The sequence below is a fragment of the Nansenia antarctica genome, assembly GCF_963989245.1.
Source record: "Nansenia antarctica genome assembly, chromosome: 8".
In the NCBI taxonomy this organism is placed as follows: domain Eukaryota; kingdom Metazoa; phylum Chordata; class Actinopteri; order Argentiniformes; family Microstomatidae; genus Nansenia; species Nansenia antarctica.
In genome coordinates, this window is record NC_137678.1 from 42,346,378 (window position 1) to 42,418,466 (window position 72,089).

General features: G+C 46.0%; 1 protein-coding gene across 2 annotated transcripts; it reads right to left on the reverse strand.

Moving 5' to 3' along the window:
- Nucleotides 1–10,958: 10,958 nt before the first annotated feature.
- On the reverse strand, nucleotides 10,959–44,703 carry lmo3 (LIM domain only 3; the record flags this gene model as incomplete). 2 transcript variants are annotated; one of them, XM_080537784.1, is made up of 4 exons in its annotated part: nucleotides 10,959–11,064; nucleotides 17,542–17,667; nucleotides 41,689–41,902; nucleotides 44,646–44,703. In XM_080537784.1, the coding sequence occupies 4 exons, from the start codon at nucleotides 44,701–44,703 to the stop codon at nucleotides 10,959–10,961; spliced, it is 504 nt and encodes a 167-aa protein (XP_080393910.1). The 2 variants fall into 2 exon arrangements, with proteins under 2 accessions (XP_080393910.1, XP_080393911.1); XM_080537785.1 differs by having other exon boundaries at nucleotides 44,617–44,681.
- Nucleotides 44,704–72,089: the final 27,386 nt, after the last annotated feature.

Sequence of the window (72,089 nt, forward strand, 5' to 3'; positions counted from 1 at the left end):
TTATTAATATTATTATTATTATTATTATTATTATTATTAATATTATTATTATATCAACCAATGTTATAATGTCAATTCATATTACACGAAAAAAGATTGAAGCGTTTTTTTTTTTTTTTGTGTTTCTTATTTTGACCAATTATCCAATTCGGTATCCCAAAGACCCTTATTATCACTTAGTATTGAGATTCGTCCTCCAGAAAGATGTCACACTGTGGTAGCATTGATGAGTAGGGGCCCCTCGTGCTCTGTTCAAATCTATAATTCATGACCACAGTTTTGGGGTTTCTTAGAGTTCCCTGTGGGCATTCCTAGGTAACTTATCCCGGCTCACTGGTGGTGTGTGTGAGGCTGCCGGGCCCGGGGACAGAGCCTCAGGCCCTCGCCCCCTCTGGGGATGAAGCTGTTCTGTTCAAGCAGACCAGTGGTGCTTCATTCTCTGCTAGTGAGTGACAATACAAACACTTCTTTCCTCTACCTCCCTTTCTGTCTTTCAAATCTCTCTCTCTCTCTCTCTCTCTCTCTCTCTCTCTCTCTCTCTCTCTCTCTCTCTCTCTCTCTCTCTCTCTCTCTCTCTCTCACACACACACAGACACACACACTCGCTGGCTCTCTGTTTATCTATCCTTTTCTCTTTCTCCCTCTTCCCATCTCTCTCTTATCCTATCGCTCTCTCTTTTCTCTTTCTCTTTCTCATTCCATCTTTCTTACTCTCCCTGACTGTCCCTCTTCCTCTCTCTTTCACTTGCTTTCTCTTTCTCTTTCTCTTACACTCACTCTCTCTGTCTCTATCTAGCTATTCTTGTCTTTGTCTCTCTCTCTCTCTCTCTCTCTCTCTCTCTCTCTCTCTCTCTCTCTCTCTCAGCCCACGTACGTGACCCGCAGCAGTTTAAAACGAGGAAATGCTGTATGTGGGCGAGCTTTTCCAAACCATGCGAGTGGGGTCGGAGGTCATCAGCGGAGGCGGGCAACAGACGTCTTTCACGGGCATTACTAATGTAAACACATCTGACTAAAAAAACAAACAAACAAACAAACAAACAAACAAAGTAGCAAAGAAAAACCCAATCACAGGAATACTGAGGCTGCGTTAGCGAGATAGCAGCGTTAGCGCTATCAACATATTCCGACCGTCGTCATAGCCACCATGCCAGACATGTCTGTCTGCGTCCCCTTAATGCACAGCACCGACTCCCTTCCCCCGAGGATCAATATCAACACGCCTATCACCAGATGTCATAACAACAAGAACACTGCGGTGACGACGACAACAGAATCCAAAGCTAACGCGAGCTAACTGTCAAGGCTGATAGAGAAGGCTAGAGAATCGCAGGTGATTTTGTCCGCCGACTTCACAAGCCCCCGTTCCTCTGTATTGTCCGTCTGACGGATCAGAATCAAAGCCCCCACCGCCCCTGTCCAAGGCCTCCACGGGCCACCATGGCCTTTCAGGCTGGGGCTTGGGTGGGTATTAAGGGGTGTCAGCTCCGTGACGAGACGGTGTGAGCGGTAATTAGCGCGCAGCTCTAGCCCCTGTCAGGAAGCCCCCCTATGTCAAAAGGACAGTGTGTGGATTGGCAGGGTGAGCGCGCTAGCTAGCTAGACCCTCTCTCTGTGTCTCCAGAGGACCCATTAGGACACACACAGGCCCACCGGCCTGATCAAGCCAACCCCCCCCCGCTCCCCGTCTACTTCGACCACGCAATTACTGCCAGGGTCCCCCACTCATAGGGTGGAATCTCAGTGTTGTTGCTAGCGCCTTACGAGCTCCTTTAATAACGCGCTCATTGGCAAACAGGCAGAGGGGTCAGGCGCTCCGTGTGAGATAATGATAGGGGTTACAGCTCGCGTGTGATAGAGTGTGTGTGTGTGTGTTCCAGCTACGAGGGTTGAGAAGGTATCGAATGTGTGGCGCCGGTGTGGTGTGCTGCTGTAACGTCTGTTCTTTGTGTGTCGACAGGACAACATACAGTAGTGTGCCTATAACCAGGGGAGGCTGGTGGAGGTAGAGATCGGAGGAAGGGCTCATTGGAATGCATGGAACGGAATGAGGAGTGGTATTAAACACTCACGGAATCCGGAATTCTCATTTCATTCCATGCATTACAATGAGCCCTAATACCGTTGCTGCCACCACAAGCCTCCATTGCCGTAAATCCGGTCCAACCACGTGTTCAACCAAGGCCATTGTGGCATCTGCCTGGGTCTGTTGGAGGCTGTCTGCGTTGAACACACAATGTGCTCCCTCTTATTGTTCAGGCCTGAGATAACAGACACCTCTGAACAAGATGCCTCTACTTGATACAGGGCCTATTCCAGGAGCTATGCAGGTGGCAAGGTGGGTGTGTTTACACTGTGTGTGTGTGTGTGTGTGTGTGTGTGTGTGTGTGTGCGTCTGCGTCCATGCTTGTGTGTGAGTATATTAAGGGGAAGGGGGTATTCTGCTTATTTTGTATTTTACCCACAAAATGCACCCTCGTTTAATGCTGATACACACAATTCTCCTCAGATCGCCCATCTGCCCTGTTTGATTACTCTTATCATCGAGAGAGAGAGAGAGAGAGAGAGAGAGAGAGAGAGAGAGAGAGAGAGAGAGAGAGAGAGAGAGAGAGAGAGAGCCTTTGAGTCTCCTCCGCCATTTCACCCAACAAAATAAGATGTTTCATTGCACAACGCTTCCCTGGCAAACGAGCAGGGTAGGGTCGGAAACAGAGAGAAAATTGCCTTTTGAATAATCCGGTTCTTTTTTTTCTTCTATTTTTTCTCTTTCCCGAAAGGTTTTCTGAAGGTTATTGTTGAGAATAATGCAGCTCCTGCCCCCCTGCAGATGACAATCATCTTTCCAATTTGTTTGAGATTAGGTCATATGGAAACAGCGCATCGTAAACACACTGGGCCGGCACGCTGCTGGCACCCACAGAGGGTAGAGGGAAGGGGGGGGGGCCGCTCCCTCTGTTCTAGACCCCTCAAGCCTTGATCGCCATGACACTGACTCTGGTAGGAGCCAGGACAGAAGCACACCTATACTCACCCATCTTTGTCCTGATTCGTAGCAGGATGGGGAGTGGGGGGGCCAGGGGAGTCTTGGGGAAAACTAGTATGATCAAATGACTGAGTGGGACTTGTGCGTCGATCAGTTCACACAATCTAATATGGCGGCTTCCACTGTTTTTGAAGGAGAGTCATACAGTAAAAAAAACAACAACAACCCTGATCTGATTGAATGATTACCTTTGAGATACTCTGCAGAATATAGGCTACCAGAAAACATGATTAAATATAGCTTGCTTTACACTACCGTATTTTCCGGACTATAAGTCGCACTGGACTATAAGTCGCATGGTTCAAGGGAACGGGCTTGGCGGAATCAGCGGGGAAAGAAGACCCTGTTGAGCTTGACTCTAGTCTGGCACTGTGAAGAGACATGAGAGGATTTGTAAGCCCAGGAAGGACATAATTCACGTTAAAACTTCTTCTGAAAGGTTAGAAATACTTAAATTATCGAGTGTAAAGCCAGGGCTAGCTAGCGCGTTGCTAACGAAGGTTAGCAAAATGGCGTCGCGGGAGCAAGCAAACAGGATGGAACAGCCTCTGAAAGGTAATAAATGACTTTAATATCGTGTATAACGTTCATAATAGCGTGTATAACGTTCATAATATAGTGCTTAATGTCCACATTGTCGAGTGTAACGACTATTTATCGTGTATAAGGCCATGACAAAGATAGCTTGGTGAAAAACGGAAGTAGTTAGGATGAAGGGCGGCCTACAAACAATGCAACATTGAACAGCCTCTGAAAGGTAATAAATGACTTTAATATCGTGTATAACGTTCATAATATCGTGTATAAGGTCCATAATATCATGTTTAATGTCCACATTGTCGTGTTTAATGTCCACATTGTCGAGTATAATGGCTATTCTATCGCGTATGTGGCGCTAGCGGAAGTAGCAAAATAGCCTCACGGGGGTAACTTAGCAACATAGAACAGTCTCTGGAAGGAATAAATGACTTTAATATCGTTTATAAAGTCCATAACATTGTGTATAAGGTCCATAACATCATGTTTAATGTCCACATGTCGTGTTTAATGTCCACATTGTCAAGTATAATGGCTATTCTATCGTGTATGAGGCGCTAGCGGAAGTTACTCCTTGGTTCATGTCAGTCAGAGATTACCGTATGTCAGTTCATGTCAGTCAGAGATTATGAATTATTGATATATAAGTCGCACCTGACTATAAGTCGCAGGACCAGCCAAAGTATGAAAAAAACCGCGACTTATAGTCCGGAAAATACGGTATATAGAATAAACCTTTAACCAGTTTCTGACAGCGACTACTTACAGTAAACACCATTTACCCTTGTATGAACCGTACCTAAAACACACACACACACACACACACACACACACACACACAAACGAGCATGGTTTAGCATGGACCTCATTCTCCCGAGTGCCTTGGGTGGTGGTTTGTGGGTTCCACTGTCATTGCCTGGTTTAGCTAGCACACTGAGTCCTTTGTGTGTGTCTGTGTGTGTGTGTGTGTGAGAGAGAGTGTTGTGTGTGTGTGTGTGTGTGTGTGTTGGGGGGGGGGGTTGTATTTATGTATCCATCTACATCTGGTAGTGGTTATCATCCTGTTACATCAAAAGGAGAAGTTCAGAGGCCCAGAGCTACAGAAAGGTCCCTGCCCCATCTCCCTCAGTCTCCCTGAGTCGTTTGCCTCTTGCTATGCATCCAGAGCACATTGAGGATAATGATAGGCAGGCGGCGCAGTAGATTCCTCACTGTTGATAACACTTAATGCATTCTTCTCTGAATAGCAGATCAGTGGACTGGCTCAGATTAGTGGCGTTAACATGTGTTTGAGACGTGCTACACAATCAATGGCGCTCTAATTGTGTGTCCCGGGGAAATGTTCATCTTCTGCTATCTACAGTAGAATGTCGATAGTTGGTGGGCTGTGTTGTCAAGTCTGTGTGTCAAGTTGCTGTGCATCAGTATGATGTAGCCTGTATGAGGATTGGCTTGGTTAAGTAAAGCAAATCATTGGAAATAAACTCTTATTTTTTACTAAGACAAATCTAGTAACATTGCCAAAAAGCTATTTTTGTATGACGATGGTTTTTGGTTGATTTGCTTGCTTGGTCTGATAACAAATGAATTCCCTCAAATCTGTTGTGGTATTTCCTGCAGTCACAAAGCAGCTTGGTCCTGTGGTAATGTAACATTTCAATGTTTTAGTAGCCGCAGCTGATGAGACCCATTTCATTGTTGAGCAAGTTTTCTGTGAAGCATCGGGCCAAAAGAATTTGACCACCACAAATGGTCCCCAGACGACCTTTCCCCGTTTTAAAACAAAACAGCTTGAAACTGTTGATGGCTTGAAACTGGGCTATCAGAATTACCCAGCCCCAACTACCCTTCTGAGCTTGGCAACAGCTTCAGAGAGACATCCACTTGGAGCGCAGCAATCATTATCTATCCAATTATGTTCATTTCACTTTTCGTTCTTTTTAAAAAATATATTTTTATTAAGCAAAACATGTCCGTTTATTGGCACTACCAGTCCATGATCATGGGATCAGTAATAGGGGACGTGAGCGTTGCGCATCATTACTTAAGGCTGACTAACTTCTTGGATGGGGTGTACTCCATTGGGTAGCACACTCAAATCAGACCAAAAATACAAAAGTCCATTATCCCCGCAATAAAGAGCTAATGACCCAACAATGGGAATATATTCGCCAGGGCGCCCATCTCCTCGAAAGGGCCGAAGGATAAAGAGTCATTAAAGCAGCGTTATCTGGTCCAGATAGCATGGGCATGTCTGCAAAGATCATTATTTTTGCCCCTGGAGCCGTTTGCCGAATGAGAGAGACAGGCTAACCGCACACCCAGCGCTAACTTTGGGGTCAGCTGCGGCACAGGGTGAAGACGCTAACGATACGCGGGCTGGCAGCTAATGCTTTTTCTAAATGCTCCTAATGACTGTATTTTTTTTCTTCTTGTTTTCCTTCGTCAGCTCGTCGTAGCTGTTGGGGACGAGACTGAGATGGTTTTCTTAGTTTCTCTTCACATCTTTATTTTATTTCATTTTTTATTTTGGGGGGGGGGGGGGGGGGGGGTGCACACATCTCTCGGATCGCCCCTGAGAGCTGTGAGAGCCTGATATTGTAATAAAAGGCTGTTAAATAAAACACTGTTTTGCAGTTTCGCCTTCCAGTTCTGCCTCCCTTTGGAGAGCGTGCTGCATTTATGTAAAACAACCCTCATCCTCTCAGAATGAACACTGGGGACACAGACGAGCCACACTGAAGTTTAGAGAGGAGCTAAAGTACCACAGGTTAAACAGTTGGACATTGAGTTCCGTGGGCTCAAGGTGGGCGGCGATACAAAAGATGGAGTGGAATCCAATGCAAATACAAGTAACTTTACAACTCTAATCTGCTCCATTTACACAGCACTTTTACCTGCAATTTACCTGTAACATGACTACAGTCTGTTGCAGGTTGAAGATGTAGCTGTATGCCCCTGTCCCAGCTCAGTTTACACAGACAACAAATAGCGGTAAAATGCTGGTTATGTCACGGAAATGCCTCTGTGTAAACAGAGCTTATCCTGCTAGGTTGGGCGATTAGCAGAACTAAATTATTTTAAGTCTAGGTGTAGGCAGTACAATGCCATGACAGTGTAATTGTGTGTGTGTGTGTGTGTGTGTGTGTGTGTGTGTGTGTGTGTGTGTCACTTCTCTGTGCTTCTTCTTCTTCTTCTTGTGAGCAGTTGTCATGAACAGCTGTTATGGTCAGCAATTCTTCAGCAGCGATGTGTCTTGCTAATGTGTCTTGCTCTCTTACTGTAAAGGCTGTTGTCATTTGAGGTTCTCACAGAGAGGTGTGATGTCATAGTTCTGGATGTCCTATTCTACACTCTGGTCTCTGTGGCGTGCTCCTGACCTTTGACCCTCAGTCAACCATGAGGTCCCTACTCTGAGAAATTGACCTTTTGGATTAGTAATTTCGCAGTGTGCGTGCGTGCGTGTTGGTGGCAGTGGGTTGGCTGTCTCCTGTATAGACGGCATGTCAAGCTAAAAGCAGGCCTGAAGTGAAGAAAAACATCAGTGGGAGTGGAGGAAAAGTTAAACAATTACTGAGAGAATACATCATCAAGACTACCGTCAAGACTAAACAAGATATGGACTGCGCTTATATAGCGCCTTTATCCGAAGCGCTTTACAACGGCCTCTCATTCACCCATTCACACACACATTCACACACCAATGGCGGCAAGCTACCATGCAAGGCGCCGGCCCGCTCATTGGGAGCAATCTGGGGTTCAGCGTCTTGCCCAAGGACACTTCGACATGTGGCCAGCCGGGGCTCGAACCGCCGATCTGCCAACCTTGCTATCATTAGACGCCGGCTCTACCTCCTGCGCCACAGCCGCCCCCGATGGGTACAGGATGATGGTACACATGCTGTGTGTTCATTTGTGTGCAGTAAAATGGTAGCTGAGAGCTGAAAAAACACCTTTGAGTTATGAACAGTAACACATTCTATTGTACGTATGTTGTATGAAAATGCAATTCACCTGGTAATAAGCATGTAATTACATAGGATTACCCATAAACTGTATATAGGTTGCATTCAGTTAAACTGAATTGATGTTTCCTAAGCGCAATTTAAGCGCAATTTAAGTTTATTGACTACTATCAGTGCTGTTGTTAGAATAGTAGAATAGACACAGAATTATGATATGTGATGCTAGCACAACTTTACCGAAATTACTTTACTTTGACTTTATTATTTTGGTTTCAATCTAGTCTCACTAATCTGACCATTTAAATTAATTTGAGTCTGACAGCACACACATCGAAAAGAGCCGATGGGAGGCAGCTCCGAATCGAGAGGAGTGCTTCAAATGGAGGTGGGGATGTCCACAGATGTTTGCAGAATAGATAATTGAAGGCACACTGCTCATCTGTGAAATGCTGGCATAGAAAACGTCTTCAGCTACACGTAGCTGTTTTCTTTCTGTGCGGTGCGTGCACATCTGTTTGTAAACAATAGCATGTGTGGAGGTGGAGGGTCATGGCGTGCAATTCAGGTGGCGCCTACAGCAACAAAATACTGAGGGGTGTGGACTTGCTTACAACTTCCGACAGCATTTCTTTACTGGCTGCGCCCCCAGAATCTCTTCTCTCTGGGATACGAGATTTGTTTCCAATCTAACGTAATGTGAAAGTTGCACACAGTGGATGTTGCCTTCAGCACGGTGCCACATAGCTGTGAAAACAAACACTCTAATGACAGGCCAAGTTTCTCACTTCTCGCCTCTCCCCGGTTTATAAATCAGAGTTAACATCCGACACCGCGGAGGATGAGACGCGTAATAACATGTGACACTTGTCTACCATCAGCAAGAATTTCTCCCTTTGGTTCCCATGGTTTCCTTTAATTTGAGTAGTCTGTAATCTCCATCTGCTTTGAGTGTTTCCATCCACTAAAGGACTTTCAACAGCTTGAGTCTAATCAAAGAGATTCTCTCGTTTCTTTGTGTCTCCAGATAAGGAAATTCAATTAGCTTAATTGGTCTGGATATTACGCTCTGTAATGTGATGTGAGTATCGCTGTCGACAAAACTTCACAGGGCACTTTCGAACTACCTCGCTAATTAGAGAAATAACTTGTATCCAAATGTTGCACCTCTATATTCAGAATGACTCCAAATCGAAATCCAGGTAATTAGCAGCAACAACACACAGGAAGATAGTGCTCGCTTGAGCTTGAAGACTTAAATGAAGTACGGGTTTCTTGTGTTAGATGTTTGAAGCATGACAATAGGGAGATAGAACATCAATCTATCTGTATACCAAGCCTATTGTGGTAATGATAGAACTTTCAAATCTAACAGAAGAAGAATAAAACATAGTCAATATCTCATTCCGATAATAATTGAAGTGTTTAAAACTGGATGATGAAGCTTCTTTTTCTTCTTTTCTTCTTTCTCATTCTGGTATAGCGAACTCCGTCTTTTATCAGAACTAAAATAAAAGGGCATTTTACAAGGCGCAGAGAGACAACAAACTGCCGGAGAAAATGATTGCACTTTCGATCAATCATATATCATAAGGCTGCAACATGGTCTAGTGGTCGGGGTAATGGACAAGGAACAGGAGGTTTCTGGTGGCTGGTTTGCATCTAATGCTGTGCCCTTGAGCTAGACACTTAACCTTAGTTGCTTCAGTAAACACCCAGACTTAAATGGCTATGTAGAGTATAAAGTGTAAACTTTCCTTGGAGGAGAGGAAGAGAGTGTGTCTGACAAATAGTCCAAATGCTTTCTACAGACAGGCGGAAGAAAGAAAGAAAAAGAAAGACACCACACACACAGCGTTAACACAATAAAACTGTATTACATTTGTGCTTAAAATTATTACAATACAGTATTTACAAGCGTTGTCCTAAAAATAAACATCTCATGCTGGATGACACATAAAAAGAAATCATTATACAATAGCAAGCAAAAGGAATATTTCTTTTATGTACAACCACAATTTACAAATCAATGAATTTCCATTTTTTTTGTGTTTCTTTGCACCCTGTTTTAACTGTTATATGCCTTGCAAATTGATGCTAAGCACAGTTGCTCTGACTTGATCCAGTTGCTCTAATTTAGTTAAGCTTGGTCAACAACAACAAAGTGGTGTTTGTCTTCCCACAAGAAAAGGTGATGACCCTTTGAAACAACACAGACCATGTGACCAAGTCTTAAGGCAACTGCATTGGGGCGCTGGCTGACAGTGAAGCGCTGAAACCGAAAGCCACGTTGAAAACCAGGCTACTCTCGTCACATTGAGATGAGCAAAACAGTGATAGAACAGTGATTGAATTCAAGTATCAGCATGTCGAAGAATGATGCCCTGGGACAACAGGTGATGCACTGAAAGCTTATCAAATAAATACAGTGTACAAAAAGTAACCAACCCCCCCCCAACCCGCCCCAACACCCCCCTAACCACCTCTCACCCCCAACCCACCCGCCCACCCACCCACCCGTACCCCAAGACCCTCACCAGTAGATCAGCGCCCCCATTGTGAAAGCAAGCTTTTTAACAAATGTGAGGACTCCCGCAAAAATAGCCCCCTTAAGTTTACAAGCCAGTCCTTAGGAATCACAGTCTGAGTTTCCCAGGATTCCCAGGAGAGAGTCCGGAGAACCGTTCAAAGAATGGCTCAAGTGGTACATTGGATTGTGGTTGAATTGACATTTGCCATTTGATAAAAAGACACCTCTTCAACCTGAGATCTCATGTTCACATTCGGCGGCTCTCTCTCCCCCTGGTTTTCAGTTACTGGCGCCTTGATTGTTTTTTTTCTCTCTCTCTCTCTCTCTCTCTCTCTCCCGTGGTCTTGTCACTAAGAATGGGATGGGATTGTTGTGATATGGGAAAGGGGGGGGTTATCCGTTTTTTTTTTTAGGGGGGCGGTGTGTGTGTGTGTGTGTGTGTGTGTGTGTGTGTGTGTGTAAGGGATGTCACTGTAAGGTGTCTGCTGGCAGGGGGGGGGGGGGTGGGAGAGGCAGCATCTTTCAAAACACAAACAAACAAATAAACTTTTTTTTTTTTTTTTTACATGTACGTAGTCCATTGTAACCTCACAGGGTCCCTCCCAATGACAGCCCTCTGTGTCTATGGCTATTATGTACAGCAGAGTTGTTCCTTTGGAGGGGTTGGTTGGTTATATACACGTGGGTGGGGGAAGGGGGGGGGCGGGGAAGAGGGGGGGGGGGCGGGGTAAATGCTGGAGAGAAGAAATTAGTGCTTTTGGTGTCTGATTGCAAGCTCTCCTCCTCCAGTCCTTCCAGTGTCTCTTTCTCTTTCTCCCACCCCTCCTCTCCTCTCCTCCCCCTCTCTCTCTCTCTCTCTCTCTCTCCATCTCTCCATCTGCGGGGGTCAGCGGACCTGGGGTGCGTATCCTTCCTTCATCAGCCCCTCCTCGTAGTCCGTCTGGCACAGGATCATGTTGTTCTTCAGGAAGAACTTGTCTCCCACACAAAACCTGCGCACACAAAAAAAAGAACAAGGGAGGGAAGAAGGAGGGGGAGAGAGAAAGAGAGAGAGAGGTTTATATAACACTCAAAAACAAGCATCTCATCATTAGCGCAGTAGGCTGTAGGCTAACCCCTAGCTGGCCATATCACTTTCGCTTTTTAAAATGACTATTGAGATAACTCTCCAGGTACCGCTACCCCCCCCCCCCCACCTCCCCCTCCCCGGCCATGTTTGTGCTGATCAGGAGCTCACCTCCAAAAACATTCAACTCAATTACATTGGTGTTTGTGTACGGTTATCTCCAACCTAGATCGCGGGGGTAACTCTACACCTGGAGCTGTTACATAAACCCCACAGACGTAAACCCCTCCCCTTCCCCCTGCGCACACACGCACACACACACACACACACGCACACACACACACATGCACACACATACACATACACGCACACACACACACACACGCACACACACATACACACACTCCACCCCCCCTCCTTTTTTTTTTAGCCAGCAGGCCAAAGTCGCGCTTGACCTTTCACACGTCGGCAGAGTGGAGATTATGTTGAACGAGGCGAGAGCGAGGCGCTACCTTGCCACGTTGTCCTGAGGGCCGCTTATCTCCCTCACAGCGCCGGTTCGACAAGGTCGGGGAGCGCCGGCGCCTGTGTTTACTGGGGGGAGCGGCAAGGCTCGCCTCTGTTTGACTTCTCCCTGGCTGTCCTACACTGAGCCCGCCGCCAGGAACTGGTGTGTGCGTGTGCGTGTGCGTGCGTGTGCGTGCGTGTGTGAATGTGTGGTGGAGAAAGCCGAGGTAAACTGAGCCTCTGCGGTTAAAGCCTAGGATTTGAAAGATCTTATTCGCTGCATCCACACATAACGGTAGAACGGGTTTGTTGTCCTCATCTAGTCCCACTTAAGAAGACGCACATATAAATCTCTCCCTTAAGTGTTCTGAGTGAAAATACAGTACAATTAGGGCCAATGCATTTGAGCCAACTGTCCGGAGACTCATAAATCCAAGATTACATTAAAGGAGGATCTGCTGAGAATAGAAATCCTTCTCATCGTTTAGAAAAACCGCATCCTCTGTTGTCAAACTGTGACTTTAACTTTTTCAGACTTTCTTTTCCAGAAACTTTTCTTTTTTTTCGCCAGAGAGTGGGGCGTCAGGCGCCCCGGCAGGCCACCATTACCGAGGATCAAATATCAACAAGTAATATCCATTTATCCTTGTTGTTGACACAGTGATTAACAAGAAGCAGAGGTGTGCTTAACGTAATGGTGTCATTCGCTCCAATAAAAATGTCCTGTTTAAATGACACATTCTTCCCGGGAATCCATTAGTGTCTGTCTTTACTGACACCGTGCCCCCTCCCACTCTCCCTCCACCTCATCCCTCGCTTTTTCCCCTCTCTCCGCTAATAGGATTCCTCTCTGTTTATTTACAGCCTTTTTTTTCCTTCTTTTTTTTTTTTACTCCCTCCCTCCCTCGCTTGCCCCCCCTCCCACTCCCCCTCCCTCCCTCTCTCCCTCCCTCTCTCCCTCCCTCCCTCTCTCCCTCCCTCCCTCTCTCCCTCCCTCTCTCTCTCTCTGCACACAGCTCTTACCCTTGTCCTCCACTTATTTCACACAGCCAAATTGTTTCTGCTCGGTGAAATGTCAACAACATATGTGACATCTGCGCACCAATTATGATGAGGATATTACACTCGCCCCATCAGAGGCGTGTCGAATAAATGACCTTGTGTTGCCCCTCCGGTTTCCACTTCCTCATGATTGTCGGGTACCCACAATGCCCTATACGCACACAGCTACCCACGCAAACCCTCTCTGAGGAGTCTGTATTTATCAACATATTAACTTGATGATCCACTCTGTGTCCTTTTAACGCGGCGTCTCCACGCAGGGGCAATTATCGTTTGCCTCCGTCTCACCCTCGAGAATCATATCACCCCGAGATTTACGCCTCGTGAATGTAGGAGTGTGTGTGTGAACTCAACTTACGACGGATCTCTGCCTCTTTTTCTCTTCAGTCTTTCTGTCTTCCCTGTCCTTCCCTCACCCCCCCCCCCCCCCTCCCCCGCCTCTCTCCACCTTCCATCTTTCTTCCTTCCTTTAGTTAGAGGTGACTATGAATAATGGGTCTTTGGAGACCTCTTGTTGTAGGAGGGGGGGAGAGAGAAAAGGGCCTCCGCAGCCGCACACTTAAAAGATGTATTGCAATGCCAGCTATTTGCCTCGGAGGCTTGTGTTAACTAGAGTAGTCACTTCCCTCTCAAATGAAGGAACGGGGAGATTGTCAACGAGCCTCCGCAGCGCCGCCACTAATTACTGTTGGGATGCAGCGAGGTTCAGGAGACAGCTGGCTCTCTGACATTGAGGCTTAATTGTTGTACCGGCAAGTTGTAAAAAATTTTTTTTTTTTTTTTCTCACATAGATTGTGGACGATCGGAAAAATACAAAAAGATTGTGTGTGTGTGTTTTATTTTTATTTATTTTTTTAAGCACAGACTGTTCGGGGGTTTGCTGTGTCCGAGAGGTGTGCTAATTTAAAACATAACCTGTCATTTTGTGTTTATATGTAGTCGATGGAATTGTGATGTGGTGGTGGTGGTGGTGGTGGTTTGGTTTCTATAGTTAGCTCCGAGCTAACCCAGTAATCAACACCAATCACGCGCAGTGACAACTGAGTCCTCCATTGGCCCTCTTCTCTAATGACCACAGCTCGTGACACGGCACCGGAGCCCGGCTGCAGTAGCAGAGCACAGCAGAGCCCAATTGGTGTCACTCTTCCCCTGGCAGGGCACCAGTCTGGAGGCAGGCTAGGACCGGAGACTCCCCTTATCAGCAGTGACCTTCCCCTGCCCTGTCACCCTACCCTGCTCTCCGCTGCTCCCCTGCACTCCGGCCCTCCCTGGAGTCTCCCTAGACTGTGGCCTCCAGCTCATCAGGGGGGAAATTGGGCCAGCGCTGGGCTGGATGATGAGGCCGGACGACAGCCCCATCGATTACCTGTCCCCAAAGGCTGATCTGTGGCTAACGGCTTTGCTGGATGGAGTCTCATCTCTCCTTCTCCTCCGCCCACCCCTCTACCACCCTCCCCCCCCCTCAGATCTAACCCCCCTATCCCCAGGACCACGACCACAGCAGCATCTCATGCCAGCCCAGTCCTGAAGCAATGGGGTGGGGAGGGTGGTGGGAGGCGGGAGGGGGGTAACTGGGGCTGGCTGATGAGAAGGTCGCGGCAGTGTGGATTTATGTCCAGTTTAACAGAGTAAGGCCATACGCAGGGCAGACATGAGCAATCAGACACAATGTGAGAACCTATATTTCCACCGAGAGGCAGAGGCTATTCATCCCTGGAGCTAAGGGAGCGCCACTACAAGCCCCGGCACGGAGAACTAGAGAATCACGTCGGCCTCCTTGCTCGCCGTGGCGGACACACGGGTCAGATAACGGATTAGACTACTTCTAATCTATCTTTATCTCCAAAGATATTTGTATTTTTTATTAAAATTGCTTTACTTTACGATGCTTCTTTTCGAAAGGAAACACAAAAAGACCAGTGTCATTTAGATGAGGAGGAGGAGGAGGAGGAGGAGGACGAGGAGGAGGAGAAACAGTGGCGGGGTCATGATAGGAATGACACGCATCCACTACTGCTAACAGGCCAGTCTCTCCCTCCTCTCTACCCCGAACTAATTGGCCTATCACTTAAACAAGGGACTTAATGACAGAGCATGGGCAGCCCATTAGAGCCTAGCAGTGACTCTCTAGTCTCGGATGAAATCAGACTAATAACCGCCTCAGAGTGGCCCGCGTCCCCTCTACTGTGGTATAATGGTGGAGCGCTGAGGCGGATGTACCAACCAAGCTGGCAGCCGGAAGAGCAATGGATGTGGATGGAGGAGGGTTTGGCTGGGGGGGGTTGAAGGAAGGGAGGAGGAGGAGGAGGAGGAGGAGGAGGAGGAGGGGGTGGGCTAGATGTGCGTACATACTTGATTGTAGCAATTTAACCTTCAAACGCCAACATCGTCTGCAGCCTGACCCACAGGAGCCAGGGGATAATTACACTGTGCGACCCCCGGTGACCTCAGCGGTCGCCTGCTCTGTTTATCAGATTTCACATTTTCTGACTACGCTCCCCGCGGAGGAATCTCTCCGCCATTTGTGAGATGGATTAGATTGCTTTTATTGAAGGCCGGGGCCCCTTTCATGTTTGTTTGAGACGGGGGGAACGAGAGGGGGGGGCTGGACGGAGAGAGCGCTGGTTACCGGGGATGAACATGGTGGCGGGCAGATGGAGACGCGAGACAAAAAGCAGTGGGACTCATTTTCCCAGGCTACCCTCCCTCCGTCTGTCGGGCCGAGAACAGTATGTGAGAGCTCCTGTAGAGTAGAGGGAAACTGGAGTGTGATCTCTTAATGGATCTCAGACAGAAACTCGGGGGAAAGACTGTAGGAGGACATACTGCTACTAATGATGGTAGAGATAACTGGTGTGTGTGTGTTTTTTTTTTTGTTTTGTGTGTGTGTGTGTTTTAAAAAAATAATAATTTCATAATCTTTCAACAAGAGCAGCTGTCTGTCATTCAGATTTCCGCGCGCAAAGTCGTTGTGTCGCTTTGTGTTAGAAAAGGACGTGGGTGTCGTGTGATATCGCCACGTATCAAAGCGGATCCGCGATCGCCGTGGCAAAGAGTGACAGTGGAGCGAAACTCAACCGTCACTGTGACGGAGAGCCGTCATGCAGAAATGTCGTCCCTTCATTGTGGGTGCGCTTTATATACAATAGAGCCCCCCCCCCTCCCCCCTTTGTAAAAAACTGTAAAGCTTTTCGCAAACAAGCTGGAAAACAACAAAGACAAGTCAGGTGGTGTGTGTGTGTGTGTGTGTGTGTGTGTGTGTGTGTGTGTGTGTGTGTTTGCGGAGAGATAATGCCTCGTCACATTGCTGACAAATGAATTCTCCCATCTGTCCAATGGCACGCGCGCGATGCGATGTAGCAGTGTGTATTTGCATATCGCATTTTCTGACGCGTTCGCTCTCCCCAGTCATGTTCTCCTGCCAGAGCGCGCCGAGGCTCCCATCCCTCCTCAGACGACAGACGTCATCAATTCCTTTTTTGCCACTTTTGTGGAGCTGAACCAGAGACTCTGAATGGGTTGAGGGGGGGGGGGGGGGGGGGGGAGCGTGGACACTAGCACTGACACCCAGAGGTCTCCTAAGACCACTCCGGCGCATGCATCACTCCTCTGAGAAGCGGGGGGGACGTCAAGAAAAACCAGGAGAAAAACAACAACAACCAAAAAAAGTCAAGGCTGAGGAACAGTTCCAATTAACGGCGGCGCCACGCCATAAATCTTGGGGGTGAGCAGCGGCGGAATTGTGATGGGCAAGTGGAAGGCCACGGCGGATCGTGTGAAGCGAACTAACGTCGATTTTATTCAACAGTTCGTCGGCTGCCCTAATGTAAAAAGAAAGATTTGCCCTGCGCCTAAATGGCTTTTAATGTGGAAGAGCAGAGTTGGCCTGCCGGGCCGGAGTGAGGAAGATTAGCTGACTTCTTGCATTAGGAGAGGCTGTCTCGCGCAGCCGGCTGGAGAGGCAAGACAATAACCCAGTGCTAATTGTGCGTAACCAGGCCCTTCGCCTTTACTGTGAAATGTGCCTGGGTTGTGTGTGTGTGTGTGTGTGTGTGTGTGTGTGTGTGTGTGTGTTTGCCTGAACAATCTGTAGGACATGCGTTACATTTGTGTGTGTGTGTGTGTGTGTGTGTGTGTGTGTGAGTTTGTCTGAACAATCTGTAGGACATGCGTTACATTTGTGTGTGTGTGTGAGTGTGTGTTTGAGTGTGTGTTTGAGTGTGTGTGTTTGTCTGAACAATCGGTAGGACATGCGTTACATGTGTGTGTGTGTGTGCGTGTGTGTGTGTGTGTGCGTGTGTGAGTGTGTGTGTGTTTGTCTGAACAATCGGTAGGACATGCGTTACATTTTTGTGTGTGTGTTTGTGTGTGTGTTTGTGTGTGTAGACCAACCAAGTCTGGTGTTTTGGTGTAATAACCCAGATACACTAAAAGGTTTCCGAGTGGTACAATACCGACAATTATGACCAAAACTTTGTTGACAAAATAAATGGCGGGGATGACCGCAGCAAAACCCAGTAATGAAGACAGATGAACCCCGTCGGTGCAGATGTTCCCTGCGCTTCTCCTGGTATCTGGTACAGTACAGTACAGTGCAGCACAGTAGAGGGATACAATCACCCTGCTGTGTTCCGTTAGTCAGGCGCCCTAAGGCCTCGTGTCTGCCTGCACGGTCACGTGATCCAGTGATAAATCTCTACCATGGAGGAAGCCTGTCCCCCAACTAGGAGCACCGCTAACAGGGACTGATTCTGTCACTCCCGCTACCCGACGAGGCCCTGTGATTGGGTGAGAAGGTGGCCGTGGAGTCGGGGCATCCCTCCGATCACTCACCTCTGATTGCAGAGCTGGCAGGCGAAGCAGTCCAGGTGGTAGACGTTCTCCTTGGCCCTCATGACCATCTCGAAGGCGGGGATGAGCTTGCTGCAGGCCGCACAGTTCCCCGTCACGCCGAACAACCTGCGCCACACACAAACACAGAGGAGGCCACTGTGAGACCAAGGCCCCGGACACACCCGTCCTCCATGATACCCACCACCGTAGAGTAGAGTACAGTAGAGTAGAGTAGAGTAGAATAGTAAAGTACTAAAGAGTAGAGTAGAATAGTAAAGTACTAAAGAGTAGAGTAGAATAGAGTAGAGTAGAGTAGAGTAGAATAGAGTACATTAGAGTAGAGTAGAGTAGAATAGAGCGCAGTAGAATAGAGTAGAGTAGAATAGAGTACATTAGGGGAGAGTAGAATAGAGTACAGTAGGGTCGAGTAGAATAGAGTACAGTAGAGTAGAATTTAGTAGAATAGAGTACAGTAGAGTAGAATTTAGTAGAATAGAGTACAGTAGAATAGAGTACAGTAGAGTATAATTTAGTAGAATAGAGCACAGTAAGTAGACTGAAACATGTCACAAGACACTGTACAATGGCAAAGCTCACAGAGATGAAAAAGGCATGTCACACATCTTTATGTATCGTTAGAACTGACATTTTCGATATAGCACCATAGCAGCCAACACAGAGGGATCAGTACCACAACCTGAATCGCAGAAATAACATGGCCAAGACCTCGACTTCCGCAGTGGAACGCCTTGCTTTGTAGAAATAGATGGGACATGGCTAGCCTAGTGTCAGTGTCCAGGGAGGACCCTATTATTTCTTGGCCTGCTCCAGGGATCTTAGTGTGAGTATTCATTAGGGATTCAGGCCTGTTACTCCAGAGCGACCTAGCGACTGGAGCTTTGAGGAGAGAAAAAAAAAATAGATCTGATAACGGAATCATATAACAAAATAACCTATTAGGCCAAGTTCTTCAGGCACTTTTAGCCATCGTTGTTAAAATGATAAAACTGCATGCCACTCTCGGAGTCTGTAAGAGATCGCAATCTGATAAATGATCTGGGGGCCGGGGATATGCAGGGGTTGTTTATTAACCTTCAGAAAGTAAGTTTCCCAGAGGCGAAGAAAGCAGATAGATTGTGCCCTCATGAATACCTACAGAATTAAGGGCTACTGTCAACACACCTTGAGACAATGAAGGATATCTCCCGTGGCGATATAGGCAACTGGGTAAAGAAAAAAGGTTAAATCCGATGGATCGGTGCCGATTTAATTAAAAGAATTATGCCTTTTCCCTTTGAGCTGTCTAATTTTAGATACATTTGTGTTATCTCTTGTCCTTCCTCACTCTGTGCATTGCCTGGAGGCCTTGACATGAAACAGATTAAATGATGGTGATTTTTTCATCTCCCTCCACAAAGCCTTTGCAATTGATCTAAAACATATTTTCAAATGAATAAGAAGAGATTTATAGTTTGATAACAAAGGGGTGTTTAGAGGTGTATATAGAATATTCTGTAGTAATGGTCTGTCCACATCTCACAGCATAAAGGATCAACTGTTACTCTCATTGTGAGACTATATGAGTCATTTGAGCACTGAATGCACTCAAGACTTCTAAACGACGGAAGGGATTCTTGTATAGAAGTGATGTTTCTTACACAGAAGCCTTTTGCCTGTCAGGTTGAATCAAAACACTGGTCAGAGTTTTGCAATACACCTACACCTTTTGAAAAAGACTCTCACTGTTTTGCCTTGAACAATTCAGGACAGAGACCTTTTGCATTTGCAAAAATTCAGTGTGTGTGTGTGTGCGTGTGTGCGTGTGTGCGTGAGCGTGTGCGTGTGTACTCCAGCTTAAGAACTACCACAGGCCTTGAATCGACCCTCCACATTAACAAGCTCTTGCGATCCCTTTGTGTTGAACAGCTTCCACTGTTCAGAGTATTGGAGATTCAGAGCCATGAGGAGAAACCCATCAACTTTGGAGTAGTTTTCAAAACACGCAAGAGGCTTTCGCAGTCTCATTACCTGTACTTAAACAGACAGAAATCGGGGGGGACGGGTTAGCGTGTTTGATACCATTTCTCATTCCGTTCCCGGCTTACGATGAGCTTGTTCCCGATGTCTACCTCCACTAGCCTCTCTGGGTTCACATAAATACAGGGATGAACAGAATACAGAACAGAATACTATATATATAGATATACGTATCTTTGTTCAAATCAAACCGAACTGAAGGAACTTCAACAACAATAAGGTATAACTGACACAACAGTGATCCATTTTACAACTTTACACTCTAGCTATAATTCTATCTATGTTCCATCCTATAGGAGACATTGATTTGAAAACACTTTTGGCAAGTTAGTTTCGTGGAAGGTCATTGTTTACAGGTTCTAAGATGAAATATGACAAAAAAACATTTGACGGATACAGTATTTACACAGAGTAGTCTTAACATGGTTATGCTTAACTGGGAGGGATAGGCTACCATTATGGAAAACAACTTTATCGGAAACCTATCATATTTGGAGCTGAATTATTGGATGCTGTTGTGTTAAGGAGAAATACTGTGTTTTTAGAATATTTTTTCAATGGAGCTCACGGATTCCACGTCAAGACACCTTCAGTAAGAATACGAGAGGAAAAGGTAACTTTGCTTTCTGAATAAAAAAAAAGCAAAAAAAAAGCAGAAACCCTTGGGTCCCAAAACAGCACATTCAAACCTCCTGCCTGCTGCTTATATTCACTTGTTTGCTGCATAATTCATAAACATATGGCCCTGTTCTACTTTAACTGTCAGAGTAAATGATTAAAACCATTTCCCGACCTGCGCTGACTTATGGGAACAATACATATATAGAGTTCCCAAATCAAACATTCTTTTTAGTGCCTCCGACATGCAGACGCGGAGTTAAAGAGGAGAGGGTTTGGGCCTAATAATAGTCTTCAGAGATTTACCCAGACTGCACCTGTATAGCTGCGCCAAGCATCCAGCCAGCCAGACAGACACAGACAGCCAGCCAGCCATACTCCAACACTGTGTGGCGAATGCACTTCAAACCTCTAGCACTGAAGCTTCCCAGCAACCCATGTGCCTCGCCATGCGGGAGGGAAGGGAAGATGGATGGAGTGTACCTGCCACTCGTCTTCGCCGCTCCGCCAGTTTGATGCCACAGACGCTAATGGTTCTCGAGGGAGGCGGCAAATTAAGCGTGGTTTGCTTGTAATGAATTCAAAGGCTCATGCTCCAACACAATCTCAGGGAGAGGGGCTTTAAAGCTGTATGTCTATATGTATGTATGTATGTCTATATGTATGTATGTCTGTATATATGTATGTGTGCAAACCAGGTGAGAACCCCCTTTCTTATCCCTCAGCACAGGATTATAGTTTGTAATAAATATATACATTTGTAATGCATCTCTCTCAATCTGTGACTGCTGTCTTGTTTCGAGTGCCTGTGTTTGATACCATTCCTCATTCGTTCCGTGCATCACAATAAGTCTGTCCTCCGATTTCTACCTGTACAGGCCTCCCCTGCTCCAGTCGGGAGGGGTGCTGACTGACAGTGGCTCTAGTCAGAGACAGAGTAACATGTGTAGCACGGAGAGGATGACACACAAGGCGTATCCATGGCTGACAAAATACCATGTATATTTAAAGAGGCTGAAGACGCAACACGAAATTAAAATTCATGCGTGCGCACAAATCTGAATTTGAAAGAGAATGCAGAAACAGAGCTACCTTGTTCCAGAGAAAAAGAGATTCGTTGTCTATGGCACAGCTTGGCACAGCTCGTTAGGGTAGCTATTTGATGACGGAAAAACAAGACACCAATTCAATGATTCCACAATGCTTTAGCCCGGTTGCACACCAAAACCCGAATGTCCACACCTGGAGCTTGACTGCTATCATTCACCCCTGCCTCTCTGGAGAAATCACAAGCACTGTCACCTCGACGTTTTCACTCACTGAGCTCGACTCAACCTCAAACTTCAAAGTGACCTCTGGTGCTAACAATGGACAAAACGGACGATGTTCGGCCCAACACTAACACTTAGCACAGAGGACGAATAGTTGTAATGTTTGAGGTGTTTACCAGGTGTTTTCACATTGCCTCAAACTATTCTTCAAATGTATTTGACCATGGGGGGAAAAGTCACTTACATTATGCTATATGTGTATAAATATTGCAAAGTGGGTTAATTTGCAATACGCCCCTAAAGTACATATATATATATATATATATATATGCAATAACCTGCAATAACCTCCTATATTAAGCACTAAAGGCACTAATACATAAAGATTGGATCAGCTGACCAAAACAACGTCAAACAGCGGTGCATTTTAAAAGCCACATTGCCAGTGCACTCCATCATTCACCTGCTTGGGTATTCCCTCCAACATCAAGGGCAACAAATTAAGCTTTACTTTGTTTCAGGGCTAATCCGCTTTTTGGAGGGAGGTGGGTGCCAGAGTTGGGGGGTGGGGGGGAGATGGAGGTGGCGTGAAAACTAAAAAGAATGATAACACCACCACCTCCAGAACCATTTGAAATTCTGACAGTGGCTCCCATCTCCCTTCTCTCCACCCCCCTCCCCCCACCTCCCCCTCCCCCCTCCTCCCCCCCCTCCCCTCCCGCAACTTCAATTGCTCCAGCCTCAGCGTGCATTCATCAGCTGCCGAATTAGAATTTGTTTCCTCACAAACCATTGATCATCGGCCTATTACTAGGCAAATGACAGTTAATTACCCACTACATTAACCACCGGGACCCGGGGACGGCCTCCCCATGCCATCAGTCAACATGATGAATGTGGCAAGTTCAGTAATGCACGGCCGTTCCCTCGTCCTGCCTGCTGCCACGCCGAGAGCAACCCCTGGATCTCACTTCCCGGCACCCAAGGAAAATCTATGGCAATCTGCATAATTACAGACTGAGGGTTAATAACAGACAAATGATTTGTTGCATCTCAACACAGGCTTTTTTTCTTCTTCTTTTTTTTACGGAATGCACGCTGCAGCAGTTAGCAGCACCCTTGTCTGTGTCTGTGTCCATCCGCTGCCTCTCTATCCCCCCCTGGCCTTAGCACCGGCCAGCTTCATGGCCGCCTTAAAAAAGCCAGAGCCGAGCCGGAACGTCTGTATTTGTTTGTTTGTTTGTTTATTAGGATCCCCATTAGCTAATGCCGTGGCATTAGCTAGTCTTCCTGGGGTTCCTGGGGTTGTGAAGTTGTGATGTTGTTGTTTTCTGTGTGTCTGTAGTGTGCTAACCCGAGAGGAAGGGAAAGGAAAAACCTTGTGTACTGTTGAAGTATTCCAAATGAACTAAACTCAGTAGAGTCAGTAGACAGGCGTTAGGCCCGATCAGACTTCATCTCTGCCATGAGTGTCTGGAGACACCAGTGTGAAATGGGAGTGTTTCCAAAACTGAAAATGTAAAGAGAAGAGGGCTGATGTGTGTGTGTGTGCGCACTAGTGTGTGCGTGTGCGAGAGAGAGAGAGAGAGAGAGAGAGAGACAGAGAGAGACAGAGAGAGACAGAGAGAGACAGAGAGAGAGAGAGAGAGAGAGAGAGAGAGAGAGAGAGAGAGAGAGAGAGAGAGAGAGAGAGAGAGAGAGAGAGAGAGAGAGAGAGAGAGAGTTACGGGTGGCAGATGTAATCAGACCAGTGCGTTCCTTCAATTTAGGAGGCCTACTGCATGCGTGATTGTCAGTGATTAAACAACTCTCGGGGCAAAATTATTTCAATTACCGCGGGCGTGACCTGGGAATTGTCCCTGGGATAAGATTTTCCTCCTTGAGTGCCCCGACTTGCCTGGCTGCTGGCTCTATCAGTTCTCATCTACACCTGGACTCTGATATCCTAATGATGAATTATGGCCTTGTCTCTGAGAGAGTGCCGACCATACAGAGGAGAACATTCCCTCCCCGAGTGTCAGGCCCGGCCCCCTCGCTGCCTTCGAGAGCAGCGGCTGAAATCGACGCTAATTAGCTCCCACGGAGTAGACACACCGCACATGGCAGAGGTACATGGACACTTGCTCGTTCTCGCTATAGCGAACTCTCTCCCTCCGCTCTGCCTACAACCGAAACCGGGAGACTGACAAGAGAGAAACAGAGATGAATTGGCATTTGTCATGCCTTCGACCGTGTCCGACCCAGAGCAGTCTCACTGTATGGCTGTAGTTGGGTTCACTTTGAGGATACTGACGTCTCGGTATGGTCGGTGAGATCCCGGTAGGCCTACATGTGTACGATCGCCCTTGAATGCAGATTACAAAGTACAAAGACCAAGCGCTGTTTGTGTACACTCTGACTTTGACACTGTTCTCGGTGAAACAAGCGACAACAAAACCGCTAAACGAAGTCCATTGTGCTCTCCCCCAAATTAGCCACCCTGCGAAAACAAAAGAAAAAGTAGCCTAGGAAAGGCTTTCAGATCTAAAAATTTGGCAGCGCCGCGCGAGGATTTGGGGAGGCCATTTTGAAGAGGGTGCAATGAAAGTTTTCGACCCCCCGTGGGGGCCAGATGTGCAGTTGGATAAGCACCTCCCTGTGCCAACCCACCTGCAATTGCAAGCTGGGTGCCAGGGTGCGCCACACTAACCCTGCAATTATCTGCACCAAACATGCACAGTCCCACGAGTCACTGCTCTTCACAGCCAATTTAGCTAATCTCAACTGGAGGGTACTGTCCAAAAAAAGAATGTGTCCAGGCGACTGAACTCAAAACCGTTTAGTTCAAATGGAAAATACCAACGTTGTTGAGCTTGGGGTTTCCCACGCGGAGACAAAATGGCGGACCTGATGTTTTTCAAAGAGAAGCAAAGTACTTTGAGAGGGTGGGTTACATCTGGCTATTTGAGAGGAGCAGCACAGTGTTTCGTTTGTCCTCCTCGTTTAAAGATAAAGTACTTTTGGTTTTGTTTTGAACTAAAAACGCTCCCGGGGCTTTATCTCAAGATACCCTCAGCAAAAGTTCACCTCTAAATTAGTTGTGGGATTAATTGACAATACCGCTCATTATCTGGAGAGGCATTAGTCTGGTTTATAATGGTGCAGCTGCTTCATTCGGGTACATTTAAAACCTGAAATGACAAAGGCAGCTGAGAGGCTTGCCTAATAGCTTTCATCGCAAATCTCAAAGGCTGTACTCAAACTAGAGGCTAAATGGCATTGTCATTCAAAGGCTGTAATTTTTTTTTCTCTCCATCGCATCGCATTCCTTCGACGCTTTTTGAAAAACAAAACAGCGCCACACACTACCCTTGACCCCCACGTCAAGCAACCGTGACCCCCCCCTCATCTCATTGAGTATGTGTGACCCTACTTCAGATTTCGATCGATGGTGATTACAGGTGCCCGGTTTTGACCCCTCAGCGTTTTCAGATTATATGTGAAAAGCCGAATTTAATTACAGGAAGTCAAGAACACATGCATTTGCAAGATCGGGCATTATTGGCGAGGTAATTGCCAGACGTGTGAAGTGAATTGTAGTGTAGGGAGGTTAATGGCGGCCAAGCTTTCCTAAGCACAACATAGCAATTACAGGATGCCTTCAGAGCTTTTAACATCTATGTGCCATCTCATTAAACTGAAAACAGTGGTGGTGGTGGAGGGGGGTGCAGGTGGGAGGAGTGGGGTGTTGGAGGTGGCGGGGAGGGGGAGGGGGGGGGGGTTGTGGGGTGGGGGGGCTGTGGGGTGGGGGGGGGCGTCACTTTTCTTTGTTTCGTTTTTTTTCGGTACTTCAGTTTTTCAAAGAGAATAAAAAAAGCTTTCACGTATAATGTGGTGACATACCCCGTTTGACACTAGTGGAAGAATGCTGAGACGAGAAAGCGCTGGCAGCAGTGGCGGCGGCGGCGGCTTATGACTTGAAAATGGCCGGCCATCGTTTCTGAAGCCCAAAGCTAGTATGTCACACACTTCCCCGCGCTGCTGGGCTGATGAATGTTCGGACAACTCTCATGTTCTGCCTGTGTGTGTTGTATTAGATGACCTGTACTACAGGTCTTCACAGCCGAGGGGAACATACAATACAATTGTGTTCGTTCAACAATATATTACACACAATATGCAGTGTGTTTGTTATAGAGCCTGGGGTTGTGTACTGTCAAAATAACCCTAGTAAGAGTGTGTTGATAAGACCAAGCGTCTGTATTTGGGAAGACTTTCTTGGTTTACCATGACATGTGCCCTATCAGGTGAAATATGATTGATTGACGGGCTGTTGAAACACTCCACTGAAAGGCGATTTATTATAAATATTCTCATTGCAGCCTCGAAGGCAATCGTCGCTAGCTGTCACCAGCAATGCCTGTCCACTCTTATTCCCTAACAGTTTTTCTTCCTTCGTTATTAAATAAGCTATGTATCAGAGGAAATAGCTTACATTGTGAAAGTATGAATATAAAAAAAACCCGAACAATACCACTAAATCTCGGCGTACTCTCAGACAGTCGTCCATTGCCAAATCCATTTCATTAGTCTTTAAGGGAGTGAAAGTAATAAGGGCATTCTGCTCCGATGTTCACATTCCATCTGTTCTGAGAACTTCAAAAACCAACATGATTAATTTCTTCCCTTTTTAATAAGTGAATTAAGAAATACTTAATGTGGGATTTTAATTAGATGGAATTCTAAATGACACCAGGTATTCCGCTGGAGGGATGCTTTTTGTGTGAAAAATAATGATTGAAATGTTTTAATCACTGATAAAACACAGATTGGGATTTTTCTTTTTGGGGGGGGGGGGGGGGGGGGAGAATTCCCTCTGGTGCAGAATTAAAAAATCCACCTTGATATTACTCAGAGTAAAAGTAATTAGTGGAATAAAGATAAAGCCAGATGCACTCTCAATCAATATATATTTTTTTCTTCCTATTTCCCATCTTTTGAAATCAAATTAATTACACACATTGCTCAGTATCAAAAGCTCCAGTGCTTTGTGCCTGGTACATATGGGGTATCACAGTAATGCATTACGGATGGTAACACCTACAGTACATTTCCTGGGGTGTAATGGCTCTTTATTGTTCTGACGGGTGGTCGGGGGGGCGGGGGTGGGGGGGGGGGGGGGGGGGTGCGGGATCTGTGAAAATGATCTCACTATCAGAGCGCAACAAAGGAGGTCTGGCTAATGAATGGACCAAGAGCAGCCAATTAATTTAATGAGAGCTTACAAAAGCCTTGGGTCTGGCCAAATCCAAATATATCTCAAACCGTTAAAATATGGCAGTAGTTAGACTTTCTATACCTCTAATGTGATCCGCCATTTAACCATGTGTGTGAACAATCTGTAGGACAACCATGTGTTACATTGTGTGTGTGTGTGTGTGTGTGTGTGTGTGTTTTGTGTGTGTGCGCGTGCGTGCCTGCGTACGTGTGTGTGTGTGTGTGTGTGTGTGTGTGTGTTTGTGTGTTTGTAGAATGAACTTGTGTAGATTCTACTTATAGTATCCACATAGTATACAATAATGATGTACTGTAATAATAATCATTATGCTGATTTGGATTGCGTCTTGAAACCCACCAACTAGGCTCAATGATGTAGATGTACATTAGTGTGAGAGCCTGTCCTGAACCCACCCATGCACTAGTGGAGAAGCACCAGTGGGGAAAATAGAGATGATTACAACTATGAACTTCATCTTTCATCTCCTTCCCTCCCTCTCTCTCGCTCTCTTTCTCTCACCCACTCTCTCTCTCTCTCACTCTCACATTTATTTTGTCAACAAAAGTTTGGTCATAATTGTCGGTATTGTACCACTCGGTTTTAGTGTATCTGGGTTATTACACCGAAACACCAGACTTGTTGGTCTACACACACACACACACACACACACACACACACACACACACATACAAAAATGTAACGCATGTCCTACCGATTGTTCAGACAAACACACACACACTCACACACACTCTCTCTCTCTCACACACACACACACACACACTCACACACACTCTCTCTCTCTCACACACACACACGTATCAAATATATACAGTATATAGTAAATAGTACATATATGGGTGGTATGTCGAATTGAACTCAAAACGTCCAAACCACACTCTGGTAGATTTGCTCCGCATCGTCCCATCCAGGCCAGGGGTCATGCCCTGCTGTGATCATCACATCAATCACTCCCAGACATGCTGTTGGAGTTCTGCCCAGTAGTGCTTAAGTAGGTAGGTGGGTGGGTAGGTTGGTAGGGGAACACTGTATGCAAAGCTGTGTGCTGATGGTTGCAGCAAAACCCGCCTCTCCTCTCCTCTCCTCTCCTCTCCTCTCCTCTCCCTGCCTGTGATGCAATATCACGGCTCGCTCTGGCTGCGATTGATCAGGGCTTCTTCGTGAGGCAGCGTAAGGTGGCTGAGAAATCACCACACTGACACGCAGGACGGCGCTCTGACGGCGCAGCCCGCGAACCCCTTTGATTGCCTCTTTAGCATTTCAGAGAGATTAAAAGTGTATGGAAAACTGGCGGAGAGTGCAATCAATGCAGCATCCAGCCCCTCCACCGCCCTCCCCTCCTCCTCCCCTCCTCTCCTCCCCTTCTCTATGACGAGGCTGCCAGTGGAGTATTCCCAGTGTCTCATAGCAAGAGTGTTCAGATACAGATTTAATGAAAGGCCAAGCATGACCTCAGAAACACATTGATTCCTTATAACCCCCCCCTCCAAAACCAATTATAGATTGGATGTCTTGTGAATAATGGGACTTTCTATGGATTGGTGTACCTTCTGCTTCCTCCCTGCAGATGTCCCTTCATCTTGAGTGAATCTTACCTATCTATACACTACTTTAAAAACAAAGCAAAGACGTCCAACACAAACCCCCCCCCCCCCCCCCACACTTATTCTGGAGAAACACAACTTGACTTTTGCTTTCGGCTGCCGCTTCTTCTCTCATCGATTTCACGATTCCGGTCGTTAATGGAGTAGAACCTTAGTTTGCGCTATGACTGAATGAAATTGCATTATTCATAAACACTACTTTTTTTAAGGTTTCCTCTGGTTTCGCGTCGTACAGCGGCGGCGGCGGCGTCAGCTGATCCTGAGAGAATAATGCAGCGCCGGTGTCCTGTGCCAGACCGTGTCATGTGACTTAATGAAGTTGTTAATTCCTTTTGGTGAGAGTGACTTGTTTGTCGAAGTGTCGGAGGCCAAGGGCGAGCCGGTGTGTTGCATTAGTATTCCGTTTCTTTGCGTTTGGCTCCCTCATGAATAAATCAGCGTGCTAAAATGGCCACATTTACATCTCATTTTACACAAAGCGCGGCGGCGGTGACTGCGTCTGGCTTGGGGTTTGCCGGCTACGCGGCGAAACGCACGCTCTTTTCCTTTTCCCTCTCAGCGGTATCGCGCCTTATCGCAAAGACACAGGTTCAACTAGTCGTGAAGCATCACAGACTTTAGATGCGGAGCATACCCCGTTATCATATTACAGCAGAGTGACATCAAAAAAACAGCGGTATTCTCTCTCTCCGCCTGCTTTTTGTAGCGGGGGGACAAAAACAACAAAGGCGGGGGGGGGTTGGATAAAGCGTTGTCACTGCCGTCCCCCCCCAAACACAGTCGGGGGCCGCTCAGGCTAAGTTTTTACCTGAGTGACCGTGAAGCGAGGAGACACACCTCTGCTTATACCAAAGCCGGCAGGAGACAGAGAACCAAACTATCTGACCATCTGATCACTAGAGAGACCTGACTGCCACACGGAGGGGGGGGTGGAGGCAGGAGGGGGGGGGGGGGGTTGGGGGGGCTAGAGTAGGGGGGTGCAGGGGCTGGGAGGTTGGGTGTGGGTGTCTGGCAGTTCCGCAAGGCCGCACACTAATTGAGAAGTCGCTCAGGGGTTCAGCAGGGGCTGGGAGCTCTGCGTAGCCCATCCAAATCACGCCTGTAAGTGGGGTTGACACCAACCAATCACCATCTGGAGGCCCCCCCGCCCCCCCCCCCCCCCCCCCCTCACCACCACAGCCCCCCTCAGTCCCCCGCCTAGTCCCCCGTTGCCCTTCCCCATCCTAACATCTACCCCACACACTCCACCCACACTTATCACCAGGGAGCCCCCCGGTCCCCCCCCACACTTCATCACCATAAGCGCCTCATTAACCAGGAGGTGGCACAGGAGTGTCTGGCTGTGGCCCTGCCCCCTCCTCCACACACACACACACACACACACACACAATCACACACCACCACTGCCTGTGAGCTAAGGCGGGCCGGGCTGAGCTGACTGTATCAAGCGTGCGGTCCGGTCCAGTCCAGAGGTGCTGTGGCTGTGCCTTTCTGCATGACAGGAAGAGCATGACTGGACGGGTCTCCGAGGGGTTTCCACAGCGGGCCGGGTCGGGTCTGGGGGAAACCAGGTACAGTAACACGGCAGAGTAGCAGAGGAACCTCAGAGTAGGGAACCAGAGTGGGCTGTGTGGCTGGCAGCTACATTATCAGCAGTGCGAAACCATCATGTGCTCTGCTTTCTCTCTTGTCTCTCCCTTTCTCTCTTTTCTCCTTCTCTCTCTCTCTCTCTCTCTGTCTTTTAAAAAACATAAAAGTTAAACTCTCGAACCCGCCTCACCTCACATGGTTTTAATGGTTGTGTCCCCTGGTGAGGTTTGCGGCCCTGAGCACAATAGAGGAGGAGGAGAAGGAGAAGGAGAGGAGATGAGATGAGAGGAGAGGAGAGGAGAGGGATTGAGAAAGAAGAAATCATCCCCTCCTCATTTGTTTCTCTCCCCCAGTAGGCAGGCCTGGTGATCCTCTGAGCCCCCCGGCCCCCCTAGGCCACGTCTGCCTCAGCTGCGCTCCTCCTCAGCCCAGACCAGCGCGCCGGTCTCTGGACTGCACTCAGCCCTACAGCTAGTTCTGGCTGGGAGTTTACAGAGCTGCTAAGTACTCTGTTTATACAGGAGCAGACACACACACACACACTTAAACACACACACACACACACACACACACACACACATGCGCGTGCACACACACACACACACAAACACACACACACACACACACATGCACTTAAACACACACACACACGCGCGCAGACACACAAACGCACAGACACAGTCCCGAGGGACAAAGGTGAGAGGTTAGGCTAGGGGGGAGGTTGTTGAGTGTTGAGTGTCCTACCACTGACTCAATCCTTTACTAAACAGGTGCACTCTCTCTCTCTCTCTATCTCCTTCTCTATCTTTTCTTCCTCCCTCTCCTCCTCTTGGCGGGCACCGAGCCAGAGCTTCGTCTGTCTTCATCTGCTCCGGCGGGCCCCATTAATCATGCATGGCTGCATTTGATCCCGCCCGCCACAACGCATCTGCTTTTGTCACTTGGAGCTATTTAGCATCAATAGTTAAAAGCGCAACGGGCAAGAGGAGTGGAGGTTCGCAGGGGAGAGTGTTCTTCTTCTTCCCTCCCTCTCTGTCTGTCTCTCTCTCTCTCTCTCCCTCCCTCCCTCCCTCCCGGCATGTGAGCTCGGTTCCTGCATCGCTCACACGGCTACCGCTACGCTACCGTCTTTTGTATCGTAGGCAGGTGGTTGAGTCTGGGCTACTTCACTTTACTAACATAGGTGTGTGTGTGTGTGTGTGTGTGTGGGGGGGGGGGGGGGGGTCTGGGCTAATTCACTTTACTTAACAGAGGTGTGGTTGAAAAGGGGGGTGGGGGGGGAGTTGAAGGGGAGTTGGGAAGATTAGTTTTTTTTGGATGGCTAACAGGGTCCGATTGCATTCAGGGCTTAAACTGTGGATGATTCCCAAATACATAGCCCTCAAACAAAACAAAGCCGGTGCCTGCCAAAGCCTCTGGGGTATGGCAGGCAGGGAGGGGGGAGGGGGGGACGACGACGGCAATGCATGGCATATCGCTGTGTGTCAAACAGCAGGGCTGGTTATCACACTCTCACATGCCTGCAGTGGAGAGGTGGCAGCCAAGTATGCAGTGGCACCTGGGCCAACTGCGGGTGCCAGGGCCCAGGCGAGGCTGGGGATGTGCTGCCCGCTAGGCCCCGCCACGGAGGAGCCGCAGACCAGGGTGTTCCATTACCAGACACAGTACATTGAATTATGACAAAGGAAATCGCTGCATAGAGGGGATATCTGTGAACCTCCCGAATGTGGCGTGTTGATACAGCTGAGAGAATACCTTCATTTCTTTTCATGACAAAAGAGACTCGACTGGGGAACGTTCTCATTGTCACGGCATCAATGGGAAATTCTAAACCGTCCGTTTTGACTGGAGGCCGAAATTCTGACATGTTTGGCATTACGACCGTGCTGTGTTTTTATGTACCCAAAAAACGTATGATGTAAACACAACCGTAGGTGCGGTATCAGTCATATCGCCGACAACGCCACACTTCCAACCCAGGGTAACCTACAGTAAAGATTTGGGCGCCATTATGCATTTCCCTTCCCTTTTAGCCGAGAGAACTTCCCACCCACGGCAGATTAAAGACGGTACGATATTCTTGAACCAAACCTCTTGCTTAATCTGTAAAGCCTTGTGGATCATTGCCTGAGAGGAAGAGGGGGGGGTTAAAGCCGGTAATATATGCATGGAAATGACCTGCGGCACTCCCCACAAAGAGGGGCCAGGAAAGGTCAAATAGCCTCCAAACTGCGCTTGAGTTTAATTAAAAAGACAAAGAGGAGCGTAATTTCCGAGCGGCCGGGCACGATTACCGCTCGCCGAGCGGAGGAGTCTGGCCCAGGCTCTTTCACATGGCCCCGGTACTCCTTCCCACAAGGCATTGCGGCGTCTTCCCATCCCCTTTGATGTCAATATAGAGCATTTATTAAGGCCATGAAAGGTTAATCTCAAGGGGGGAGAGGATATCACATCGTCGGGGATGGAAGAGGAAAGCCACACGAGGGGGAACAGAGTAAAGTTACATTTTTTGCCCGAGAGTGTTCAAGAAATGATCTCTGCGTTTTTGAGTCCAGTCAGCAGGTAATGGGATTTAATTTCATCATCAAGTTATCAACAGAGAGTGGCTTGAAAGAAATGTAATGAAACTTTTAAAGAAAATGAAACGCTGACAGTTGGCAGGCAGCCTGGCAACTAGCCTAGCAACCAAATAGGACATGTTAGGTTTCACTGGAGTTCAAAGGCTCGATTTGCTTGAATGAATTTAACGCAATACGAGTCAATATTCATTACAGAAAGGTCTGCATGGTCAGGCCGGGGTTCACCACTGCCACTGTCACATGATCTGCCGTATTAAAAAGCATCTATGATGATGGATGTGTTCAATTGCACAAAGTAACTGATTCAATGAATTTTTCATTACCCTGGTTGATATGTTGGGGACATGGAATTAGATAAGCTACCCCGGCGAAACACATATGCCAGAGGAGCCGACCTTGTGTATTAGGAAGCCCTCAGGGCCGCCACGCAGTTCTCAACGGTCAACAGGGGGGGCGCTGTCCTGACACACACCACACGGAAAGAACATGCCTCCTCTTCATGTGCTGTTCTAAAACAGTGTTGTAAAAACTTGGAAGAAAGACAAAGGGAATGTGTGAACATGCAGTGATCTCTCTCTCTCTCTCTCTCTCTCTCTCTCTCTCTCTCTCTCTCTCTCTCTCTCTCTCTCTCTCTCTTTGTCTCTCTCTCTCTCTCTCCTTCAATGCCACTGCAGGTGAAGCTCTTGCTATGGGGAACACACTGTAGGATAATTATGCAACTCTACAAGGCGGAGGACAGGAATCAATAAGGACAACAATACCAGGCAGAAACAGAAGGCTGCAGAAAAACCCGGTGGCTCTAATATTGAAACGATATAACAGCCAACATCACACACGCAAGCGGAGGCAAGCTGTCTCCTCCGCTATGACTAACACTGCTGCAACACGTCCTCCAATCCTGATCAATATTACCTCCTGTGCGGATTCGGTACAACCACCACCACAAAAAAAGACAACAAGGACCGCATCTGACAATATATATCGCATCATTTCCATAATTCATTTCATTTGTGTAACGCTAACACACAATCTTCTACCGCAACTACTCGGGCTGTCTTGCTGTCTGATGAAAAACATTCAGTCGATGCTGAAGAGATTATTTTTTTTCCTTTCCAGGGCAGAGCTCTGCTGCCTGTCTCTCATAGTAAACAGTGAAAACCATAGCCATGGGGCATGTCTAGACTTGACCTGTACAGATCCACACTCTGCTCTCTGTACTGTAGGTTGCCAGCTGTAAATATTGTATTAAAATTACATCAATACTCAGCCGAACACTGCCCTCTGGCCCTGCTGGATGTATTTAACATGAGCTGTTAAAACAATAGAGCGAGCTGCGATCCCGATCCGGCACCTATGGCTGCTCCTGTCATACACCAGGACAATCTCTGCCATCTCAATAATGCTGTTGTTCTAATACGTATCAATCCAATCTGGTACATGAGGACAGCACAGCACGATTCAGGTTCAGTTCAGGAAACTAAGACATCACATAAAGCCTAGGCAAGGGATAGGCATGGTAAACAAACAACACCTGAACATTTTGAAGACAGATTGTGAAAGATAACAAATTGAATCCCTGCTTAGTAACCAAGCCAAGTCACTCTGCAAATGACGGCAGATGGTACTCGTAATAGGAAGGTGGTTGAAAAAAAAAGAAAAAAAAACAGTGGAGAAGAGTGAAAATATATTTTTTTCCAGTATTGTTACACGGGTAGCATATTATATAACAGTTCCAGATATTATCTTAATTAAAGGGTAGGCGATATCAATCACTGTCCTTCCTATACTCTTTTGGTACCGAATACTGCTCCGTATTAACGATTGCCATTCTTCTAAACCAATATTATAGGCCTACCGATGCTGTAAGAACTGCACTGTCAGAAAAACTGTGTTATCCATTTCCTTTGATAAATCTGAGGTTCCCTCCGTCTCCGTCTGCACGCACAGAGCAATCATCTCACTCCCTTTTTTAAATCCAAAAAACAAACACGAGGAGAAAAGTATTTCCGTGCCTTTTTAAGGCCGACACACACTTCAGCATGAAAATGTAGCGCCGGTTCTGAAAGGTACATGGGAGGATTACGCCGTCTATTCCCCTCCCGGATTAGATAAAATCATAACACAGACCACTCGCTGAACCTTGACCCCGCGGAAACCAATTTCATTTGGTAGAGATTGGAGTGATGTATCGGGATGTCTATGTGGTACATTCAAGGAAATTAAAGTTGGATTTCTGATGCATTCAAACTGGGAGAAGCCAAAAACCTAATGAAGAGAGGTTAGGGGAAATAAATTGCTGTCACTTTTCCCCCCCCCTGTCTCACAAGCAATAACTTATCTAAATGGGATCATTGTGGATTCAAATATGAGATGGCAGTGTTGTAAAGCAATTTCAACGGGGGGGAAACCATTTTCTGACACTGCCATGACCAGATCAAAACAATCACCTTATCAATCTAGACAACAACATCAATTCTCTCTAACTCTAATTTAAATTGTTCAAATACCCGTTTAAATGTCTTTACTACAGCACCGTGCGATGGCACAGGTAATACAATTTCGACCGATTTTACTATCAGAGAAATGGCCCATAATTCCATCCTGCGATTAGCATTTCTCCCCACCTTTATTCTCCCGCCCTGCGAGCCGAGCCTCCTCAGAGCCATTTGAATTAAACACCGCCATCGGAGTACTAAACATTGATGGCGGCGCGGGAGGGGGAGAAAAAGACATTGAAAGTTATCGCCTCAACCCATTTCTATTCTAATACCTTTAGCGCCGTGGCAAAGGTATGCTTTAAAAGAGCCAGGTGGTGACATCTTAATTTTTCACAGCCAAAAACATGTGGCTGCACGGCTCTCTCTGCTCCTATGCATTATTCTTGCTTTAAGCACCGCGTCTCCTCGGGGGGGAGGGAGGGGAGGGGGGGGAGGTATTGTTTTACAGCGCGCCCCAGCTGCGGCCTACTTGCCTTGCCCAGGGTTCTTTTCAAGGAGTTGTCTTGGGTGACCCCTCTCTCTGACAGTTATTAATAATAACACACGCCGGGGAATAGTTCACCTTGTAGCGCTGCTGCGGCCGAGTGCTGCGCTGCTGCTGTGTGTGTGTGTGTGTGTGTGTGTGTGTGTGTGTGTGGTGTACCCTCGAAGAGGAGTCTCCTGGGGAGAATGGGGAGCACACAACGAACCAAAGAGGGAGAGAACCGACACGAAATACATCAAACAAAGTTTCCTTTTAATGTAATTACCGCCAGGTACCTTTTAAATGGAGAGCCTGATTGTGGCCTTGAAACTTGAGAGAGAGAGAGAGAGAGAGAGAGAGAGAGAGAGAGAGAGAGAGAGAGAGGTAGAGAGGACTGGGGAGGGTAGAGAAGGGCGGAAGAGGGGATCTAAGGAGACGAGGGGATAAGAAGGTAAAGTGGCCAGGCCTGACAGACTGAGTGCTGCATTCTCCACCTTGAGTCCCATTAAAACCTTCAACAGGAGAGCCCCTTTTGTGCATGGTGAGTGGTCTATTGTAACAAGCACCACAGAGACAGGATGCAACCCAGGGCTGAATGAGATGTGGTTGCGGCGCCCTCACCGAATTCACACTTCGAGTACTTCAGGGGCCTTCGGAAAAACTGAAGGTCAATTATTTGACACTAAAAGATTATTTCTCCCTTTTTCCTCGCAAAAAAAAAACCTAACCCCAAAACACTGTCACGCAAAAAAGAAAAAAAGGAGGGGAGAAAAAAAAGTACTGTGAGGCACAAGGACAGAGTAAGTAATGATGGTGGCATTCAGCTGCACAGTAGTCATTGTAACCTTTCAGAGAGCAGCATTCTTCAAAAAACTGAAAGCCCCCCCCCCGCCACTCTCCCACCCCCCCCACTCAAAGGACTAGAAAACAATTACAGCACAGGTGCAGTCACAGGAGAGAGAAAACAACATTATCTTGGGTGTTGCACACTTTCTAAAGTTGACCTTGCAGATGTGTGCCTTCCATAGCTCCCTTACATGGCCTGATTCATCAGCGGAGGAGGACACAGTATATTAATTTACCAAGACACAGCACACTTGGATGCAACTAGGAGTGCAGATAGTCCAATAACTCTTGTTGTAATGTTCTTATTAATCAAAGCGCTTACACAGAAGGAAACAAATGCACCTACAGTATTTGCATTCTGCTGCTTCAGGTGTTTCTCTTAGTCAGCGACTTCGCCTGTTAGCGGTCACTTGTTACATACATACATGTAGTCAACAACACAAGGAGCGTCACTTTCAAAATCATGCCTACTTCACAAACTCCGTCCTGATCTACTTGACCTACCCCTCCATCAAACATCTCATAGAGGCGTATGATTGCGAGTATGACTTTTACCATTATGCCTCCATCCCCTACAGAGAGTAGTTTACCTTTCACAATATGCACACCCACTCCATAGTACAGTAGAGTAAAGTAGAGTACAGTACATTGACAGCTCAGGGTGACCTGTTATTAGTGGTTTGACTGAGGACTTCCCAGTGCCCTTCAGTGTGTGTGTGTGTGTGTGTGTGTGTGTGTGTGTGTGTGTGTGTGTGTGTGTGTGTGTGAATGGGTCCTGCAGTACAGTTGAACATCTGCGCTGGTCATTAAAGGAGGAGGAGGAGGAGGAGGTGGCCTGAATCTTTCAGCCTGCAAAGAGTCAGGAAGGGAGGAGAGGCTATGACAAACTACACTGGGGCTTTCTGCAAATCTCTCTGGGATGCTGATACTATCCATTAAGTTAGGGGAGTGAGTATGTGTGTGTGTGTGTGTGTGTGTGTGTGTGTGTGTGTGTGTGTGTGTGTGTGTGTGTGTGTGTGTTGGGGGGTTGGGTTAGTTTGTTGGGTACTTTGCCGTCTGAGTTTTGGATCTGAAACTATTTACAATACTCCATTAGGGGCTACTTATGATGACTGGTGTAGTTCAAAGGGGTCTTTACTGCTTTACTTCACCTTGTAGCGCTGCTGCGGCCAAGCGCTGCGCTGCTGCTGTGTGTGTGTGTGTGTGTGTGTGTGTGTGTGTGTGTGTGTGTGGTGTACCCTCGAAGAGGAGAATGGGGAGCACACAACGAACCAGAGAGGGAGAGAACCGACACGAAATACATCAAACAAAGTTTCCTTTTAATGTAATTACCGCCAGGTAATAATCTATGGCTCCCTTTTAAATGGAGAGCCTGATTGTGGCCTTTAAACTTGAGAGAGAGAGAGAGAGAGAGAGAGAGAGAGAGGAGAGAGAGAGAGAGAGAGAGAGAGAGAGAGAGAGAGAGAGAGAGAGAGAGAGAGAGAGAGAGAGAGAGAGAGAGAGAGAGAGAGAGAGAGAGAGAGAGAGAGAGAGAGAGAGAGAGAGAGAGAGGGGGGGGTAGAGAGAGAGGGGTAGAGAGGGAGGACTGGGGGAGGGTAGAGGAGGCAGAGGAGGGGATCTAAGGAGGGGGGATAAGAAGGTAAAGTGGCCAGGCCTGACAGACTGAGTGCTGCATTCTCCACCTTGAGTGTGTGTTGGGGGGGGTTGGGGTTAGTTTGTTGTGGTACTTTTGCCGTCTGAGTTTGGGGATCTGAAACTATTTACAATGCTCCATTAGGGGCTACTTATGATGACTGTGTAGTTCAAAGGGTGTCTTTACTGCTTGATCATTGGTCAGATTTAGATGCATTGCATGTTTTCGCTTTTCCCTTATCATCTGTGTCTGTTGAGAATTTTGGTAGTTGGACTAATCTTACCACTCACTAATACTTACTACTGGTTTCTCTAGTCGGCATGACTATCAAATGATGTGATCAATTACGGATATTTTGTTTTTATTTGAAAATACATCAAATACATTTCCTTAAGCATAAATCACTTTTTTCTATCAGCCTAACGCCTCCCACTCCTTGTGTACTGTTACTCAGAGATTAAGGTGACTGAATGTTGCGGCCCTGCCGAGCTATGATCACCCGCGAGACTACAGTATGTATTCATCACGGACCAGATGTGTTGAGATGAAAAAAGAGATACATTTTTCACTTTCATTTACATACATGTTTATACAAGGCGGCTGTGGGCCACAAAGTTGGTTCTGAATGAGGAAAAATATAAGTTATTACACCGAGCCCCATGCTCTACATGTTGGTTATCTTTCACTGATAGCCAGCTTTCCGAAACGGTAATAAATCCTGGGATGTTGACGGGCTCTGTGAGTTTGCTTGCATTTACAATCTTAGTAAAACCACTGTAGAGGAAAATTGAAGTTGGATTAAAAAAAATGAATGAATAGATAGATAAATAAATAAGTGTTCTCCCGGTGCTGTCTTTAAAATGGATGCCTGAAATTTACAGTTTTCCATTAGCTGATGCCCAACAGCTTTTTTCACGCTTGCATCTCGGCCCTGCTGCTGCTATTTTTGTTGTCGTCTATGGCCACACTCCGTAGGAAGCCGCAGTGTTCATTTTCTCTGGGATTTCTAACTTAAATGTGTCACTCTCTCTCTCTCTCTCTCTCTCTCTCTTCCTTTCTTCTAGTCTGGGGCTTTCTACCCTTATCGCGCTTGGCTGTGAAATGCACACATCAGCATAAACAGTAGCATTTGCTGCTATTGCCATTATCATCAATGGACCGCTTCAGAATCAAAAGTATCATTTGTTGATAGAAATGGAACCCCACAACATTTACCACCGCGTCCTGAGTGGTTCTGACACAAATCAAGCCAAAGGAGATAACACCTTATATATCAATAATTACATCCTCAATCCCTGAATATAAAGTGACTGGCCTATGGCGGCGGCCTGTTAGAGGGAAAAAAATAAACCAATTCTTCTCCACCTCAAAACATCATATTTGATCACACAAAACTGGCGAGACAGGGCTGGGTGGTGGTGAAGGCCTATATTTTTCCCTTATTTAATTTGTTTTTTTTTGTGCGTGTTGCGATAGGGGATTATTATTTCTCTGCTGGTGGGATCACGATCGCTCATGGTTGTAGACCCCTGAAGAATTCTATTAACCCGGGTTATGTCAGCCTTAATAACATGCCACCCCTGCTAAGCAGGATGGGATTGATTCAGAGAGGGGGGGGGTGTGTGTGTGTGTGTGTGTGTGGGGGGGGGGGGGGGTTGGGTTGGTGTATAATGAAGCCCTGGAATAATTTACCTTTTAAAACAGAATTGCTGAAATGGAATACCTAAAAAAAAAGGACTAATCTAAAGTCATCCTCTGTCTCTCTCTCTCTCTCTCTCTCCCTCTCTCTCTCTCTCTCTCTCTCTCTCTCTCTCTCTCTCTCTCTCTCTCTCTCTCTCTCTCTCTCCCTCTCTCTCTCTCCTCCTCTCTCTCTCTCTCTCTCCCTCTTCCCTCTCCCTATCTCTCCCACATGTCCACATCCATAGCTCTAAGAGTTTACAAGATAACCAGATATATACAAATCATATTTTAGGGTGTATGTGTGGAAAAGTAGTTGCTTTGTGATGTTGCTGCCATTGATTGCTTCTCAGATGGAGCCCTGGTTGCTTTGTTGCTTTGCGGATCAGCTGTGGAAGGGTTTTGCCGTTTGCTATATTTGCCATTCATTAGCCGCCAGTGAGGAGATGTCAGGGCGCATTCACGGGTGGGCCACTCGCGTGATAGCAAGCATCAAATCAATTCAGTCACCTTGAACTTTGAAGATGAAAGAATAACATGCTGGAATTGGTCTCCCTCTTACCCTGCATGGCTATTCTGGAAAGCTCACACAGTCAGGCCTGCAGAGTACGGGTTTGGTTTGTGAAATAGGCTATATAAACAGTATATTATTCGTTGTTTCATATCGCTCTGCCTAAATGATAATGGGGATATACAATAAACCTGTTCTGATACATGCTACCGCCGGTAGGTACTCCACGTTCTGAAGCTGAAAAAGAACCCGAAGATGGACTTGCGGACTGCTATACATGTCGCTACATAGTTTGATGTTTCTTGTTTTAAGGCCTTCAATTCTTGTTTTAATGCCATGTGAATTGGAGGCTTTGCGGCGGCCAGTCAATGAGCCTTGCTGTGGAATGGTAATCTTTGCTTCTCGTAGCCCCTCTGGCTGTACTTCACAGCAGCGACTCCCCAAAGCCTGTTTGTGTACCGCGCCTAATGGAGACTCCTCTCATCCCCGATGCGGAAATTAAATGAACTGTGCCGCTTTCAAAAGCGCCCGCGCCTAGCGCGCTTACAAGCCCACATCCCAGAAGTGGCCCGATGAGCTCGGAGACACGCATGTTCCTTTCCGAACTGTTCTATCTATGTATGTGCTCCAGTTACGAACGCACAAACAGAGTCCTAGAGAGACAAGGGCAAATCACGCAGGGGACGGGGGACAGGGGACGGGGGACGGAGGGGGACAAAACACTGTTCACACACACACACACACACACACACACAATGAACAGTCCTCACAGGGAGGAAGATTCAACAACATGAACGCTCCCTATTGAAGGGCGTGTTGGGCGTGTTGCTGCCGTGCTACTTGAGGGGGTTTGAAAGGGTGCTGAGCTGATGTGCGGTGAGTGCACAGTGACTGGGGGGGGCTGTGATTCATCCCAGAGGCCAGCGATACAGTATCATCCCCTGGAAGCTTGATAGTCACAAGAGAGACTGACAAGCGCTACAACACAGCTATTGTTTCCTATAATTCACTCCCTCTTTAGTGACTTTAAGAGTAGGCAGCTGGTTGGAACACATGAGGCATGCAGCTGGGAGCAGGGAGCTGAGAGCTGGGGCCCTCCTCACGCAGAGGAGAGGGCCATGGAGAATACAGGGTGGTCTTCAACAGAACTACACCATGCCTTCCCTCCTCATCTGAACACCTCCGTTGACTAGTGTTAGAGTTGAGTGGCAGATTGAACTGACCACAGCATTGTAAACAAAGACACCATCTTGGGTTCTAGCTGCCATAATAAACCTACAGAAAGGCACTGGGCGTCATTGCGGAAAACGTAGCATGTGAATCCTACCAGGAAGTGTTGCATCTCATTCAATAAAGTCATGACAAGACACAGGAAGTCACAGGAAGGAGAAGACTACGGTTAAGGTTCTATGGTTAACCTGGTGGTCGTCGTCGTCGTCGTCGTCCCCCTACTTCCCTCCTTCGCTGTGGCATTGAGGCTAATGTGTGGTCAAGTTAGAGGAGTGTCGTTGTGGTGGTGGGAGATAGTGTCAGGGGGGTCCTTACCGTAGGTAGTCTCGCCGGCAGAGGATGAGGTTGGCTTTGGTGTAGAGCGTGGAGCCCACCTCGCCCAGCCTGCAGTCGCAGCAGGCACACTTGAGGCAGTCCTCGTGCCAGTACTTATCGAGGGCCTTCAGCAGGTAACGGTCCTTGATCTTCCTGTTGCAGCCGGCACAGCCCTTTGGCTTGGTGTCCGGCTGGACGGAGAGCATTTGTATACCTGGGTGGAAGGGAAGATGGAGGGGAGGACAAAAACTTGTTAGACATCACGACGAACAGAAACATTAAGAACAGGGGCATAATAACATGAATATGTCATCAAGGCGCCGTGGAGACGGATACACAGGAGGCATCACAGCATCCTGAGGTCAAGTTTAAAAAAACAACAACAACTCAAATCCATGTTTTGGGATGCAAACACACACATACGTGAAGCCATTGAGTCTTCCTATTCTGCCTCGCCTTGTCTCTCTCTCTCTCTGCCATCTCTTATGAGGAGTGGCCAGAAGTAGAGGAGCGTTCTACAGGGGCGGGTATTGTTTGGCCCTAAGCAGGGGCGTTAAGCGGCTTTGTTGGGCTGTGGGGGGACAATGTGGCCTCGCACCAGGCCGTAATTAGTATTCTCCCTCCATCCTGGAGAGAGGAGGCTACCCCCGCTCCCCTTTGTCCCCCTTTTCTCTCTCTCACACACACACACACACACACACATACACACACACACACACACACACACTCACACAAAGTTTCTCGTTCCAGAGTAGCTACAAACCTGCTCTTAAAAGTATTTATTGTTTTGAGGGTGAAGGGTGTTCGACTGCAAACAATGATTTGTTCACGTATAACGTTTTATGGCAGTACTTCATGTACTTTTTTATGAGGAGAATAGAGTTGTGAAGAATACACTTCAATTGAATCTTATTTGAACTATGCTACTGTACAACCTGCTAACAATTAAGTTAAATAAATCCAAACAAATCACACTATTTATAGAGCTTTATATATGTCATTCTTTATTCAGTATCTTTATTAAAAAAAATACTAATAGTAGCCTAGCTATATGATTTAAAACAGAATGTGAGTTTTATAGTTAAGTATGTTATATCACAGATAACAGCTCAACAGTTCAATGCATCTGCTGAGGTTTAAAAGAAAAGAAAAATTGATGAGCTATCAACAAAACATATTTCCCCCCCAAACAACATAAGCTACCCCAAACTTTGTTTTCTTCTTTTTATATATATATATATATATATATATATATATATATATATATATATATATATATATATATATATATATATATATATAGTAAAGACACTTTAGTATCGCATGCTTATTGATGACATTAGACAATCCAGCATCATCAAACATTGGGAAATAAAACACGATATGCTCTAATAGCAGGTCTACTAATAATAAGTATGAGGATGACCTTTCATGCTTGCTGTATTTATGACCGTGTATGAACATTGTTGAATACAATGCCAACACCACAATGACAATTAGCCCATATTAGCATACACGTTTCAACAAGACCTACAGCAAACTTGGTCTGGGCCATTTTGTTGGACCACTCTCTCTATGCAAATAGAAAAGTGCTTTATCTGAGAGCTCTAAGCAGACCTCATTCAAACTAATGCTTTAAAAAAAAAAAAAAAAAATGCAAGGGACGCACATCAAACAGGTTGCACCGCCGCACTGTTTGCGGTAATGAGCAAACCCCCCATTTTATTCCATCGCTTTTAAGCTGTTGAGCTTTTAATTGGCTGGATTGGATTGTGAGAGGGGCGCACGGTTGATTGCCTCCGCTATGCGTACTTGTTCAGTACCACTCATCCGCACCGTCCCAGCTCAGCCTGGTTAACACAACAAAGTCACCGCTTCTCATTACCAAACCCAAAAGAAGTAAGAGTTTCGACTCCCCCTCAGTCTGCAATCAAGTTAGACCCGTCGGAATCGATTCCGAGTTCCCTCAAAGCACAGAGGCTCTATTATTTCCTTTTAGCCCGGAATCGTTCGTGTTAAATTAAGCCACATTCTCCGGGGGGACTTTGGAGGATCTGCATAGTGCATGGAAAGAATTTGGCCACTTCGATTTTTCCCGATTGCGGAGGGGGGAAGCGTCGAACAAAAGATTCATTTTCCATAAAGGAAGGGAAATCAAATTACAGCTGCTGTGGGGGCCTAATGATATCTATTTTCTTTACTCGCTCGTTCGGATCCTCCCTCCCTATTCTCCTCTCCTCCTCTGGTTCAGTCATGGGCTAACTGTAAGCTATATCAGGCACGTCCTGGATGGATCACATATGTTATAGCTACTCAAAAAACGGATGTAAAATGCTGGCACGATGAGGCGACGATCGAGAGCAAAATGCCGTACACAAAGTACCAATTTGATTCCTCCTTTCAACCACACATCACAGCTGCGCAACTCGGAGATGCTGACATCTCACCCTGTTATCAGTTTAATTACTGTTGCCATGGCAGCATAGTGCACTGCTCGGTAAAGGCCAATAAGGGGATTTGCCACAGAGAACGCAATGTTCGATGCAGCTTGCGACACGGCGACAGAAAACAGAGAGATAATCGTCATTTCGGAGCTTTAAAGCTGCACACATGATGCAGTCACAGTCTGAATGGATATGTGCGCTATCGGTAGGCTACCTAATATTCTGTCTATGTCTACGCCAAAAAGACGTACGCATTAGAAGAGACTGCCGTTTGACCATTATGTCACTTAAATGTCTAGCCCTATTGACTGATAGATAAGCATAAAATAGACAGTCCGGAGAACAGTCCGTTAGGTTACACCACGTCAAGGCTACACACACACCATACCATCATCGGCAGACAGCACCCTCTCAACGAGGCTGAAACACTGTAACTTCTCCGCGCATCATCAAAGCATGAGACCACGCATAATAAACATTCTACAAACGAAAGCGCAAAGAAACCTCTCTTACCGAAACTTTTCTCCCTTTTCTGCATTTGTTGACCCGCTTCAGAACCCGAACCAACCATGCAAACAAGAGGGAGCCGCAAAAACCAAAATTCTCCGGATCTTTTAGTCAAGTGAGCAGCTGTATGCATACACGCTCGTCGCTCACTGAGGGTGGCTTCGCTTTTGTTAGAAGTAACAATCCAACCTCGGCGCACAAGAAAAGAATGAAAACGGAGAAAAACAGCGATCAGCCAAACACAGGAAGAAGGCGACAGGCGACAGGCTCGCTATCGCTCAGCGCCACACGGTGCTGAAACCACGTTTGTCACAACAGTCACAGTGCTCGACTATGAAATTAGATCGACCGGCAGCAGTCGCAGCTTGGGCGAGTGGCAGCAGCGAACAAATGACAGCAGATGACAAAGGCATATGCTTTACCCCCTTCGCGGCGCCGTAATCTTATAATCCTATGATCGTGCTCCTCGTATCGCTCACGTTGCCTATTTGCAGCGGTTTCTGTGTGTCTATAGCCCACTACTAGTAATGTGAGTTTCATATGAGAATGAAAAAGAGAGCCTGGTGTCTTCGGACATGCAGCTCTCAGATAAATAGATAGGCTACAAATCTAAATTCCCATAGTAAATGCATGCTAGCCTAGTAGAGTGTAATACATCCAGTGTCCATTTGAACGAAAATCATATTTGGCTATTTTTCTAACGAATGGAAAGCCAACCCTTATGTCCATTCCCATAGAGAAAATACAAACATGGATTACAATTTCCCAATCACATAGCTGAAATCAACAATAAGGAATAGTTAATGTCACAGTAAAGGCATCAGTTTATTCCATCAAGGGACATCCACAATGACAATAATGCTGTCATGCGACTGATATCAAACCATTACCAACAATACAATTAGGCTAAAGAGCTGTGATTATGATAAAATGAGGAAAGTATAGCCCATTGTTGAGGAGTAAACTCACCGTCTTTACGGTGCGCCATCAAGGGATATAACGGTCAATATCACACCCTATACTTTATGAGGATAACACAACATCCACCACCTCACTCACCTTTCTAAAGACAAGTTACGCAGAAGGCTATAACTTCGGAACGGGCACCAACCACCGTGCAGACTCCAACTATATATCCCCTCTGAGCAAAAGTTCACGAAACTGACATAGCGCGACGGATTGTAGTGATCTTCAGTTTGGAAATAATGAGGTCCACATGGAGCATGTACGAGATCTTTTAGTTGTTGGCAACAAAAGCTACAGGTGTTCCTCCAATCCGCCGCGGAGCCGCCGCCGTGTATTAGGTATTCTGAGAGAGGTTCAGGGCAACTTACCCATCGGTGACTGAGAGACGAGGAATAGTGAAGCCTAGCTTTATTATCTTCAAAACCAATCCCTCACCACCAGTGAGACATTACACGACGACGATAAGGTCATTCGGTTATTACCGACAGCTCGAGTAACGGAGCGCGTGCATGCGCAGGGCGCGCTCCCCTCGAACACTCTTTTTTTTAACGCTCTTTCTTCACTCACTCAGATGCGCGCGCGCGGACGCACCGTACGTACCCAGTGCGTTAAAGCAGTGAAGTGAAGTTTTCTCTCTTTATTAGCAGCGGGGGTGTATATCACCACTGTACCTTTGTGATGATTGAATAGATAGTACAGTACTTTCATACACAATCAGGGATGTAACTACATTAACCCTTTATAGGGCACTCATTGAAATACTTTGAAATTCTACATTTCAACCCTAGAGTGTTATTGGAGGACATAAGAAGAAGACGTTTTTACTTGAGTGACATTTTTAAAAAATATTATTTTTCATCTTCAAAATCAAGGTCAGCGAAGTTACCATATATGGTTCCTTGCCCGTTCGTGGTAAAAAAAAAAATCATCAATCAACACATCTGAACTCTCATTTAAGCCAACTCTCCTATAGGCCTATACGCACATTAGCTCACATGATCTCGTGTTCATGCAAGTTTCAAACCATATTATACACGTTGCTCTGATGTTTAGCCACTTTACATTTTCATCATGCGTTATTGAGGTCGCCCGTTTGGTTATGCGCACTTTGCTATGGATAGGAGTGAAGCTATAGTTCAAACAAGACCATCATTCAATCGTCTTCAATCGCAGGTTGAATGACGTGATGTGATGCCACGGCATAAACACTGGTTGTGTAGCCTATTGTATCCAATCAATGCATAATAACGTCTCAGATGATTGTGTAAACTATCAATAATCAAACAGACCTTGAAAGTGATGCGTAAAAGCCAAGGATAATAATCCAACATTCCCACGTGGACCACGCACTTCCCCCCATGTGGTAGGAATATGGTTGTTACACATTTGACATTTCTCTCAAAATAATAGCACCAACCCACATGGCCAGACGGATGGTATAGGCTACATCCTGATGTAGGATGTTTGTGTGAGTCTAGACGGCAAGCAAGTGCAAAGAAACAAGTGCGCTAAATAGAATTAGCTCGCAAACGTAACTAGCTCTAATGAGGACAATTAAATGAAACATGTCTAAGGCAATTGATTTCTCCCCTCTCTTTCTCCATCATTTCTTATACTGCTATAATAAAGCAAGGTCCCGAGCTCCACGGCGCATGCAGTTCGACGCCTTGACTGATTAGCACATCTACAGAAATCTTTATTTAAATCATTCCTGGTAATTAAACGACGGAATTATTCCTCGCCCGGTGGTTGTTGCACCAGCCTGCTCCAATGAACGCCCTGTTTGGTCTATCTATAAGGCCCACACTGCCAGAGCGAATGACTCTTAAGACTGGGTCAGTGTGCCCACACGCACACACACACACACACACGCACGCACACACACACACACACACACGCACGCACGCACGCACACGCACACACACACACACACACACACACACACACACACACACACACACACACACACAGACTCGTTTCTCCAGACCAACGGTCGGTTTTCCTTCCAGTACTGTACATGACTGGCAAGTGGAAGTTATTTTAATTGACATGACAGTTAAAGACGTAGGAAATGGCTAAATCAGAGGGGAGAGAAAGAGAGAGAAGGGAGGAGAGAGAGAGAGAGAGAGAGAGAGAGAGAGAGAGAGAGAGAGAAGGTAGGAGAGGAGAGGAGAGAGAGCCAGCGAGAAGTCAATAGTTGGCTCGCAGCTCCACGCCAATCACGCTCAGCCTTAAAATGTAGCGATAATGAGATGGGTCATAAAATGCTCCTCGCTCGCCCCATTATGAGTGATGAGATGCATTAAAGCTGACAGGGTATTACCTGCCAGTAATTAGGTTTTGTCATGGATTGAATTATTTCAAAGCGCGGGCTATCTTCGTAATCAGGCAATTTGCGGGGGAGACGCTTTCGTCCGTGTAACGGCGGATTCTTTTTTTTTTTTTTTTTTTTTTAATATGAAGAGAACTAACTAACCACCTCTCTCTTTTTTTGCCCCTACACTTCCCTTTCATCCTTCACATAATCACATAATCACACTAATAATTCACTGAGAATATCAGGGTGAAAAATGCCATCCAATACGCATAGGAGAGTGATCTGTACATGCCTGTCATATGATGGGGATGGTGTGGTGGTCTGTGCGTAAAGTCACCTAATGCGTTGGGTGGGGGGGGGGGGGGGGGGGGGGGTTAGCAAACAGAGCAAATCATCAACGCGAAAGCAGCTTGTTATTTCGTTACTCTCAACACACCTCTCTCTACCACTCTCTCTCTGTGTCTCTCTCTCTCTCTCTCTCTCTCTCTCTCTCTCTCTCTCCTTCCCTCCCTCCATTCCTCTCTCTCTCTGTCTCTCTCTGTCTCTCTCTCTCTCTCACACACACACACACACACACACACACACACACACACACACACACACACACACACACACACACACACACACACACACACGCACACACCCCCCTCTCCCTCCAGTGGAGAAATCGAAAGGCAGCAGAGAGGCGCACCACCAAAACCACCCCGACAATCCAACGGCGGGACGGGTACAGCATGGACTGCAGTTTGCTCTTTACCGTATGCATGAACGAGAACCTTAACCACATCGTTCCGGAGAAAAACATATTTTCGGCGGAGGAGTAAAGTAGAGAACTATTTCTTGGTGCGTTTAACATCGTTTCTGCAGGAATCAAGCTAATCCTGATTAGTATTAACATCCTACACCCATAGAGGGCTCGGGGGGCAGTATCCCCCAATTTACCACACAAGAAAATAAGTAACCTACCTTTTTCGTACAGGGATGCTCCGCACAAATATGATCAAAGTCGTTGGGTAGTCGCTTTATTTCTTTCCCTTGGCTTGAATCTCCTGATGATTACATGGAAAACAAAAATAATCACTAATTGTAATTTTCTGAGGAGTATGCCCGTCGTGATGACGTCGCCGTTGTGTTAAAGACTATTGTGTTAAAAGTTAATGGCACGGATGAGGAGGAGTAACGGAGGACACGATTCAAAAAATTACCGTAATAGCCTACCGGTGAAAAGTTGCCGCGTAAAAGCGCCACCTGCCTTAAATCAACTCCCTTTCGTCCCTCTCACTGGCTCACTCTCGATCTCTCAGGGTTTCCTCTCTCCCCGCCGCAACGTCTGTTTCTCCCCTCTCTTTCGTTCCCTGGCAGAAAAGCAGAGAGACCTGAGTCGGCCCGCACGCCTCACACTCCTATATAAGCACCTCCACCAGGTCCCTAGTTAGCAGCACACTCCAGCTCATCCAAGAAGCTGACAAGCACCGTTAGGGAAGGCAGCGCATGTTGCTCTAATGGACCTCATTAAGCTCTACTTACAGATGTTCTCTTAACATAATTGATCTGCAGCCGAGTTGAGAGGACGGCAACCTATTCCCCAGCCTCCAATTATGGCCCGGTAATTAGATCCCCAACCTCCAGTTCTCCACATTCACCCCTTCTAACATTCCGAAATATCAAAGTATCTCTTTCTCTCAAAGCGAACCCTCCTGCCCCCCCACCACCTATAACCTCCATGTCTCCACCTCCTCCTCCTCCTCCTCCCCCCTCTCCTATCCCAGAGACTCCATTCCTCTGACAGTATTGACAGTCAGATCTGCTAACCTTTGTAGTGAAGCCAGACTTAGTAGTGCACTCACTCCAATTGACAGAGCTCAGTCTTCTTTTTCCCTCCTTCTCTCTCTCTGTCTCTCTCTCTGTCTCTCTCTCTCTCTCTCTCTCTCTCTCTCTCTCTCTCTCTCTCTCTCTCTCCCTCTGTCTCCCTCTCCCTCTATTTTCCTATTTTCTCTCCCTACTGAAATACCCTGGGAAAGAGAGGGATAAAGTGAAGCACAGATGTAGAGAGAGACAGACACACACACACAGAGAGAGAGAGAGAGAGAGAGACAGAGAGAGACAGAGAGAGAGAGAGAGAGAGAGAGAGAGAGAGAGAGAGAGAGAGAGAAAAGTAAGTTTGTACTTTTGATAAAAGGTTGTAATGATAATATCTGTCAGGGGAGGATCTTTTTCCTAACATCTTTTTATCTTTAATAATTCCTCTGATGGCAACGTTGAGGAACAGGAAAGGGGGGGGGGGGAGCGGGTGCTGGGAATGATGAGGAGTGATGGTGAGGAGTGATGCCGCATCTTTTATAATGCCAATCAGCGCCACTGCTATCACCATCTAATTAGCCGGCATGCTAAAACAGAACTGCACTTGGGGAAATGGTAATGTCACGGTTTTGCACTTTAAAGAGGAGGCAATTTCATTCCAATGTTGAAAAAAGTCTCAGGGATGGGTGCCTGAACAGGCGATGTTGGTTGAATCCGCTCTTCTGTCTCAACCTTGTCAAAGACATGCCACACACAATGATTCTGACTGTCTTTTCGCATGACCCAGATTGAAATGTTTTCATATTTTCACTTAGTTGGAGCTACGTGGGGGTAATACTGAGCTTTTATGGGAGTTTTGTCCAATTTTCAGGTTATAGGTTATATGTTTTACTTTAGGCCTGTCTGTGCATGGTTGCTGGGCCTGTTGATTAAAATCTTTAAGTGTTTGTGCGATTGTTTATAGGCACATCTGTATGTGTCAGGGGAGGCTGGTGGAGGTAGAAATTGGAGGATGGGCTCATTGTAATGTATGGAATGGAATGAGGAATGAGTATAAAACACGTTTCCCATACCATTCCAGGTATTACAATGAGCCCATCCTCCGATTTCTGCCTCGACCAGCCTCCCCATGTACAGTATGTATACACGTAAGTGAGAGTGAGAGAGGCTTGTGTGTGTAGTTCTCCTGGCACCCCTAGGTGGGTAATCTGCTGTAGGTGTGGCTTGGTGCCATTATGTTATACATTTTAGATCCCTTTTCCCTGTGACTCAGGCTCTTCACTAAGCTCTCCTGACATTTAAGAGTGGGCCCTTGAGTCCCCCCCCCCCCCCCACACCCTCTCACTTTCCTACCTGTCCTCACCCACAGGTACAAGCAGGGGCTCAAGGACTGGACACTCCACAGCCTCTCTGCTTCACCCGCAGTCAGGCTCCCTTAGGGAATAGGGCAGGGGACACATGTGACTCTGCAGTCTGCACTAACGACCACGAGAGCTCCTCCTTAAAGAGACACTCAGTAATTGCTGCAGGTATACGACCTTCAAGTGGGGTCAAGGGATACGTTTTTTTAATGACAACTTTTTCTCTCCCCCGCAGGCCAATTTTGTCTTTTGGCACAGAGAGAGAGAGAGAGAGAGAGAGAGAGAGAGAGAGAGAGAGAGAGAGAGAGAGAGAGAGAGAGAGAGAGAGAGAGAGAGAGGAGAGAGAGAGAGAGAGAGAGAGAGAGAGAGAGAGAGAGAGAGAGAGAGAGAGAGAGAGAGAGAGAGAGAGAGAGAGAGAGAGAGAGAGAGAGAGAGAGAGAGAGAGAGAGAGAGAGAGAGAGAGAGAGAGAGAGAGAGAGAGAGAGAGAGAGAGAGAGAGAGAGAGAGAGAGAGAGAGAGAGAGAGAGAGAGAGAGAGAGAGAGAGAGAGAGAGAGAGAGAGAGAGAGAGAGAGAGAGAGAGAGAGAGAGAGAGAGAGAGAGAGAGAGAGAGAGAGAGAGAGAGAGAGAGAGAGAGAGAGAGAGAGAGAGAGGGAGAAGGAGGCAGGCAGTGGAACTAAGTTGCCAAGCTCTCTTCTTCTTCTCCTTCACACAAAAGTCTTGAGAATCACCTCCAGTAATAGGCCAGAAGGAACCCTCCAAATGTAAAGAATAGCTAGGCCAAAGAGTATCGACCCTTCTTATTACTCCACAGGAGAGTTAATGGAGATTACTTAATTCAACCGCCTATTCATTTAGTCAGAATATAAAGCGAGCAGCGGCAGCGGCAGCCAAAGAGCTGGGAACTATGGTAATATCCATCCAGGTCTGCTCCTCACATCCTTGGCAGGGATAGAAGGATCTGGAAGAGTTAGATTTTGGTTATATTGAAGGTGGGAGCGACACCGTTATTAAGACATAAGGAGTCATGATGCATTGATATATAATTTAGATTATCATTGAACAATGGGTTATACATATTTCTTGCGTTCACTGAATGTACAAAGTATTGAGTATGTGACCGTAGAGGGTTTCAGATAAAGTATGCACACATTCAGATTATCTTTTTATTTTTTTATTGACTGTGTTATTATTAGGCTCAACCTGCTCTTACATGCAATAAATCATTCACTTACATTTACTTACAATATTAAGTATTGTTTAAGGATCACTGCAACATTTATCGCTATTGATAATATTTCATGTATAAGCCTTATATACCCTCTCACAGATAATATATACTTCATACTGTAGGTGGCAAAGTGGATCCTAATTCATTCCAAGTTTTTGATTAAATGATTAAGCATTACTATTATTATGTCAGATGGCTTCTAATTAGGGGTAGTGGTTATAAGCATACCCATTAGATCTGAGATGCGTCTTATGGCTACCCACTTGCTGATTGGTAATTAAGAATCTAATCCGTTTTGCTAAGCGGGTTATATCTAACGACGCAAAAAGCGATGAATAGGAACCCAGTGACCCGTACGTTAACATTGGAAACAGCCTGATCCTGGAGTGATCCTGATCTCCCAAAGCAGAGGAAAATACAACTTGAACATTTGACTTTGCCTTTGTTTCTTTGAGCTCATTTGAGTTTAAGTCTTTTCCTCTGATTTCAGGAGAAACTATACCTTCTATCTTTTTCATCGCTAACTATGATATTATTATGGATTCACTCTTATTTATGATAATCAGCTCGTGTCTCATGTTCATTTTGGTAATCCCCCCTACTCACTCAGGTAGATTAAGAATTATTAGGGTTTCTTGACATGCATCAGAAGATAACATGGATAATGTATAATATTCAACATTTGAAGGCACTGGTGAGACACTTCTTTTGATCAAATCTTTTTTTGCCAATATTGACTTTGAAGAGAAACTGAGATAGATCATTGTTGTACATTGTGCACAAATATTGTTCTTCTGCTGTCTCCGTGGAAACTTTGGAAAATGTATCTGCCTCAAAAGACAGCGTTAAGGCATGAAAAAAACAACAAATGTTGCTTATATTCTGACAGTTATCCATGTGCACTTGAAATGAATTTTAAAATGTAAATGTCAGGGCTTATTGATCTATACAACACGATAACAAGTATTGCCTTTTCCCAAGCGAATAATGAATGCAATCTAAGGTTATTTGTGCTCTGTTGAATGAGACAGGTAGACATCGAAACACCTCTGTCAAATTACTGAGGGTGAACCCTTGTGAATATTTTATGAACAAACTAACCTCACAAGGTCAAGCTATCCCAATTTGATTGGAGTATACAAAACGTCTTGCTGTATCTGAGATATTGAAGATGAGCACAACAAAGTACTAATAAGCAGTGCGTCATGGATGGACTGCAATGTTGTTATGTCTAGATGAGACAGATCTGGTTTAATTTGGAGCTTTGGACGACAACATTCTTCTACAAAACATGGTCTATGTAGATGGAAATTAAGTCTATATACAGGCTGGTACAGTATGACCCACAACATATACTGTATGTACACATGTGCGCACACACACACACACACACACACACACACACACACACACACACACACACACACACACACACACACACACCTAACCTAACACCCAGCCTCCACACATCATCATCATACATGTTCAGAAGAACCACAAGATGAACCTTTGAATAATATTTCTCCAAGTCTTTAATGATAACCTTGAGCAATGCAATACTGGTAACTGCTACATAATATCTATCGATTCCATCCGGTGCGATCTCCTTGAGTAGCTTGGGCTGAAATTACTTGGCGTGTTCAGAACTGAGCATTTCAAACAGACTGCTGTATACCTCAGCGGCAATCAATCAGCCTTAATCCAAAACCAATTTACTCCGCCTGAAGAGGAAAATATCTTTTAATCTCTTGCCGACAATCCCTGATTGCAGTGCCTAGCATCAGTTGACAGCCAAATGGTGCCGCTTAGAATAGGTCCTTTCTATTGGATTTGTGCTTGCTATTTTACCATATAGAAGCATGGAATAGGCAATTTGATAGCTATGTATACCAATTTTCTTTGGTTTATAATGTTATTTCGTTCAACAATATCTTGTATTGTAAGTATAATCATGACCTGTCTATATTCCTATGCATAGGGGGAAAAGCCATTTAAAGAGGCCGTTATACATGAGAAGAAAAGAGGTTTGAATTACATATATATGTTAATATAAAAGAAACATGCAAAAGTGAGCAAAAAAAAAAACTTTCCACCTCATCTTTCTAATCTCTTATGCACTAAAGCCTTCAATATGAAACAGGAAGTCTCTTAAATATTCATTGTACTTCTAGTAAGCCATCTGTTGTACACAGGGACTTTGCTTTGTGGATTGGCATACACAGCCGAGGTGATCACCACTCTCTGGAGCAAAGACTCTATACTCCGTTCTCACATCTGATCAATTATTAAATTTGTTAAAACTGTGAGTACAGTACATTGTCACATGTCATTGTGCTCCAGTTAAGACACGACACATTTCTTGTTATGACATCAGTCGGATATTCTCATTTTCTTTCCATGTTAGTTGACACAAGGACCGATTAAATTCGGAGGATTGGAATTATAGTATTAGGTTGTTGTGATCATATCTATAGCAATGTTGATTCTAGAAAGTATCAATAGATTACAGTTACTTGACTACCGAGGTAATCATATACCTCCACCCATTTGTAGGGTATAATGCTGTAGATATCAGTTACAGCGTTTTCCTCTATTGTTAATGGTCTCTGTTCTGATACTATGACAACAGCATGTTATTGCTTCTTGAGGACTGGATGTTCATCAAGTGCTCCTACTCTGTTTGCAAACCAGTATTCACCAAACCAACCCACATCAAACTAACATACCCTCAGAGCAGGGAAGGCTGGTAGAAGAAGAAGAAATCGAAAGACAGGCTCATTGTAATGCAATGGTGTTTTTTTAAATTATTATTATTTGCCATGCAATCAACTTGTCAGTCAATTGTTGGAATTTGGTACTTTTTGCTCTAGGCACAGGGTCAGTCATAGTCGGTGCCATGGAGCAATTAGGGGTTAAGTGCCTTGCTCAAGTGCACATGCCGCTCCCCCCTGAGACAGGGATCGAACCAGCGACCTTCCGATGGCTAGCCAGCCTCTCTAACCTCTGGGCTACCACCGCCCTTTGACATCATTCCTCATTCCACTCTGTGCCTTACAATGAGCCCGTCCTCCAATTTCTACCTTCACCAGCTTCCACTGGCCCAGAACAAGGCTTCTAAAAGCTAGGTGCAATATCTCATGACTAAAATGTCAATCATTTGGTATTGTAGGTTATTAGTCAGAGTCAACGGGAGCCCCACTGTAACCAACCTAATTGAGGGCCATATGTAAGGCGGGCAGTCCTTGCTTTGCTGTTGCACATGGACTAAAATGTCAATCATTTGGTATTGTAGGTTATTAGTCAGAGTCAACGGGAGCCCCACTGTAACCAACCTAATTGAGGGCCATATGTAAGGCGGGCAGTCCTTGCTTTGCTGTTGCACATGGAGGGAGTCTGATAAATGAGGACCCCCAGAGTGAATCACAGCTGAGCCTCGGTCACATAGAACTACACAGAGTACTGTGAGGGACCACCGAAAAACCAGACCCGAAACTTCAATCAAATGTATTATGCTGTCTATACTATCAGTGAAAAGGTAGCTTCAACCTTGAGTGTATTTTTGCCTCTTTGAATAAGCTAATAAAGTAAGAATCACTTGGATATCGCTGATGTTCCCTTCTGCCTCTACACGTCTCTCTACCGCAAACGTCAATCATCATAATGACGGGAGCCACATTCCCGCCCTTGTTCTCTGTCTCTTCTCTGATTGCAGTGCTTCTCCGCCACATGACTCTCTAGTCGACGCTGTCCTCCCATCGCTCCTAATAGCTCCAGTACGATCTGGCCCACTCGCTTCCCCGTGGTATTCTTGTATCCTGATTGACCCTTTATCGTGTCAAGGAGCGAAAAGGTTTTCTTCTATGATGTTCCAATTAAAAAAGAAAAGTCGGTGTACAGTACTATTTGTAGTGCAAGTGACTCCGATTAATTCGAGTGACTCATACAGTACAGTTCACCTCCATATCCAGAGAAACAGGAGGCCTTAAATAGGTAATCCAAAAGTATCCAAGCGGTTTAGGCTTTTCCTTTAAAGGTACAGCATGTAGTTTTGCGGGTTGCTGCCCCCACTGGCCACATTGATGTTGGCAACCATTTCATCAGGGCCATTTGGCACTTTTTAAAAAACTTGAATCTACATACCGGACCTTTAACAAAAGGTCACAACGCAACCAGACGTAGCCAAAAGGTGTTGACATTTGCACGGCAGTTGACCCTTGCTTCAAAGATCACATACATCTACCCAATCCATGACCAATGAGGTGAGGAGTGGATGCCAATAGAAAGGGCAAGGTGTCCTCTACCCTAAATGGCCTGCTTTGCCCACTCCTAAGGTTGTGGTTGGTTGAGTTATTTATTTTTTCCTCCTGAAGGCCTCACGCTGAGGGAAGTGTCGATCCGGGAGAAGGCTTGTGGGTTGTTCGTGTTTTTCTCCAGATCGATTCCTCTGAGCACAACTTTCCATCATGCAGAGGGGGCCAGGGCCAAAGACGACAGCTAATTAAGATGGCTAATCACTGCGTTTCACAGAGGCTCCAGGCACTGTCACTCTTCCTCTCAGATGCAGGCACCTGCTGGTTCATATCGGTGACATCATTAAAAGACACTCTGAAAGAAAGACACCCTTTTAACAGCCTTCTGTGCTCTCTAATTCTCCTGTGGACATGGTCTGCACGGGTGTATGTCTTTTGGGGAGGGGAGTGGAAGGGTGGGGGGCTGGCCATAGCATTTCTGACTCGACCGTAGAGCAAATAGAGGGACAGAGAGAGCAAATGGGTGGGGGGAGGGGGGTGATGTTGGAGGGAGGAAGAGGCCCTTGAGTTCCTCAACCCTGGCCTCTAATGAGCAGTTTAGCCACGCTAATGGGACTTGCTTGTTATCTAATGCCACCTGACAGCTTCACCCTAAAAGGCGACATACGTGCTACGTTGTTGTGGTGATGTGATGCCCTCTGTGTGGATCATCCGCTCATTCATTCGCCAGCCATGTTAAACTCCTACCCGTTTAGTAGGAATTTGCCTTCTTGTGTGAATACACACACACACACACACACACACACACGACGGCACCAACCAACCTACACACACACACACACACACACACACACACACACGCAGGCACACACACACAGACACACAGGCAGGCACCAACCAACCTACACACACACACACACACACACACACACGCAGGCACCAACCAACCTACACACACACACACACACACACACACACACACGCAGGCACACACACACAGACACACAGGCAGGCACCAACCAACCTACACACACACACACACACACACACACACGCAGGCACCAACCAACCTACACACACACACACACACACACACACACACACACACAGACAAACACACACACATACATACACACACACACACACACACACACACACACACAAAGAAAAAGGCTGGTGGATGTGGCATGGGTAAACATTACACCATTGCAATACATTTGTCTTTTTGTGGCCTTCTCATGTCGAGACCTACGTGGGCTTGATGTGAATCTGTTGTGGCGTAAAACCGCAAATTAGGCATGTAGTTCGTACCGCTTTTGGGTTCAAAGCCACTCAAGATCGAAGCCTCCCCCCCCGTTTCAGATACAGTGCAGAGTAGAAGACGTTGATGTACAAGAAAACTGAGAAGCTTTGCATCTCACCTCATTTTGTGTGTGCGAGTGTGTGTGTGTGAGTGTGTGTGTGTGTGTGCGTGCGCGCACGTATGTAGGAGCGGATGCACGTCCCCCTCCTTCTCCTTCATGTTTTAATTGGCTGCTCTCTCAGGGTGTCGGGGGACCCCACGGAATAGTCTGCTAATCCCCCTGTGATGATCGCACCCGAACCCCCCTATCCTCCAAGGGACAAGCTAACTTGGCGAGCGCCTCTCAGATCATGCTCCATTGTAGTCGTGTGACGGTTATGATGCCATCTCCCCGGCAACCACTCGCAGAAATACAATGCAAGAGAGAGAGGCGGTGGGCAGTGGACGGCGGTGGCGGCTGCGTGTCTCTGTAATACAGTATGAAGCAGAGAGGAAGCGAGCAGTTCCACAGCGCCCACCTCGGTCCTTTTCAAAATCACTCTCTGTGAGGTATTGGATGCTGTTCTTTATGTCAAATGGACTTATCTTGATGTTTACTGCGGGAAAGAAGGGAGCAAAAAAATTGCCCCCGCTCCCAGTCCCCCCACCCCCCCAATCCCCACACACACGCACACACACACACACTCACACACACGCACACACATCCCCCCAACACCCCACACCCCACATCCCCATCCCCCTTCAAAGTCAGTTGGTGCTGTTTGGGGACTGCCAGGGCCAGGCCCCGATACTGTATTTATGCATGGCTAGCACAAAACCACCTCTTGGAGCCATTATATACCAATATCAAGCTGCGTAACTGCAGGGTTCCTCTTTTTTCATAAGGGTGAAAGTGATATTGATAACAGGGAACTCTATTTGGAAAGCTGGCTCCTATCAAATCGAGGGGTTGGGCTGTGTGCCCTCTGTGTCGCGCTGATCATTTATTTGCTCTTTTGACCGTTTTGAAAAGTGATTTGTGCGGCTGGCCGACTGCACCGGGATAAACACACCCGAGCTAAGCCCTTACGAGTGCTTATGAAAGGAAAGTGTTTGGGAATGATTTCCCATCTGGATTCAGCCCGGATAAGCAGTTTTAAATTGCAGCTGGCCTTATACTGTTGACTGCATTACCCGGTCTGTGTGTGAGGGCCGCAATATTACATCGCTTCTTCATTGTCTGATGCAACAAGAGAGAAAAAAAAGCTAAAGCACCACCAACCAAACCCTAGGCAGCGATGGTGGTGGGAAAAAAAAGAAGTGTACAAAAAAAAATGAAGAGTATGAAAACTTTACTTAAATCGTACAAAGTACAACATATAAACTTAGTGAGAGATTAACTGGAGTCACTTCACATCAGGCAAGATCCACCAAGGGAGCTAATAGAGAGAGGAGCAACGTGAAGATCTGGAGCTGTCTCACTCTTCTCACTCTCACCCATTGGGGGGATTTGATATTCGCTGAAAAAATAAAGAAGGGGATTCACAAAGGATCAGGCTGAGAGATCCAGGTTTCCCCGACACATCTGAACTGTCATCTTCTGCAGCCATTTTGATATTTTCCCCCCTTTCTGTTTCCTTTCAGCTTGGCTAAGGGCTGTTTTCAACTGCTCTCCACAGATCGGTGGGGGAGAGACGGGGTTTACAGAGAGAAACAAGGGAATCTGCCGGGTTTCGACTAATCAAAAACAACATCGGTAAATGTCGGCTGAAGAGAGTGTTACGTACATTAATGTCCCTTTTGCATGTCATGTGTCACATGTAACTAAGTACAGTATATAGACACTGAGGTGACAGTTGACGCAGCCTTGCAAACAGGAATATTGCCTTTACTGATGCTTTCAATACAACTTAAGTAAGGTTGAGGATGTTTAAAGAAGGTAATGTTGCCAGGGTACACATTGTCAAGAAAATAGGCTCCCCAAAGAATCACCTTAACAACACCTGGTCAGGTTGAGGCAGACCCTACGGTTGAAGGCATCCAGAACAGAGAGAGAGAGCTGGCCTGATCCACAAGAGCACAAAGTGCTTTTGACTCCTGTACGTGTTGGAAACTGCAGGGTCTGGCACATCTGGAGATAAGAACTGTATGTGAGGATGTATTAAGGACGGCCAGGCCGTCAGTAATTACACCTCTCCGGTGCCGCGGAGAAAGACATATGATCATTGTCTCTGAGTTTTGGGGAGCTGTTCAATCTCCATTTTGATGCGAGAGCTTCTTTGGCCCCTAAAAGAGAGGCTGCTGCTGCTGACTCAGACCTCGCCCGGTGCTTCCCTTTCATTTTTTTGATTGTTTTTCCTTTCCTTGCGATGTTACATTGAAAATTGATTGGTTTGGATCCTTCAGCTCTGCATACTGAGAGAGTCTGAGGCCAGATGGCTTATGATGGCACCTGAGTCTCCTCTCTGTTTGTTTATGGGTCTCAGCACACCCACAAAGAAATGGGATCTGTTTTTCCTGACGCCCCTCAGTTATATGCATTCCTGCCAAACAGCGTGTATATAAGCCTTCCTCTTCTGAGGGGGAAAATGCGGGGACTTCATAGAAAAGGGTCACCTCCGAATAATTGCTTCAAACAAATGAGCTCTTGAAGGTCCATTAGCCAAGCCTTTTTTCTCATCTAATAGTGTTCAGCAATATCAACGATTGCTCGGAGGGCCTTGATCGGGGAACAGATGGGGCCACACCGTCCCGGCTGTAAATGAGAAATCAAACACCTATCCTGCCTTTGTCATTACCTAGAGAAGGATCTAGATCGGAGGTCAAGTCACGGAACACAACACCGAACGCCCTTGATATTGTCGAGCAGACAATTTTAGTTTGTACATCTTGGCATAATTGCGGAAAAACACGTACATAGATACATACTGTCAAATCATAAATCTATCTAAGTTCTAGTCCTTGAGGAGAAATGTTCACAGTCTGTTATCGTCAAGGGTTGTGACACGGAAATGTCACAAGACAATTGATTCCACTCACCTGTCATGTTTCTGAACATGTTTTACATTAGAACATTGGTTACCTGCACTAGTGAAGATGAACTTATTTCACTGTGTCGAGAGAGATCCTATCATTTAAAAGAGGAAACCCACTGTAATCATGTTAAGCAGGGGAGGCCGGTGGAGGTAGAAATGGACGGGCTCATTGTAATGCATGGAATGGAGTGAGGAATGGTAACAAACACACCAGCCTCCACTGGAATTCAGATATTAGAATCAATCAGAGTGGTGTTAGCTGGCCTGGCGCTCCAGTAAAACATCATTCACATGAGGGAGCGGCACTTTATTACGGCAGGGGGATTCCTGAGGGTTTTCTGCCTCAATCAAAATGTCATTCATTACCCATGCTCCCCGGCGGTGCCCCTCAGGTGTGGTGAGTTATGTCTGAGGGAGGCGCTCCCTGGGGGGTCACTCCGCCCCTTCCCCTCCCCTTTCCCCCAACCCCCCCCCCCCCCCCCCAGTAACCAATCGCTGTCCGGTGGCTGATCTAAATATCCTGAGGCCCAAATTGCATCCACGGGGAAGGGCAGCCTCTCTGTCATCTCCCACCTCTAGAACTGATAGCAGATTAATCTCTGCCCCAAATATTTCATAAAATATTGTCTTGACAAGGGGCCAAATGCCATTTGTTCATTGACCAACTGGAGCTGGATTGGTTGGATGGATGTGTCAGTGTACAGTGAGGGAGAGATGTGTAGGGAGGAGGAGGAGGAGGAGGAGGAGGAGGAGGAGGGGAAAGAAATGAATCCCGTACTTGATGAGAAAACCAAATAGTGTTTCAAAAAGAATTTGATTGTGCATGCACAAGAGAGATAAAGGCTGATGCGCTGTGTGTGTGTGTGTGTGTGTGTGTGTGTGTGTGCGTGTGTGTGTGAGAGAGAGTGTGTGTGTGTGTGTGTGTGCGTGTGTGTGTGTGAGAGAGTGTGTGTGTGTGTGTGTGTGAGAGAGTGTGTGTGTGTGTGTGTGAGTGTGTGTGTGTGTGTGAGTGTGTGAGTGAGTGTGTGAGTGTGTGAGTGTGTGTGTGTGTGTGTGTGAGAGTGAGTGTGTGTGTGTGTGTGTGTGTGTGTGTGTGTGAGTGTGTGTGTGTGTGTGTGTGTGTGTGTGTGTGTGTGTGTGTGTGTGTGTGTGGTGGGGGGTGGTGGGGGGTTAATGATTTTCAGAATTTCCCAGGGTGTTGTTAGAATGGCAACATAAGGCAGCCCTGGCAGAGTTCTCAGCTTCGATTATGTATCCTCTTTTATTCAATCATCGCATCGCTCTATTGCTGACATTTGGTCAATAGTGCAATCTTCTAGTGATCAGAATACACCAGACAGCCCACTGCACAGAATTCCATTAGTTTGGCTTTCAATGGATGTGCTAAAACAAGATATTTAGTGAGGAACACCAATGGAATATACCAGTTTCCTCCTTTTCTTTCTGTTATTTCAAAACAGAAACACGAAACACTCTAAACAACATTCCTATTTTGTTCATAGATTTTTAGATCATTTTCAAACACCAGGAAGGGGAAATTGTGGTCAATAATTGGCACCTTAAATTGAGCAGATTAGAATGTTTTGGGGGGGATTTGTTTATCTTATGATGCATTTATAGCATTGAGTGATGTCATCAAACATATAATAATCAAGAGGTCACAAAAGAGTTAACTACGACACATTCTCCACACCTCATCTCATAACTGTCACTAGGCAACAGTAGTTAAGAAGATAATTATTGCCGGTGATGGTGCTATTATTTAATTTATTCACTTTAAATCAATTTCATCTTTTAGCTTGCTGCCGACTGTATGAAAACTCAACGAATGACTGCAAAAATATATCAAAACAAAGCCCGATTCGTAGATTACGAGCACAGCCAAAATAACGGATTCCATACAGCACTACACCAGGGGAGGCTGGAGGAGGTAGAAATCAGAGGTCGGAGCTCAAAACACGTGATACCATTTCTCGCTCTGTTCCAATCCATGACCTCCGATTTCGACTTCCTCTGTACTTCCTCCCATGAGGCAGAAGTGTGTCGCCCTTCAGAGAGCCGACCCAGAGGTATTTAAGACAGACAGATGACTGTGAGAAGGGATGAGCTTAAGTTTAAGATTCCATACCTCCCATGTATATTCCCTCTGACAGCCTTGAGAGACAAAACATGTATTTCACTTAGAGATGAAAACATAGAGGTGAAAGCATCCATTCAGGCAACACAACGCAGCGGAAAATTCGGAGGTCATGGTTGTGCTCCTGAGCATCGGTCTGGTCTATAGACTCACGACGCAACATGCTGTTTCAATGCTTTCCCTAGTGTTATTGTGGTGTTACCATCTTCCATTGTGTATCGGCGAGTGGTCACAGTTCAGTGCAGCTGACGTCTCAGCATCTACAGAGGCTCGCGGCCTGTTGGTGATTATTTTTTGACATGCTTAATAATTAAGTGCCCCGAGTCCCTTTCCTATGGCTTTGCATTGCTCCGACCACACTGTACCCGAAGCTCTGTGGACAAACGACAGGTCTCGATGGATTGCCACAATGTGAATATTTAAAGAAAACAGCATGAATAAATCAACGGCCCACAACTGGATGTGCGTATTGGGAGCCAGAGCCGTGACAGACAACTGGTTGAGAAGCCAAGATGTTCTAGTTCTGATATACTAGTGTACAGTGTTTGATTCCACTTCCATCCTGCAGAGATCTTGGCAAAAAAAAACACTGCTCACCCGTATGATGATGTTGGGCAAAACAGTGATATTAATTTCGACTTTTTATTTGCTGTTTTTATTGGGGAAAATTCAATCTCAGAGAAAAAAAAACCATAAACATAAAACATGTTGAGTCCGGTCATTTTGTTGTTGTAAAGAAAACATCACAAATATGCTAGTTGCAGATATTGAGTTGCCCAGTTGTTAAAATGTAGTTTTTTTTACAAACACCAATGGCTGCGTTTGAGTTTAGGCTTCCCGTAATGGCTTCCAAATCTGTTCTATTTTTCACTCTTGCTGTCAGCAGTTCTCCGATGAGCGTCAACTATTTTGTTGCTCCTACAATTGGGGTTTAAGCAGCACACACACACTCCAATGGCTACAAGGTGCAAACTCATCTACTGTACCCAAATCTCATCCCAAACACTAAGGCCTGTGTGGTGTTCTGCACTCTGTGGTTTACCACAGACAGACAAGCTGGCAGGCGAGATTCAAAGAGATTTACCTCAACCTCTTCAGTCACCCCATACGTCAATAGAGTGGTGCTCAGCGGCATAGCATTGTTCCCCCGCTAATAAGTTCATTACCGCTGTCTGAGTGACGTCATTGTTCTTCTCTACAGAATCATTCATTTCAGACAGTATCAGTTCTCCCGTGCCATTGTCGTCGACATTCTAGAACAATCCGCATTCTAGAACAGCAACGGAAACAACAGAAAGTGGGCCAGAGAGTTACGCAACATCTCTCTCAGCCAATCAGCTGGGAGGGAACAGAGAGTACAGAGAGAGGAATTAAGTGACAAGCCCTAATGAGCAAAGAGTGTGCCGTGACATGTGTGCCACAAGCTCAGATTCGCCATGGAATCACAATGAGAGAAGCCATCCAGACGGCGGAATCTGCAACAAATTATGAATCATCAAATCTATTCATCTGTTTCCCTGGCGCAGACTCTAGATCTTACCCGCCGCGGATAAATTGTGACGGATATCATGAGCCTCGTCTTGTGGTTTTTGAGGGTGCTGCTAAGTTTGGGCATGATGGGTTCTTGTGTGTTCTCAATAGAATGGTCTGCTGATTGTCGGTTGTTGTTGTTGTTGTTGTTGTTGTTGTTGTTGTTGTTGTTGTTGGAGGATTAGTGGTCGTCTCTGTGGGGATCTGAATAAAATTAAAATTAAAATGAGACTCTGACCTCCAACATGCCCTCACTGACCTGACAGAGATCCCTTCTATGGAACAGGAAACTGTGCAACAGTATAACCTTGACACAGAGGCAGCGGTCCCTTTGAACAGACATGATACTGTGCCATATTGTAGTAGCTATTGTATATTGAACAAATAATAATAACAATAATACATTTTATTTGTAAAGCTCATATAACTGATTACATAAAATAAAAAATAAAACAGTAAATAATCATACACGATTAAGAACAATAAAGGCTACAGAAAGGCCCTTCTGAAGAGGTGAGTTTTTAGCTGTGAGATGAGAAACCAGTAATATACCTTACCCTCCATCTACACTGAGGAGCACATAGACTCTACAGTAATACACCCTCTACCATCTACACTGGGGACCACATAGACTCTACAGTAATATACCTTACCCTCCATCTACACTGAGGACCACATAGACTCTACAGTAATATACCTTACCCTCCATCTACGCTGAGGATCACATACAGTAGACTCTACAGTAATATACCTTACCCTCCATCTACACTGAGGATCACATAGACTCTACAGTAATATACCTTACCCTCCATCTACACTGACATAGACTCTACGGAAGAGGCTGCGGTATGCCAACTTAGCAGTCGAAGCAGAGGGGCGGGGCTGGAACGTGAAGGTGTGGCCAGTGGAGGTGGGCTGCAGAGGCTTTGTAGCCAGCTCCACCACAAGGCTCCTGAGGGCAGTAGGGATCAGAGGACAGGCCCAACGGAAGGCAATCAGAGAACTGTCCACTGCAGCAGAACGGAGCAGTCACTGGCTGTGGCTGAAACGTAGGGACCCAACATTAGGGTTGGGTACCGTTTGGGTTTTATCCGGTACCGGTACCTAACCGATACTTTCAAAACGGTACCGGTACCAAAACGGTACTTAATTCGGTACTTTTGATTTTTAAAAATGACATATATATATACTGTATATATATATATATATATATACTGTATATATATATATATATATATATATACGGTCGACAACATTAAACAGCTTTTCACTTTTGTATTGCTGAGGCACAATATATATTAGTTAAATATACACTCAAATTAAAATAAATGAAAATAAAACTCCTGAGCCTTGGGGACTCCATTAAGCTGGGGGTGCCTATCGTTGGTACTGATGTCGAATACGAGTACACACTTGTTCGGCAGCCCCTCAAGGACATCAGAATATTCTTAGAAAAGGGATCTAGTGAAGAGGCCTGCATAGCCCCCGGAACCAAGAAGACCAAGAGGAAATATAACTCTGATAAACTGGAGCCCTCCACCTCGTCAAAATCCAAACTCTGTTGCCGCTCAGCTACTACTACTCCCCTCCCCCTCTCTGGTCCATGATGACATGACGATTTTTCAGACACAGTAGTAGGATAAGGATATATCTACATGATATATACATGATCTGACACAGTACCCGAATATCAGGAGATCCCCGATCATGTTGTCCACCTGGCAGAGACGCAGCCACACATCCGCCCTACGTCATCAACAGACGCGTCGAATCCTGGAGTGCACTGTCCAATTGTCCAATCAAAGGCTTGCGTTCGTAAACTCGCTCTGAGAGCGTCGCAGCGCACACTGGGCCCGACGTCATAAGGGGAGCAAGTCATTTGATTGGACAGAAGGCATTCCACGAGTGGTGATCAGAATTCCAGAACGAGTTTACGGAACGCACCCATAAGTCGAGCGTCGCGTTATGCCAACCCGCTAGCGGAAGTTGCTATTAGCAACCTTCTCGTTATCCTTCCGTACTCGCTGCTTTCACTGAGTGGAAATTTAACAGGCGATGTGACGTCACGAGTCACCAGTAAAGTACCGAAGTGAGGTACCGAAATCTCCTTTGCGATTCGGTACGGGTACATACCGAATGTAAAGTAACCGGTACCTACCGGTACCGATTTTCGGTACCCAACCCTACCCAACATGGGCTCCCAAATGACCACGTGGTGCCACCGTGCGACACACACCCAGGCCTGATCAGCCTGTGGTGGGCCAACCTCGGCAGAGGGTGTCTTGTGATAACTGGCCGAAACACCCAATGAGGTCGGGGACCACAACTGAAGATGTGTCGTACTGGTGGCACCACGTGATCATTGCAAAATTCCACTCCACCCAAGAGGACATCTCCAACTCCACTCAATTGTTGTGCTGAATATTTAGGGATTTTAACAACCAGTCCTAAGGCCTGTGTGGAATCCTACAGTAATATACCTTACCCTCCATCTACACCGAGGACCTAGACTCCATCTACACTGAGGACCACATAGACTCTACGGTACACCTTACCCTCCATCTACACTGACATAGACTCTACAGTAATACACCTTACCCTCCATCTACACTGAGGATCACATAGACTCTACTGTAATATACCTTACCCTCCATCTACACTGAGGACAACATAGACTCTACAGTAATACAGTATCAATGACAATCAGAGTTTATGGCACCCAGGGTAAGGAGAGGGACAGGCAGGACAGGGGGACCTTATTCCCAGCTGACTGACAGAGGCATGGCATTATCATCCATATTAAACAATAACCCAATGGCACTTATTTTTCTGGGGACAATATCACCGGTCAATCAATAATGTATCCAAGGTTCAATCTGAAATTGATATTCTGCTCGCAGTTAATATCGCCTGGACGCTGCCAGGCCTGGTTAGGGAATGGCGCCGCGTGTGTCTGTGAAGGAATTACCTGGTTAATAATCAAATGCTACAGTGTGAGTGGCTCCTACACAGCAGATATTTATCTTGTGGGGGGAGAAGATGGCTTAATATTGCAGGAAACATTATTATAAGAAGAGGGTAAGCAAATACAGGAGGAGATAAGAAGGCCGCTATCAAGCAGCTAAACGATTTTAGACCACTGCATGTCAATAATGGGGAGGCCTTATGCATTTGTAGAAGTTCTGCTTTATTGCCGATTTACATAGAAATTGCCTTATTTTAGACTAAATAAGGACTTCTTTCATACACTTACTGTATCGCTTTATCCGAGGGCTAGAATGGGACATGCCGGTATTGATTGAGAATGTTTCTATGCTGTTATAAAACCCTCACCGATGGAGCAATTTCCTATCCTTAAGTATGGCCTTTAAATGTAGCACTGTTGGTAATTTAGTGAGCTGGAGGTTGGACAAATACCTGGAGGGTTTGGTTTCTACTGTTGATAGATAGACGTGATGGACTGGGACAGAGTTACGGCCACTAGTGAAAGATTTCTTCCACCAGCCCATGTACTGAGCTATTTCCACTTCACCAGTCCAAAATATAAGGTACATAACACCTTATTTTACATTCAGATCCCCCCTTTCTTTGTCTCCTCCCTCCCATGCCCACTGTCTGGTACTGTAGATGGAAAAAATGCTGGATACGTTTCTAACACACAGTAGGCTACTCCTCTATCAAGCCTGGTCATGATAGACAGAAGCACACACATAGCCAGAGGTGGAGTTAATGCTATTGTGAAATATTACAGTGAAATCATTATTACACAAAAGAAACAGCCTCCGAAAAAAGCCAGCCCTTTAATAGCTAGTCCTCACATGCCAATGTGCTAAATTGCCTGCATACTCTATTGCAGGAAATATGTGATCCTTGTAAACAATGAGTCCAAAGACATGCATGAAATACAGTTGCCTCCACAGGCCCAAGCAAACGGTTATTGATGGAAACATGATGGTGGATTCTACTCTCCCTCTGCGGCAGAGTGTTAGCACACAAAGACCATAAGAATAATTATTATTTCAGGAGAACAAATATTACCCCTTGGGCTCCAATTATTTTCATGCATTGGCTCCTTCAGCGTCTGACTTAGGTCTTTTTTCATTATCAAAAAATGATGTTTTGTTCTTCGCTTCCATGCAAGGGCTTGACAAAATGGAGCAGCTCCAGTCTATGGTTGGTGTTGAAAAGAGGTCAGGGAGCCATGGAGATAATATTATGGTCTGTTGTAATATTAGGTCGGAGGTCATTTTTACAATCCAAATTGTAGCTATGCTCAATGTGTATGGCCGTGTGCATGATTTTGAAGCACACCCTTTACTGTGCGTGTTGGGCGATCTTAGTAATCTGAGTTCTGTCATTTCTTGGTTCACCAACCCAATCATTGACTGACCTGGTTTATGTAAAATGACTGAATGCAACACAGATGTACTTTTGAGCTGCGCCAAAGCCACCGCACGCGTCGTCAAAGAAAATGTTAACTTTTTCCAAGCTAATTGGCAGCAACATAAAAGCAGGATTGAGAAATGACAGAAGACAGAAGATGTACCGCAACCCTGCCTCCCCTTCACACACACACACGCACACACACACACACACACACACACACACACACACACACACACACACACACACACACACACACTCACCCCCCACCAGCACAATTCTTATTTTAAATTTTAACTGTTTTCTTTTTACAAAAAGCAAAAACAAAGCATTCGCTCGTTAATGACGAACGGGGTTCTATAACTCCCCTGTTGATGGACGATCACTGAGATGTATGACACCTCTCAACGTGTCATAGAGGAGTTATTTGTACTCTTGCTGCGATCCATTCTGTGAGGAAAGACCAGATGTCCCGTCTTAATTAGGCCGGCAGTGATGTTTTTAATGACTTCTACACTATTACAGGCTGCGACGGCGGTAGAGTTTTCAGATCTTCTTCCTCCTGTCACTGGGCCTGCTGCTCTTTGTCTCAGACTTGCATGTGAGTTCTGACACACTTAACATCCTCCAAAGACAGAGAGAGAGAGAGAAAGAGAGAGTTGGGAGGGGAGGGAGGGAGGGGGGCTCAAAGCAGTACCATAGAAGGAGTGAGAGACTGAATGTTGTCGAGGAATGAGAGCAACTTAATGTACCCGTAATGTTCCTTGTGTTGTTAGTTTGTCGTATACACTTCATTTATGTGAACGTGGGCACATGTTGTGAAATATATTTAATTCATGGTATATAAAGTTGAAGAACTAGGCCAGGGTACCAGTAGTTGTGCAGGATCTGCTGTGTGCGCTTCTTAAATAATAGTGCAAAGAAAAAAAAGACGTCCTCAGAGAGACGAGCACTGTTCTCTCTCTAAGGTTTTGAGTCAGACTACACCTTCTTTTCTCTCTCTCTCTCTCTCTCTCTCTCTCTCTCTCTCTCTCTCTCTCCTCTCTCTCTCTCTATTCACAATTTGCTTGAGTTCTCTTTTTTTCTTTTTATTCTGAAGTTCTTGTTCAGACTTGCCCCCCCCCCCCCCCCCCCCCTCTGCAACATATTGCCAGGAAATGTTCGTGTCTGTGATTCATTCGAAGTGGATCATGGCTCTGCAATTCACACAATTAAATAAAGGCGTCGGAAAGAGGCTGCTCATCTTAGAGTTCCAGATCAAATATGAATACAGTCTTTTTGAAATGATATCCCTTCCTCTGATGTGTCAATGAGTTACATCTGGTAAACGGTGGTTGGCGGTTGTTAAGGTGAACAGTCACACCACCCTCCTCACACCCTTAGAGGATTCCCTGAATCACCTCAAGGTAAAGATTGAAGTAAGTTTCTGAACAAACGTTATTGCTTGCTGTAATGAGGGTATAAAATGTTATTAATATTTTAGAACAAGCCCTATTTTTCATTTCTGAAATCCACTGTGGGACTCCTTTTCAAAGGATTTCAGTCAAAACCCAATGGGAGATCCAATTGACTTTAATCTTGCATTCGTTTGAAAATTTGAGCCCATTAGTTAACTTTGCCTTTTCTGTGCAGTTTTCATTGCATTTCAATGAAGCCACTTTCCTGTGGTGTTAAAACACTAATAGTTGCCTCAATAGTAAATGAAAGAGAAAGAGAGAGAGAGAGAGAGAAAGAGAGAAAAAGAGAGAGCGAGCGAGAGACAGACAGACACACACACACACACACACACACACACACACACACACACACAGATGGTGAGAGAGACTAAAAGAGAGAGAGAGAAAGAGAGAGCGATAGATAGATAGAGAGGGTAAAAAGAAAAACAGGAAAAAAGAGAGAGAGGCAGAAGATGGATAATCAGGGATGACCAACATATTTATATAACACATCTGGTTGTTTTCATTAAAAAAAATATTCTAACAAATTGACCTTGGGGTATAAGGAAATCCAATACATGGCTGTAAGGTACAGTAATCAAATATTTATGCACTTGAGTGAATAATTCGCGGATTGAGACACGAGCATTAAGTATTCCGCAGCCACCTCCTCCTACGCTCTGACAACATATCAATTGCATCCAGATGCCGAGGCTAATTGGGGGAAGGCATTGTGGTCACAGGCACGGAGAGGTCAGAGGGATGGCCGTAATCAAATAAAGGAAGAGGGGCCTGAATTATTCTCTTTGATGTTGCGCACACCTCGAAGGTGGGACTCCCCCTAATTGCCTTGGCTCAGTATGCGTGCCTCTCTTCTATGGTCAATGTACTGCAGACCGCATTCACCCTCCTCTTCCTTTCACTTGCTACCTCATCTCAACTTTGAGAGATTTTACACTTTGTGGAGTTAGGTATATTGTGTGATGGATGTGAGTGCAGACTCCACATTTTGATAGCTCTTCAAATAACCCCCCCCAGGCCCCCCAACCCCCTTAACTTTAAGTTCTTAGCTTCTTGAAATTGCCTTATTTCGCAGATCAACACGCAAGTGAAAGCGTCCATAGACTCCAAGCGGTGTTGGAACTAAACACAATTTCAATAGGTGTTTGTGTCAACCCACCACCAGCAATCCCAGCCTCATCTACCTTTGACGAGCAGCTCAAAGAACAGCCTGATCCCACCATTCACCAGCACCCAGACACCCGTGGAGGCTAGCGGAGGTAGAAATCAGAAGCGGGCTCGCTGTAACGCAAGGAACGGAACGAGGAATGCTATGAAACACGTGTGTCTGATACCGTTCCTTCTTCCGTTCCGTGCATTACAATGAGCGGGTCCTCCGATTTCTACCTTCCGCCGGCCTCTCCCTGGCTGGCTGACACCCACAGGGGTCAGTGGTTGGAACTGAATCCTCTCAGCCGCTGCGGCTGTTGCTGCTGCCGCTGCCGCCGCTGCCTTTGAGTAAATAAATTATGTCATTATGCTTTTCATCACTGGATAATCGGCTCCCTCTTTCACCCAGAATCCCCCATTAATGAAAAGTAGGTCAAGAGCACAGCTCCAAAAGCCATGCCAATAACCACCCCCTACCCCCTACCCACCTCCAAACACACACACACACACACACACACACACACACACACACACACACACACATACACACACAC